This window comes from Papaver somniferum, chromosome 9 (genome assembly GCF_003573695.1).
Source record: "Papaver somniferum cultivar HN1 chromosome 9, ASM357369v1, whole genome shotgun sequence".
Taxonomy (NCBI): Eukaryota; Viridiplantae; Streptophyta; class Magnoliopsida; order Ranunculales; family Papaveraceae; genus Papaver; species Papaver somniferum.
Genome location: NC_039366.1, coordinates 4,993,364 through 5,064,607, shown reverse-complemented (window position 1 = coordinate 5,064,607; position 71,244 = coordinate 4,993,364). Strand labels below are relative to the sequence as shown.

At 35.4% G+C, this 71,244-nt stretch overlaps 8 protein-coding genes across 11 annotated transcripts; 6 read left to right on the top strand and 2 right to left on the bottom strand.

Annotated features, from left to right (window-relative positions):
* Positions 1-12,125: 12,125 nt before the first annotated feature.
* Positions 12,126-14,640, top strand: LOC113309668 (E3 ubiquitin-protein ligase SDIR1-like). 4 transcript variants are annotated; one of them, XM_026558142.1, is made up of 9 exons: positions 12,126-12,238; positions 12,568-12,653; positions 12,774-12,828; positions 12,924-12,976; positions 13,090-13,324; positions 13,495-13,609; positions 13,699-13,744; positions 13,935-14,063; positions 14,237-14,640. In XM_026558142.1, the coding sequence occupies exons 2-9, from the start codon at positions 12,573-12,575 to the stop codon at positions 14,321-14,323; spliced, it is 801 nt and encodes a 266-aa protein (XP_026413927.1). In that variant the 5' UTR covers positions 12,126-12,238; positions 12,568-12,572; the 3' UTR covers positions 14,324-14,640. The 4 variants fall into 4 exon arrangements, with proteins under 4 accessions (XP_026413927.1, XP_026413929.1, XP_026413926.1 ...); XM_026558144.1 differs by having other exon boundaries at positions 12,129-12,238; positions 12,496-12,653; positions 13,938-14,063; XM_026558141.1 differs by having other exon boundaries at positions 12,129-12,238; positions 12,496-12,653.
* Positions 14,641-15,080: 440 nt separating this feature from the next.
* LOC113309667 (zinc transporter 1-like) lies at positions 15,081-16,819 on the top strand. The gene is made up of 2 exons (XM_026558139.1): positions 15,081-15,937; positions 16,225-16,819. Exons 1-2 carry the CDS (start codon positions 15,280-15,282, stop codon positions 16,614-16,616), a joined length of 1,050 nt encoding a protein of 349 aa, XP_026413924.1. The 5' UTR covers positions 15,081-15,279; the 3' UTR covers positions 16,617-16,819.
* Positions 16,820-19,871: 3,052 nt separating this feature from the next.
* On the top strand, positions 19,872-21,720 carry LOC113308366 (zinc transporter 1-like). The gene is made up of 2 exons (XM_026556830.1): positions 19,872-20,724; positions 21,093-21,720. Exons 1-2 carry the CDS (start codon positions 20,058-20,060, stop codon positions 21,482-21,484), a joined length of 1,059 nt encoding a protein of 352 aa, XP_026412615.1. The 5' UTR covers positions 19,872-20,057; the 3' UTR covers positions 21,485-21,720.
* Positions 21,721-23,887: 2,167 nt separating this feature from the next.
* Positions 23,888-25,115, top strand: LOC113311204. Its single transcript, XM_026560050.1, has 2 exons — positions 23,888-23,978; positions 24,142-25,115. The coding sequence occupies exons 1-2, from the start codon at positions 23,888-23,890 to the stop codon at positions 25,113-25,115; spliced, it is 1,065 nt and encodes a 354-aa protein (XP_026415835.1).
* Positions 25,116-36,863: 11,748 nt separating this feature from the next.
* Positions 36,864-39,379, top strand: LOC113310705 (laccase-17-like). The gene is made up of 5 exons (XM_026559455.1): positions 36,864-37,088; positions 37,214-37,613; positions 37,723-37,851; positions 37,935-38,900; positions 38,994-39,379. The coding sequence occupies exons 1-5, from the start codon at positions 36,969-36,971 to the stop codon at positions 39,122-39,124; spliced, it is 1,746 nt and encodes a 581-aa protein (XP_026415240.1). The 5' UTR covers positions 36,864-36,968; the 3' UTR covers positions 39,125-39,379.
* Positions 39,380-41,031: 1,652 nt separating this feature from the next.
* LOC113310792 (laccase-17-like) lies at positions 41,032-43,433 on the top strand. The gene is made up of 5 exons (XM_026559577.1): positions 41,032-41,233; positions 41,334-41,485; positions 41,561-41,808; positions 41,906-42,034; positions 42,121-43,433. Exons 1-5 carry the CDS (start codon positions 41,108-41,110, stop codon positions 43,227-43,229), a joined length of 1,764 nt encoding a protein of 587 aa, XP_026415362.1. The 5' UTR covers positions 41,032-41,107; the 3' UTR covers positions 43,230-43,433.
* A 3,464-nt stretch (positions 43,434-46,897) lies between these two features.
* On the bottom strand, positions 46,898-47,734 carry LOC113311203. The gene is made up of 2 exons (XM_026560049.1): positions 47,490-47,734; positions 46,898-47,369 (listed from the first exon to the last, which is right to left on the bottom strand). The coding sequence occupies exons 1-2, from the start codon at positions 47,732-47,734 to the stop codon at positions 46,898-46,900; spliced, it is 717 nt and encodes a 238-aa protein (XP_026415834.1).
* An 11,414-nt stretch (positions 47,735-59,148) lies between these two features.
* Positions 59,149-59,800, bottom strand: LOC113311202. The gene is made up of 2 exons (XM_026560048.1): positions 59,498-59,800; positions 59,149-59,226 (listed from the first exon to the last, which is right to left on the bottom strand). The coding sequence occupies exons 1-2, from the start codon at positions 59,798-59,800 to the stop codon at positions 59,149-59,151; spliced, it is 381 nt and encodes a 126-aa protein (XP_026415833.1).
* Positions 59,801-71,244: the final 11,444 nt, after the last annotated feature.

The following is a 71,244-nucleotide window of genomic DNA, read 5'->3' as shown; positions in this document are numbered from 1 at the left end:
TTGGCTGTTTTGGTGTAGTGAACTGTACCTTGGATCAATGGAGACTGATTGGGGTTCAACTATAGTCCAGTCCAAAGTTAGCTTGGAGTAGGCTAGTGTCTATAGCGGCTTAATACAGTGTGTATTCAATGTGGACTAGGTCCCGGGGTTTTCTGCATTTGCGGTTTCCTCGTTAACAAAATTCTGGTGTCCGTGTTATTTCTATTTCCGCATTATATTTGTTATATAATTCAAATAATACAGGTTGTGCGTTTGAATCAATCAATTGGAAATCCGACCTTTGGTTGTTGATTGATATTGATTGATCCTTCGACATTGGTCTTTGGTGTCGTCCAAGTTATTCCTTGTATTTGATTAGAACTCGCAGGATGTGCTTGAGTAAATCAAATCAAGAGAGAGATATAAACTCGTTTATATAGTTTTAATTGATCGAGTCTTGTTGATTCTCTTGAAAGTATAATCCAGTTTGTCCATATAGATTGCTAAGAGAAATATTGGGTGGTGTTGTTAGACCCCCGCTTTTTCACATAACCTTTCACTACAAAGTCCTCAGGTTGGTCTATGTAAATTTCTTTATCTAATTCACGGTTTTAGAAAAGCTATCTTAACATCCATCTGATGTATCTCCAAGTTGTTTATGGAAACAATATCAATTAGCATCTCAACTGAAGTAATTCTCGTCACAAGTGAATAAGAATCAAGGAAATCTACACCTTGTTTTAGTTTATATCCTATAACTACCAACTTATCTTAATATTTTTCCATAGTTCCATCTACCTATTATTTCCTCTTAAAGACTCATTTACATCCCATGGTCTTACTCCCTGGAGGTAAACTAGCAAGCTCCCAAGTCTGGTTCCGACGGACTGAGTCCATTTCACTAAATGAAGCTTCTTACTAGAATGGGGTTTCAGTAGATATCAAGGCTTCTTTATAAGTCTGGGGCTCATACTAAGCTAGGCATGTTATGAAGTCGGTTTCATAAGAAGTCCCAAGTCTAATTGTTTTACTTATCTTAGGCTCAACATCAACTTCATCTTTCTTTAAAATAAGTTCTGACTATTCGAAAATAAATATAGGAGATCAACATCACATCTCTAATGAGGTAAAAGTTTAAGAATAAACATGTTCAAAGAACTCAGCATCCCTAGATTCCATAATAGTATTCACACCAAAGTCAGAAAAAGCAGAACTCATAACCAAAAACTATATGCAGTAGGGTACTTAGGATATCTTATCTAAACACCCCCACATTTTGACGTATGCATAAGAAGGTTGTTTATCTTTCCATAAACATATGGAGTTTTATCTAATCCTTTGAAGGTTACTCTATTCAGTATATAACAAAATTAGAGGACGCCTCCACCCACAAGTTGGCGGTTAATCCTTTAATCAACATGGCATAAATCATCTCCTTAATGGTTTTGTTCTTACGTTCAACTATACCATTAGGCTACGGTGAATAAGGAGGTGTGATCTTATCTATAATGCCATTTAACAAGTAAAGTTCTCCTATATGAATTTCATACTTGTCATCACGTTCATACCTAACCCTTTTAGTGGTAACATATACTTTGCTTTCAATTTCAAGTTTATACTCTTAAGGCTTCTAAGGCATCATCCTTACCCCTAAGTAAGTATACAAGATAGTACCTCGTACAATCATCTACAAAAGTTATAAACCATCTTTTACCGCAGTGGTTTTGGGTTAAACTCATGTCAACTAGGCCTAACTGAATTAATTATAAGGGCATAGAATTACTCTGAATATTTGTGCTAAAAGGTTTTATAGCATATTTTGATTCTTCACAGATTTCACTTTTGTTTTTCAAAATCCAAACTAAATTTGGGTACACAGCCTATAGCCAGTTACGCATTCACTTATCACGGTTCCAATTCTACCACGTAAAACAATCAATCACACAAATAAAGCAAAAGAATTAACTATGTTCACATCATCAGTTTTTCCATTAAGCTTATATAGACCCGAAGTCCTATAATTCTTGCCTAAAAAATCACTGCCTAGTTACAAAAAGTTTTCCAGATTCAATTAAAATTTTAAATCTTTTACCATATATAACAGAACAAGATATAAGATTCTTTCATATGGTCGGAACATGAAAACTTCATTCAATGTGAGAATATTATAGATATGAGCTTCCAATCGACCTTTTCCTTTTATGCAACCTCTGTTGCATATGAGTTACTCAAAAAGAGTTTCTCGACATCCGCTATCCTCTAATAGGAGGTGAACAGGTCTCTGTTTCAATGAACATTCTCGGTGGCTCCAAAGTCCACCTACTGGTCTCTCACATTGGTTATTAAAATAACTTCCGACATCATGCCACTAAACTTGTTCTAGTTTGTTTCAACTAAATTAGAATTAACTTTCTTCTTATTAAGGTTTTTATGTTGTCTACAATTTACTTCTGCGTGGGCAGGAATTTTACAAACATAACAATCGCCCTTAATTAAAGTAATGTCGGATTCAGTTTTACGAAACATACCTTTCTCCTGAAGACTACGTTTAGAATTGTTTGATGTTCTCTCCTTTTTCAGATTTGGAAGACTTGTGCTCATCCACAGGCTCCTGGTATCCATGTCCCTTTCCAATTTCATGTCATAATCTTCGTTTATACTTTGACCACGGACACGGTAATTTTCCACTCACCTAATACATCACATCTCACAAACCTAGTTCTGAATCGGAAAATAAAATATGAATTTTGAAGATAATATCTAGAACTACAAACTTCGTTTGAATCACCATATCAAAAAACTCATGGTTACCCCATAAAAACTACTTTAGCTAACAACAAATTTCTGCTCGTCAGAATTTTTCAGAAACGTTTCTTTGTTTTGTAAAATATCAAAAAACTACTTTTACAACTCCAAAAATTCCGAAATTTTATGTGGGTAACTATCAAGATGTCTACTACATTAGGTCAAAAGGGTTCATCGAAATTCCATTTAGGTTAAGAGATAAATTCGAAACTCTACAGCTGACCAAAAATCGTTTTTTGTTTTTCACTTCACAATTAACATCTGATTATTACAAATTCTAATGTATTAAGATGTTTGGGGTGCAATAATCAAAAACAAGGAAAAAATCAAATAAACAAAAGTTATTGATACTTAGCTTCTTTATAGTGGAAGTGATCGATTTGATGAAACAGACGAGCTCCCCAAATCTCCGCAACAACAACAAAGCAAAACTTTAGAAAAACAGAGTGAGTCACGTGTTCAACAAATTTCCATTAATACATTAGCGCCCGTCTACACTCAAGAGTGATGCTATATCCCTCACAGGATGGATATCTCCAGGATAAAACACCCTATTACACCTACTACTAGCATATGTAGTAGATGCTCAACTTGAGCTTGGCAACTCCGAAAAAACTGTTAAGGAAAATCGCGAACGTTTAAGAAACACTATAAAATATTTTCCCTTAGGGGTCCCTCTAAAGTATAGAGCAACCCCTTTCCCATAGATTTTACAAAAGTAGTGAATCTTTTTATATAATGGAATAATACAACTTAAAAAGATGAATTCCCCGATGTGGGACTAAAAGCTTATATAGTATCTAAAAACAACTAAAAAGTGGAAACTCCACGGTGTGGGACTAACAAGTTTTTCATTTACAAAAGAAAACAATAAATTATAATTTTTATTTAAACTTTTAAAAATCGTATTTTATTAATCGTTTTCCAACATGTAGTAGTGCACACACGATACATTGCTTAACTTGTTATGCCGGCACATGATGCAAATTTCCCAAAAAATTGAGTTTTTTTCACTTGGCTATCGAGATTGATAGATTTCTATCAAACATGCCGCAAACTAATTCCAATAAACTATATGGCATGTTGTTATACTGTTGTTTATACTAAAACTGTGCTGGTACGTAAAAGGGCGTTGTATTTATCATGCCGGTAATGACTGAAACTGGAAATATTATGTTACAATTTTTTATTCTAACGTAAAAGAGTTCTTTTAAAACAACAATTATCGATGATTAGGCTTATTTCGAGGAGGCATGTTTGTATAATCGATTAAAAGCAGCGATGAAACCGTGTTGAAACTGACGATATCGAAAAAAATTTGTTTAGGAGGCGACAGAGAAGGAGAAGAAAATTTGAAAGGGAATGGGAGTATGAGAAGAATAAATTTAGGTTTGATTTAGTTTTTATTTTTTTAAAGGGTGGATTACTACGTTCGCCCCAAAAAACACCCCTTAGGATGATTCTATTAATTCATATCTCCAATTATTATGCATATCCCCTCATTGCGTTTTCTTTATTATAACGTGTTTGGATACCAGAAGCAGAAATTATCACAAATCAGAAGCAAAATACATTTTGCTTCACAAAATTTTGTTTTGAAATAAATTCGCCAAAACCGATTATGGGATTTCAACTTCTACAAGTCGAAAGAATCCTACTATTGGGGATCCAACCCAATTGGGATTTGGGGGCTTCAATGGGTGATGAATTAGTAATCTGTATAACCCTTATCATGATATTTTCAATAATACCTAATCTATCCTCAATTTAAATAGTGCTAATTAAGGTAATAAGTTCACTAAGCACTATTAGTGAATTGATTAGACTAATCAACTTGTTTATTTTTTTAAAATCAAAACTTGATTTTCCTGGATTTTGAAGAAGGAAAAAGGGTGATTTTGGTGATATTTTTTTGAAAAATTTTGCAGGAAAATGAGGAAACTCTTCGTCAAAATACTCAGGAAAATCTTATAATCAACTCCCAATAACAGTTTTATCGGTTCAAATTCCTAAATTTTCTGTGCAAAATCTGGGTTTTTTGAACTTACGGCTTGGATAATTTATTGTCCCAGCTGTTATGGAGAGTGACAGTTGGGAACTGATGTGTTCCAAGACGTAAAACAATGAACACGGATGGGAGTTCATACACACCTAGCCGTAAGTCAAAATCACGGTTAGGTGTGTATAAACTCTAAGCCGTATCAACATTCCAGATGTGTCTGGTTCGCAGATGGGTTACCATCCATAAGAGCTCAAACGTCTTGGAAACCTAAGTGTAAATCTTTCCGTTCTCTCAACCAATGCATTACTGCATTGTTTATTGAATTTGACAAGGTGGTTGAGACACTCAACGGCTATTTGTTTGAAAAACTAGTGGTTGGGGCCTTAAGATTTATAAATAAATCTTCATGTAATCTCTTTTTCACCCTGAACACACATATTTGAACTTTCAATTTCGATCTCACATATTTCTCATACAAAAAATCACCATGGCTACTCCCTACAATTATGAAGAAGATTTTATTATTATTAGATCATTATTCACGGTTCGACAACATGATGAATATATCAACATTTACATCGATCAAACCTCCATGTCTTTCTGGAACTGTATATTCAAACCTCCATGTCTTTTGGAATAACTTCTTCGAAGAAAATGCGAATCTTTCAAAAAAGAAGTTAAAGTCGTAAATCAAGCCCAAACCCGCTATGGAATTTTCTATAAGAGTAGTTATTCAATATTACAATTCATTATAAGTGGTTTTCAATAATACTATCTTACTTTTAATTGATTTTTTTTTGTTTTCTTGAGGTATATGGCATGAACCGGATACGAGACAATTCATTGGAAATAGTTTGAGTTTGATGATTGCTACTGTATCCAGTACTTATGATTTAACCCTATACAAGACAATCATATCAATGTTATGAAAGATGTGTCATTTTCCTATTCAATGAAAAACTATTTTAGTCTATTGGTTGAGTTTTATGCTCGTTTCAATTTCTTTAAACGAAAAAAAATGTTATCAATATTTTTGGCTAGGTTTTTAACAATTATGACCTAGACGTTTTGACTTAAAAGCTTCCAATAATTGAAATTTTGAGATTTACGGCTTGGATAACGGACCATGACCAAACCGTAAAACAGAAATTGTCATGGTCCTTAGAATATGTTGGTCGTAATATGTTTTCCAGATCCATAAACAGTTTGGAATTTGTTTTTTGCAGTTGAGAAATAACAGGTTACGGCAGGTTATTCTGGCCGTTGAATCTGGTTTCCAGAATCATGGCTTGTTTACCTAGTCGTAAATCTGGTTGGTTTTCTAAACTTTGTTGCCATAATTAATCAAATTTTACACCTTCATTCATCAGTTGATAATGTCGCCATTACATTACATTACATTATTAATTAGTGTTACATACCTTATACCTTAATGGAGAAAAGACAATTTAGATTATTTCACCTAAAAAGTCAAGCTTTGTTGAAATTCTCAATAAACTATTTCGTGATCCAATAGTATTGCTCATGCTCAAATTATGTGGAACGAATAGCTAGGTATCAGGAAAGAGTCAACGCTTCCTAAAAAAACAAATCAAGGTTAAGTTAATATATTATTGAAAAATTACTTAATGAAATACTTTTGCACATATTCACTCTTCCGAAAAACGCCTTTTCGTGACACTTTGTCTTTACTCGTTCCAATTGCACCCTTAAAACTTTCATTGCTAGGTAGATCTCCTCGAACCGTTCCTTTATTTGGTTCATTTATTTTATTTGCATTGCCATCTATGGCCACAAAGACCATAAATACATGGTTTAATAGAGAATCATTACTTCCTCCCACGTAAATACATTGATCTTCTTCATGCTTTCTGACCGTGAGCGACGCTCTAACGATTGCAACTTCTTCTTTGGTGATTTAGCGAGTCACCATGTTTTTATATTTTGTCAAAATAAATTAGAAGGAAAATTGAGGGTCTGTGAAAGAGTTCTTGCATAATTTTTTTATGGAAGAGGGTCCTTTTATAGTAAAAAAAAACTATCCGAAGGCTATTTTTTTTTTTTTAAAAACTAGTCGTTCCTCGAGAAAATCAATGCAATAACTGAATTTAATTACTAATAAGTCAATGCAATTACCAATTTACGGCCAGGATTCGCGAAAAGATCGAGTTGTTTATTAAAAATCGGATGGGTTGTATTAACCCTTACAAAACGGTAAACCGGAACATTCCTAGATGATTTGTACATATCCCAACCGCAAATTCAGATTTACGGCTTGGTAAGGGTTGAAACCCAGCTGATTGTTTATAGACGGCTCGGTCTTTCCATGAAACCTGGCAGTGGTAATTGGATTGAGTTATCACATTGAGTTTTTCGAGGAACGGTTAGTTTTCGAAAAATAAATAGCGGTTGGGTATAAATGACCCTCCTCCAACAACAAAAAAATTTATGTAAAACCTCTCCCTCGCTCATAAACTCTCAATTTTCCTTCTAAGTTGTTCTAATAAAAAAAATGGTGTCTCACAACACTACCGAAAAAGATGTTGCAATTGTTGGTAGTAAAGCATAACAAAGATATAAACATTTACATAGATGAAGAATCAGATTCTTTTTGTAACTGTGTGCGCATTATTTTTGTTGCGTTAGACGGAAATCGTAATGGAAGATCGATGAAACTCATTAAAAAAATATTCGAGAATCTTTTTCCACATTTAGAAACTTTCAAAGAGTAAATGAGTGTCGTAAAGGAACACAATCCGAATATGCCATGTGCTCAAAGAGTAATTTTTCAATAATTCGTCTATCAAGTATCGTTTTTCATAGCATAAAGTTTTAGGTTATTTATTTTTAAGTGGGAGATAGTCGAAGCCGATTATGAGGATGTGGATGGCATGAAGGTTGACATTCATGGTTGATATCATGTTTGGAAGAAAGTACTTATGCTGATTTCGGTCACTATTATTTAGACCCATAACTATGTATCTTCTTCAATTTCAATGAAATGCTACGAAATATGTATGCCTTTTCCCTTTCCCCGGTTCCTAAAAACGGAATGTAGGAATAAAATAATAATTAACTTTAACCCAGAACATTACGGTTAGGAAACAATACAACCACAAGAAACTTAACCTATTGTAACACCTAATGCTTATGGCATAAACCCCTACTAGTGTCGCGATAACTTGTGTCACAAGAAGTCTATTGCTGCACCCACTCTCTATTACTGCAGCAAGAGATTATATTTTTTTTTCCACACTCTTTTCATATTATCGCTGCATTTTTATGGCAACAGTTTCATTTTGCAGCAGTAAATTATAACTTACACTCAGAACTATTGTGACTAAAAATTTTCTTTAGCTATATATATATATATATATATATATATATATATATTTTTTGAAGATGTGACAATAGTGTAGCAATTGGTAGATTTTATCGTAGTGTGCAAAATCCAGCCGTGTGTTCAGTTAACGGATGAAACATGCTTTCTAACCCAACCGTCAAAAGAGTACACGTAGAAAAGCTGGAAAACCTAGACGTTAACTCAACAGACGATCAGGAAATAAATGTCCCGACTGGGATCCTAAAGTTACGGTACGAATGTCCTAGCCGACTCGTAATCAAAAGTTCTAGTTTTCTGCAGATACAAAACAATTTACGGCTAGGAAAGTGTAAGCTGTAATATGTACGTCACAACTGGGTGTTCCTTAAATCTCAACTTTAATAGGCACATCACGGCTGGGGGTTATTTGAATCCCAACCGCCACTACCTATTCACGGCTGGGTCAACAAAAACTCCTAAATGTAATCAACCCAGTGGCAGTTTTTCTAAACCCTAAATTCATCAGTCTTACCTTTTAAACTAATCTAAAGGTAAAATAAATGATGGGTTTTTCGATTCTCAACATTATGGAGGATTTACTGGTTTTTGGAAAGATTCATGCGGACAGGTCGTTAACTGAATCTTAATTTTGTGATTTAATACCTTCATAAATATTAAAATCATAACAAGTAGATGGTGGATTCAATCCAAATCATCCTGATCTTGCCATCTTGAGAATCAACCTTAATGAAAATATTTGAAAATTGATGAAGATTTGCTAAAAAAAAATTGAAATGTTTTTAGGGAAAATAATGGTTTGGTCCTATTTTATGTGGTCCCAAGTTAATTTGGTCCACCCACAAAAAGAGAGTTCTATTTGGTCCTTATTTATTCAAAAATACTATAGTATCTAAAATATCCTTTTCTTTTTTATTCACGTGATTCTTTTTTTTCTCTCTTTTTATTTTCTCTCTCTTCTTAACATTAATAAACAAAAAAACTTAAAGGTGAAATATCTCTCAAAATATAGGTCGAAAATTAATAAATTTTATGTATTCGGAAAGGTCTTGTCGAGATCAACACAATGAATATCCATTATACTATGTTTCGAAATTTTAATTTTTTTCGGTATAATAGTAGTTTGTATCCAAGAATGAACACTATTTTAGAAAATGGTAGTTCATTCTACTTCTAGCAGTTCATTTCGTAGAATGAAATCGTATATGCTAGCAATTTGTTTTTGTATAATGAACTCATAAAAGTACTTCATTATTAAGAATGAAGTCACAATAGTAGCTCATTATTATAGTTCACATTGTAAAATGAACTCGTGATAGATGTTCTTATTGTCGAAACCCCACTTAGACTCGCCATTCCAAACCCCACTTCTACGAGTTAGATGGGGATCATCTTCATCGGTGAAAGAGATTTTCAGAAAAGAACAATCCGAGACTTGATAAGAAGTGGGGCTAGAAAATTTCTCGCTCTTTCCAAAATCCTCTCCATAACTGTTTTTTCTAAATAGTTATCTAAACCTATTTTTTTTCAAAATCTTTTTCTTCGAACCTAGATTTTCTGGGACTAAATCTGATTTATCAAATTCTTCGTGTAAATTTGGGTTTGTAATTTTATAGTTATTTCTTGCTTTCCATAAAAAATTACATTGATATTTATGTTTTATTTTTATTTAATGTTACTGATCTTACATATATAACGCCTATTTCGTGCCTTCAAATAATCTCAATTCTTATCGCCATTATTGCGTTTTGTTGTAGATTTTGGGCTCTTGTATTAATATCCGATGAGAGATTAAAGCATATCTTTAAAGATGGTCTATTCTGACCTGACGATGATAAATATTTATATAAAGAAGATCAGTGGCTATTGGAATGGATCGTGATTATGAAGATTAACGCAAATTACTTCTTCTGCAAATGATTTTACTTTAACAAAGAAGAAGTCTCTAAATGGTTGAAGAATAATCAAAATATTATAAATCAGATTAGTCTTTTACATTTTATTTTATTGGGTTTCATGCAAATTAGAAAATTCACACTACAAATTGGTTAGATCAGTATGCAATGTATCATGATAAAACACGAGGGTATGTACATCTACCACTTCAGTTATATAACGATCCAAACCTCAATTTGAATGAGGTAATCAAATTCAGTAAATAAATTTAGGGGGTTATCAAAACCCATAGAGTGCCCATTTTGTCTTGGGGAAATTATTTCTAGCCCATTTCATTTTTTTTTGTGTATGAAAAACCCACTATTAAGATGGTGGATATATAGGGCCCATAATTAGTTTTAGTATTAGTAGTATTACATAAATAACCTTTATCTAAATTAGAAGAAAAGTATTGGATTTAAATAAGTAATAATTACATTTTGAAAAGTCAAAATATCTTGAAATTAAAAGCAATCCCTAAATTAACGTTTCTTTCTTAAATTAGATTAACAAACTAATTATTAAAAACGTGTTTATCGTGTTTAATTAATATGAAAATCCCGAAAATTTACAAATTTAAAATAAAATTTTTCCTTTTTATAAAAACTACCTTACAAAAACTCAAATTATCACCCTATATATATTAAAAAAAAAAACAAACTCCAATTATCACCTATAAAATAACTCCAATTATCACACCTAAAATAATTTCAATTATCTCTAATTATCACACCCGAAATAATTCCAATTATCACAATATGGAACACACCTAAAATAATTAAAATTTTCACAATACGGAACTGGTGAGAATTACAGTAACTCCAAATATCACCAAGATTGGTGAAAATTTTAGTGATGAAAACTCTAATTTTCACCTATGAGATAGAAATCGGTAACAAATCCGATGGAAAAGCTCCACTTATCAGTCTACGTGATTCATGATTTTCATAATTATCACCAATTCAAAGTAACCCTAAAAAAAATCATGCAGCAAATTAAAGACCTAAAATCTTATTGCATAGCTAACTGGTTGGTCTAACAAATTAAATAGATTTTTGAAAACCTTGAATTTTGGTGTTTATGGTAATATACCATGGGATGAAACTCCACGTGAATAGAAGTGGAGGAGACTTAACTTACACTGGGATAACAAACTAATGGTGTGATGTTGTTCTTAACAACTAAAATCACCATCACAACTATGTCTTAAATAATGGAAACTAATTAATTGACCGCGAAGAATGGAATGTTTTTCTTTTGAAAAATGCCGCCCATAAATAACGCATTAACCTAACAATAATAATAATTTGTAATAAATTTGTTAGTATTAGAGTAAGTCCTGTGGTGGAATCCAACTTATTCCAAGTGTGGAAAAACCATGCAATGTCAAGTCTATTGACTTTCAAGTTGGGGATTTCCACAAAAAATCCAAGGAAGGTTCCATGGTTTGGTGGAAGAGTTCGTGAAATCCATCTAAACGCTAATAAGAACAACGCTAAATGCAAATAAGATTGGCGCTAAAAAAACGTCATTAAGAATTGCGTTTTTTTTTATCCGTAGATTTAAAATGAGTTGTTGAAATCTAACGTCTGGAAAAAAAGCTTCATTCTTAATTGCGTTTTTTTAGCTCCATTAAGAATAGCATTTCTACTATTCCACCATTAAACTTGCGCTTCCATCCACAGTTCCAAGTGCTGAGGTGGCGTGGAAGATAGAAGATGGATAAATTCCACCGTAAGACTTGTTCTTATGGATAAAGGTTAATATAGTCTTGTTATAAATTAAAAAATTTAAATCGAATTTGAAACTAACAATATTAACCGTAGATCTAACATTTTGGTCTAGAGATATATACCATCTTGTTGATCGGTTTATGAAAGAAAGAGATTCAAACTCGGATTCCTTGAAATTTTCACATTTTGTCTTCATGATATCAGACACCTGTGTGCCCCTCCCTACCTGACCACTAGAATATGCCACGTTACAGCAACACTTTTAATCCTACGGTTAAATATTTTTCATCAAAATTCACCAGATGACAATCTCTCTCTTCCACGCGTTCGGCACCCACACAGTAATAAAGGGAACTTTTATTTCATCAGAATACTAAACAAAGAAGATTTGGGGTTTATGAAGATCTCAATTGGGGTTGAGTCCTAGATCAACTTCTTGATTATGTAAGTATTCACTTCTTTTTGAGCTTTCTGCTTCATTTTTTAGTTCTTTGTTGTAAAATAATAATAGTTTTCAATTTTCACTTGAATGCATGTGGGTTTTAGGGGTTGATTTCTTGATCAAATTGAGACAACTTAGTAGGTTGTAATGTTGTGCAATCTTTAGATTTGACATTCCTAAAAAGAAAGAAAATTAAAACTTACACAATTTCTGGTAGTAGTACCTGACCTAAGTCAAATTGTTACAATTTCATGTTCAGGTTATTATTGTAGGTTGTTTTGAAACATATCTACTGCATTTGATTACTGTATATATGGACATTCTGCTGCAGCAACAATGAGTTATGCATTTCGAGGAGCTAGACCTGATATTGAAAATGGGTTTGCTGGAAGTATTCCTCATCAACGTCCTTCATTGGTATTATTCAACATTTCCTTGGATAGTAGTAATTTGAAATGTGAAACAATTTTGCCGGCTTTGTGATACAGCGGATTGTTTGTTTATCATGTTTTATGTCGAATCTTTTTTTATTATCAGAGAATACGGGCAGCACGGCCGAATATTACCAACTCTTTTGCTTTTCTATTCACTGGTAATTATGTCTATCTGTAGAACGTACTATTGTTTCAATTGACATTTGTTGTCATTACCTGTGTTTACATGAGTTTTAATTGTTTGATTCTGCAGTTTTCTTGCTGTTCATGATACTAAACTCGAATCAGATATCACCAAGATTTCTGGTATGATTCAGTTTAAGTGTGAAAGTTGAAAATTAGGATGTTCCTTAAACCGTGTATGCTGTGTGCAACACAGATATTTAACGGAGTCATTTTTGTAATTCAATCTTTTGTAGGTTTGGTTAGTTTTTGGTGTTTTTCTGGTGGCTGCAATCTTTCGAATGTATGAAATATGCAGACAAATTCAAGCTCAGTCACAGGTGCATGCTGGGGGTCCCAGTGATGCACTGCAAGGTCAAACAGAGTTGCGGTTGCAGATGCCGTCGTCGTCGTTGGCAATTGCAGCAAGAGGTGGATTACAAGGTTTAAGACTCCAGCTTGCACTTCTTGGTCACAATTTTGATGAACTAGGTATATGAAACTTGGACCGCATATTTTTTAATGTACTAGGTTCTGTTTCAGGTAGATTTGAGATGTATGACAATGCCTGAAGTTACTATCTACATGTGATTAAAGGCCTAAAGGATTGATTGAAAGGCCAAATTTCTGATGGTATCAAATGGTTTTAATTTCTCGTGCAGAATTTGAAACTCTGGGTGCAGTTGATTCGCATAATGTTTCCCCTGCTCCCTCAATGAGTGAGGAAGAGATTAATGCCCTTCCTGTTCTTAAGTACAGGGTTACGGGTGAAGAAAGGAAAGTAGTGCGTTTGTTTTCTCGACTTGTAGATAGTGTTTTCTCTATCTTACCTTATCTAACTTTTATCTTTCAATTTTCTTGTACAGTGAGGATGCGTTACAGCAGCAGAGCTCCTCTTCACCCGCAGCTGAGGTGTCTGTTTTGGTCCTCTTTATTCATATAATCCACTACACCACATACCAGTTTTCTAGTTGTATATGACTAACTGTTTGATCTATAATTTCGTACATATTATACGATTTTACTAGAACATTTCCCCCACTACAAAGAATGTCTACATTTCTTGTGTTTTTGTTCATGTATTGATTTTTTTCTCACACAGCAGAGTAATCAAGTTTCTGGTGAAGCAGAGGCTAGTCCAAAGGATCCTGGGGATGGACTAACTTGTAGTGTCTGCTTGGAGCAAGTGAATCAAGGAGAAATCATCCGGACCCTTCCATGTTTGCATCAGGTGTGGGCCACTCGATTTTATCACCATTCAAGCATTTACCTTTTTCTTGTTATTTATGTTGTAGATGCTATATGCTCTGTGCTAGTTGTGCAAAAAAATGTCAAAATTCATTGTTTCCATCCAGCTATACGTTGTAACCGTCTTTCTGATCCTTGTCTTCTTGACGAGCGCAGTTCCATTCCACCTGCATTGACCCATGGCTGCGGCAGCAAGGAATATGCCCTGTCTGCAAGTTTAGAGCAAATGAATTGCTGGAATGACGCGGGTACTGGAATATATGATGGTTCCCCTGTGGTGTGACGGTATACTCTCAGCCTTAGAGTCTCAGGTTCATATACATCCACCTTGTAATAAAAATAAATGTGTCGGTTATGTATATCTAGGTATTAGAAAACTCAAGTTATAAGGAAAATTAGACCAGACTTAGGGTAGTTCTGTATTTAAGGACTGCAGCCACCGTGTTTTGAGTTTATTCCTGTTGTACTTGGTCATACATGTAAGTAATCAAAAAAAAAAGAGCTTGCGTATGTAAATTTAACTGTAATTAGTTGCTGAAATCTGGTCTATGAGTTATCAATATTCAGTTTATCTGAAACTGTGCTATCCAACGTTCCGCCTTGAAATGAAACTCATTGTTTTATAATTAACTGTTTCATCTACTTCAGTTCCTTATCCTGTAGCAGTGACACGACACTTTTTAGGTGCAAATGAATCCAATTTTGTATTTGTTTTATGTTCCCTAGTAACTAACGATCTTGGTCATATAATGACATCTAAACTGCCCCTTAAACTTGTCTTTCTTTTGAGATGTTTATTAATTGATGAGTACAAGAATTTTGTCTGCTGCCATATTTATCTTTATCTTCAGCATTTCATTTTGGTATGCATGTTACTAGGGTAGGGTCCATTATGTTAGCTAGATTTTATTTATATTAAATTTCTCAAACAATTTTCACCATGAAATTATTATTCTTTAAGATAGATTCAAAGACACTGGGTAAGTGATCTTATTTTGCAAGTCAAGCAATATCTCCTTTTTTCTTTGTTTTTGATATAGACATGTTATGTAGTACAAGTTCACAAACCTTGACAAGTCAAAAACAGTACTACTTCTTATCTCTAACCTTTTGGTAGTGGTACTACACCTGAATAATCCTCAACTTATATTGAGAATCAGAAATTAGATCCAGGGGGATGAACTTTAGAGACAGCATCCATGGCACGTTGTAATACCATGAAATTAGCTCTCAAATCCAACATAGTAACAATTCTAATCCTTTTCATTTGTGTTTTTCCATTGTTTTTGTCTCAAGTTGTTAATGGTCATGGAGGTTCTCATGATGAAGATGAAGAACATGTTGATGAAGCCGGGGCGCACTCGGACGTGCGTTCCAAGGGGTTAATTCTTGTGAAAATTTATTGTCTTATAATATTGTTGGTGTCCACTTTTGTATGTGGAGTGTCTCCATATTTCTTGCGGTGGAATGAAACTTTTCTATTGTTAGGAACTCAATTTGCCGGTGGGATTTTTCTGGCGACTTCTCTACTGCATTTCTTAAGTGATTCGAATGAAACTTTTGAGGATCTCACCGAAAATCACTATCCTTTTGCTTACATGCTTGCTTCATTTGGTTATATCTTTACTATGTTGGGTGATTGTATAATTTTATATGTCACACGACGCTCTTGTAGTAGCGGAGATGTGAAAATTGAAGTTGATGTAGAAGAACAGGTAAAAAACAGGATTGCGCCGTCAGCACATCTTCAACCAGCTGAAGTTTTGTTGAGGAGTTCTTCATTTAGTGATACTGTGCTTCTGATTGCTGCACTATGTTTCCATTCTGTTTTCGAGGGCATAGCTATTGGAGTTGCAGGTGTTCTTCTACTCCATTAACTGTTAATTGATATTGGTCCCATGTTAGGTAGAGACTTTTGTCATAAATTAGCTGTCTTTGCTTTATCTTGAGAGGTTGTCATATCTTCATCATGACTATTAGTTGTTTGATTTAATGTCTACAAGTTGTTGCATGTGACAAATTTCTTTAGTCAAGCACTCCTGTGGCAAACACATTTTTGTACGTGTTTATTGGTGCTATTACCTTTCACTGATGCTTGTTTAGACATAAGAACTGACTACGTTTATAACCACAAACTTTGTCAGATAATAAAGCTGATGCGTGGAGAAGTTTGTGGACCATATCACTTCACAAGGTATTTGCTGCTGTTGCTATGGGAATTGCACTGCTCAGGTTGTTACCAGACAGGCCGTTCCTCGCAACAATTGCTTACTCATTTGCATTCGCTATTTCAAGTCCAGTTGGAGTAGGCATCGGGATCGGTATTGATGCCACTACCCAAGGAAAAGTAGCTGATTGGATCTATGGCATTTCAATGGGTTTTGCAACTGGAATTTTCATCTATGTGGCCATTCACCATCTTATTTCTAAAGGCTACAAACCAGAAAAACCTTCTTTCTTCGACACCCCGTTTTTTAAGCTTGCTTCGGTGCTTTTAGGTGTGGGAGTGATGGCAGTGGTCATGATCTGGGATTAACTGGAGAACAATTTATTTTAGAGAAATATCCTACATGAAGCTTATGAACTTTCTCACACCAACGGGCTGAGGAAATGTGCCGGCCCGGGCAAACCTTTTGCTGGTGTTTCGCATTAAGCAATGTAACAACCTTAACTAATACACCTCTTCTGTGAAATGTAATCCCTGGTCCTCTTATAGATTTTACTCATTTTTCGAGTCAACTAACACTTGTTTGTTTAAATCTGACTCGGGAGAGGCAACTAACACTTGTTTGTTTAAGTCTGACTCGGGAGAATCTGACTTGGCTGAGTTAGATGTCATATTGTGAGGCACATACTTGATTTGACTCAAAAAATTTATGTAATTCTGTTACTCGTACAAAAGTGACAGTATTCTTTTGGAGAAACAGAGGTAGTAATAATTTTTCAATCAGCCAGGCGAATCAGTCGGGTCTGAAAAAAAAAAAAAGCGTTAAAAGCCTACTTTTGAGATGAATATCTCTCTTAGGTTGTACAGACTTATCTGTTAAATAATTTGGGAACAAAGACTTCTAAAAACTTGTGGAACCCAAGTGGACATGGGCTAGGTCGGATCTTTGGCTAGTAGGCTTTCGGCTATTTCATAGAAGAACCATTTTTTGGGACCATGATTTTTTTGTGGGGACCATGATTCTATTTCAGACAAGACATTATAAGTAATCATAAGTTATCCCTTATCTAAATGTTTTTCTTAATACCAAATTTACCCTCCTTAACTAGATGTGTTAGTTTAATGATTAATTAGTTATTAGTTAATGATTAGTATGATTAGTAATGATTAGTGATTAATATGATTAGTATGATTAGTAATGACTAGTTACCATTAAGTAGTTCTAATACAAAAAATTGAAAATTTTCTTTCCGAGAAGTTTTAAATTTTTGTGCGATTAAGTTCGGCTAACCAAATTTATGACCAAAAACGAACTTAATGATTAGTGATTAGTATGATTAGTAATGATAAGTAATGATTAGTTACTAGTAAGAAGTTCGGTTACAAAAAAATTGAAATTTTTCCTTGCGATCAAACCGAACTCTATATTTGGTGTGACCATTAAATAGTTCGGTTATAAAAAAATTTAAAACTTTTTACGATCGAACCGAACTTAAAGTTCGGTTAAGAAACATTTTTTGCGACGTAACCGAACTAAATTTCGGTTGGGAAATGTTTTTTGCAACTAACCTAACTATTAGGGTTCGGTTGGGAAATGTTTTTTGTTACTAACCGAACTAAGGTTCGGTTGGGAAATGTTTTTGCAACTAACCGGACGATTAGGGTTCGGTTGGGAAATATTTTTGCTACTAATAGTTCGGTTGGGAAATGTTTTTTGCGACATAACCGAACTAAGGTTCGGTTGGGATATTTTTTTTGCGAAATAGCCAAACTGTTCTTCATGTTCATCATTTCCATTAGGTTCGGTTAGTTCGACAAAGTTTTTCACATAATTCCTAGCCGAACTTCTCTCTGCAACTTCCATTTTCAACTCATTTTGATGGTTAATACTTATTTTTCAATCGAACGAGGAACGTCAAACAAAGAGAGAAGAAGAGGATAATTTTTTTTTTCAAAACTAAAAAATCTCGATTCCTCCCTATTTTTGTTTTTGATTTTGATTTTGGTTAATAGATTCATTCAGATTAAATATATATGATTAGATTTATATAGTTATTAAGTTAGTTTTAATATTTCTAACTTTTATCCTTCAATTTTTGCTGTTCAGTGAAGATTCATTACAGCAGCAGAACTCCTCTTTACCCGCAGCTGAGGTTTCTGTTTTGATTCTACAAGACATGCCAGTTTGCTAGCTGTTTATCAATACTGGTTGCACTATGGTTTCTTTCATATTTTAGGATTTTATTAGAGCATTTCCCCCATGAAAAATTATTTATCCGTTTTTGTTTTTGTTTTGTTCATGTAAGGTTAATTACTTCTCATGATTTGCTTTTTCCTAGCTTAGCAGAGTAATCAGGTTTCTGGGAAAGCAGAGGCTAGCACGGAGGCTCCTGGGAATGAACTAACTGGTAGACTTGTAATGTCTTCTTGGAACATGTCAATGACGGAGATATCATCCAGACCCTTCCATATTTGCATCAGTTGTGCACCCCTCATTTATCACCATTCATGCTTTTACCAATTCGTGTTGCTTATGCTGTAGATGCCATATTTCTGTGTACTCGTTGTGGGGTCTTAACTTCTTGTTTGTGAAACATGTCAGAATTCATTATTTGCATCCATCTTTCTGATCCATGTTTTCTCGACTAGTGTAGTCCCATTCCAACTGCAGCGACCCTTGTCTGCAGTAACAAGGAACATGCCCGGTTTGCAAGCTTAAAGCTAATGAATGGCAGGAAATTGATGCAAATACCCAAATGTATAATGGTTCGCGTATGGTGTGACAGTATACTCTCAGCTGAGAGTCTCAGGTTCATATACATTCACCTTGTATTAAAAATAAATGTTTTGGTTTGGTATATGTAAGTATTAGAAATATCATGTTGAGAAAATAGTTGGACAAGACATAAGGTAGTTATTTTACTTGTACTCCAACATTTACGTAGTCTGTAATTACGTACTGCAGCAGCTATAGCGTTTTGAGTTTTATTCTTATCGTACTTGGTCATACATGTAAGTAATCAGAACATGTTAGGTATGTCAATTCGACAGTAATTGGTCTATGAAACTTGATGTGCATGAGTTATCGATGTTCAGTACATTTAGAATTATGCTGCCCCATGTTCTGCCTTGAGGTCATACTCATTGTTGTACATTAAGTGCTCCATCTATTTCTGCTGTTCATCCTCTAGCAATAACGCGAATATTTTTCACTGAAGTGACTGAATCCAATTTTGTCTTTGTTTTATGTGCCTTAGTAGCTAACGATTTTGGTCATACAACGACATTTAAACTGCTCATTAAATTTTTATCAATTTTTTTTTATTGATGAGCGCAAGAATTTTGTCTGCAGCATTTTTTTACCTTTATCTTCAGCATTTTAATATGCATGTTTATCAGGATCCATTATGTTGTCCTTAGACATAGCAAAAAGGATATAAACCTTTTAGCCAGATCTGTATGGAATTATATATTCACTAAGATTCAATGACATTGTGTAAGTGGCAGGCAGAAGTAGGGTAAGGGATCTTATTTTGCAAGTCAAGCATTAAACATTATAAATTTCTCGCATTTTTTTCTTCTAATTTTTTTTTTATATAGAGAATGTGTAGTACAAGTTCACAAACCTTGACATGTCAAAAACAGTACTACATCTTCATGTCTCTAACCCTTTGATAGTCAACTCTGTACTACACCTTGATCAATCTAGTTCCTCATTTCTCTAGTTATTGCCTGAATAAGCCTGAACTCATATGGAGTAATGGAGAATCAAAAATTAGATCGAGGGGGAGAACTTTAGAGACAACAGCCATGGCACGTTGTAATACCATGAAATTAGCTCTCAAACCCAACACAGTAACAATTCTAGTTCTTCTCATCTGTCTTATTCCATTGTTTTTCTCTCAAGTTGCTAATGGTCATGGAAGTTCTCATTCTGATGATGAAGAACATGTTGACGATGTTGGGACGCAATCGGACGTGCAAAAGGGTTTAGTTCTTGTGAAAGTATATTGTCTTATAATATTTTTGGTGTCCACTTTTGTAGGTGGAGTATCTCCATATTACTTGAGGTGGAATGAAACTTTTCTACTGTTAGGAACTCAATTTGCTGGTGGGATTTTTCTTGGGACTTCTCTAATGCATTTCTTAAGTGATTCGAATGAGACTTTTAAGGATCTCACTAAAAATCGCTATCCTTTTGCTTTCATGCTTGCATCATTTGGTTATGCCTCTACTATGTTAGGTGATTGTATAATTTCATATGTCACACAACGCTCTCGTAGTAACAGAGATTCTAAAATCGAAGTTGAAGAAGGAAGGTCAATGGAAGAACTAGAGAGAAACACGATTGCACCGTCAACGCATCTTCAACCAGCTGAAGTTTTGTTGAAGAATTCTTCATTTAGTGATACTATGCTTCTGATTGCTGCACTTTGTTTTCATTCAATTTTCGAAGGCATAGCCGTTGGAGTTGCAGGTATTCTACTACTCCATTAACTGTTAATTGATATTGATCCCATGTTAGGTTGAGACATTTGTGTATTGTAAAACTTAGCTGTCTTTGCCGTAGCTTAAGAATTCGTCATATTTTCATCACGAGTGTTAGTTGGTTTATTTTGTCTCAGTAATATAAGAGAAGTGTTGTGAACTCCATTTATAAACAGATATATCAATATTACTGAAACAAACTAATTAGATTAACACATTACTCTCTGACTGTCAAATGCTTTTATGGGTCCTATCTTAAACACGTTTTTTTGCATGTATTAGTGGTACCACTAAAATGTTAGATAAATTTTGATCGGTGGATGTTCCTGATTATGTAAAAACCACAAATGTTTACAGATAATAAAGCTGATGCATGGAGAAGTTTATGGACCATATCACTGCACAAGATATTTGCAGCCATTGCCATGGGAATTGCACTGCTTAGGTTGTTACCAGACAGGGCGTTCCTTACCACCATTGCTTACTCATTTGCATTCGCGGTTTCAAGTCCAATTGGAGTAGGCATAGGTATTGGTATTGATGCCACTGCCGATAGAAAAGTAGCTGATTGGATTTATGCCATAACAACGGGTTTCGCTACTGGAATTTTCATCTATGTTGCCATTCACCATCTTATTTCTAAAGGCTTTAAACCACAAAAACCTTCTTACTTCAATACCCCGTTTTTTAAGTTTGCTTCGGTGCTTTTAGGCGTGGGAGTGATGGCAGTGGCCATGATCTGGGATTAGTACTGAATTTGGTCGTGCAAAAATTCGATTAATTTATTTCTGTATGTTTTGTGAAATGTTATTGTGTGTAAGATATTAAAAAGAAAGATAAACCATGGTCGAATGGCTGTTGATCGGCCGTCGATCGAATCTTTTCCCGTCTAAATGCGTTGATTTGCTGCATTTGCTTTTTCTGTGTTAATCACAGAGTTGATGTAATATATTTTTCATAATTCATTTGTTATCTGTCTCTTTCAGACCTGCCAATTATGAACAGAAAGTTTTCGGGCCTGCGCCTAACTCTCGGGCTTGTATAAAATAGGCCTGTTAAAATCGACCCTTGAGCACGAAGTTTTCCCGGGTCCAAGGTCCATAACATTTTAATCCAGTATTGACTTGGTCAAGTTCATGGTGGGTCGCGTTTACAATCCTCTTCCATATCCACTGAGCTGTGGGCAACTCCTGTGGGACCCACACCAAAAAAGAATGGGAACAACAAACAATTGTGAACCTCAACCTTGTGTCGGTGTCACCATTTTCTGTCAATCTTAATTATTTGTTTTCTTTGTTAAAAAATCTTAATTATTTGTTCAAAAGAATTTTTATTTGTCTAGAAAAAGTCGGGTATCATGTCCTAATTTTCTCTCATTTTATTTTTTCATATGTTCTTTTTTTTTAAAGAAAACTTAGGCGGAGCCTAAGGATTTGGATTGTTAATAATGCAAGTGTAGTTATTGTTTAGACAAACATTAGACCCACTGCTGAGGTTCTTACAAGTTATAGCCAAATTCAAAGCTGGGAGATTTTGGGTTCTATGTAACAGTTTAAGACCCAATAAAACAAAAGTTACAGGTTTGATATGTAATAGGGATTCTTCATTCGATGTCTGTTTTTCCTTGTGGTAGTTTCTACTGAATCTTCCTTTGATTGCTTGGATGTAGAGAGTGTTGAAGTGCTCCAGGATTTCACTTGTTTCAGCATGTATTTCTATGTTCATGTGCTGCTTTTCCTCTGCCCATTGAAAGGCTAAGTCTGCTCCTCCTGTGGCTCCTTCTGCTCCCCACTGTCCTGTGTGTCCTCTGCTATCAACATAGTTGCCTGCAAAATTAGTAATAGTTAGTGCAGAGAAAATCTGATAAGTGTTGGGATCCTAAATAGTACAAATTTTGATTAAGAAACCAAAGCTCTGCTTGTGTTGTTGGACCCTAATAAAAGTTCCAGGAGTAGCTATATGGGATTCATTCTCAATGATATGCCCCTGAGTATTCAAGGCATGACAATGTAACTTGTGAATTCTGTTATGATCACAGAGATGTTGTTGAATGCTGAGAGTAGTATTCTTAGCATTAGGAGAGATGTTTTGGAAAACTAGATCACATCTAGCCTTCCAAATGAACCAACAAGTGGTAGCATAGATGCAGACATTATGACTGATGTTCGCATTGTGAAACCAGTCATTAAACCAGTCCATGAAAACAGTATGGTGATCAAAGAAGCCATGATTTACACCTAACATTTGCTGCCAGACTTCGGTGGCGGCAGGGCAGTTGAGGAACATGTGTGTCATAGATTCCTCCCCGCTGTTGCATAATTTGCATATGGGATCAATATAGTGGAGAATGCTTGCAGTTTTGGCATTAGTTGGCAGAATTTCATGAGCACATTTCCAAAGAAAATTTTTGACAGCTGGTGCCACTTCCAAGTTCCATATAGCTCTCCAGTCTCTTGTTGTTTGATCATTTCTATAGAGATTCTCTATTTTGGCTTTATATAAAGCTTTAACAGAGAATTTTCCTGTTGGTGGAAACTAACAAGTTACAGCCAATGGTGACAAGAAATGGTATTGCTCCTACACACTTACTTTTTGCTGATGACATTTTCCTGTTTAGCAATGGTTCAAAAAAAAGCATTTTAAATCTCTTGCATCTTCTTGATGATTACCAAAGTTGTTTTGGTCAAAATATTAATAAAGATAAAAGTAAGTGTTTTATTGATGACTGCTCTAATGTCAGAGAAGCTCAGATTGCAAATATATTACAGATGGATTTCACTTCATTCGCAGATAAATATTTAGGAGTCACTATTCATCCAGGGAGAGTCAAAACTGCTACTTTATGGCCAATGGTTGAAAAGATGCAAGAATATCTTGCAGTCTGGAAAGGGGAACTTCTGTCTTTTCATGACAGATTGATCTTGATCAAACATGTTCTTAGCAGTATTCCTATATACAATATGGCTGTATACAAATGGCCATCTTCAATTATTAAGGAATGTGAAAAATTTATGAGGAACTTTCTATGGTCAGGAGATGCAAAGGTTAAAAAATCTAAAACTATTTCTTGGAGAAGGGTCTGTACTCCTTTAGCTGAAGGAGGCTTGGGACTTAGAAGACTTTCAGATATTAACAAATAATTATTAATGAAAATGATGTGGAATCTCACTAGTTCTAAGGAAGACTGGTCTTTATTTCTTGCAGACAAGTTTAAAGACAAAAATGGACAATGGACTGATCAATGTAAGCTTTCTTCTGTGTGGCCTGGTTTAAAATGGGCTTGGCATTCTCTTTAAGAGTGATGCTAGATGGATTATAGGCAATGGTGAATACACTTCAGTTTGGTTTGATCTCTGGAATGGTGAAGTTCCTATAATTGATAAAATTGGTTTTACTGAATATGTAGATTCCAATATGCAGATGAAGGTTAAAGACTTAATGCTGGGTAATGAGTGGATTATTCCCAGTGAACTACAAAATTTTATTCACTATCCATTGCCACCTATAACTGGTACTCAAGATGAAATGGTTTGGAGTGGTGATATGAAGGGAATTTTTTCTACTTCAGCAGCAGTTGACAAGATAAGACATAGGGAATCAACTCTCCACTGGCCTTCTTATATATGGAAACCTTTCATTCACCCTGGTATTTCAAGTAACATCTGGAAGATACAGCAAGGAGTCTTTGTGGATGATCAACTCAAAATTCAACAGGGTTATTCAATGGTGTCAATGTGTTGTATTTGTAAACAAGATCTAGACAGTATGTTTCATCTCTTGTGGTCCTGCAGTTTCAGTATAAAGATCTGGCAATGGCTAGGTAACATCTTTCACTTCTCCATTCCTTCCTCTTTAGAAGATGTAATTCATTGTGCAAAAAACCATAGTCCCATAGTTAAACAAATATGGTTGACATCATCTTTTGCTACTATGAGAGAACTATGGTTCCTTAAGAATAGAATCTTTTTTGATAATGCTAAGCCAAATGAGAATACAGTAAAGAGTAAAATTTTAAGCTTAGTTCATTATGGAGGTTATAGAATGAAAGCTACAAGATGGACTCATGACTATGATTCTCACATTCTTGAATTCTTTAAGTTAGGGAACAAAGGAAGTAAATTCACTACAATTAGAGAATGTGTTTGGTTGTTACCTCCAAGAGGAGTTATTTTGTTTTGTTGTAATGGAATTGCATTAGTGGACCCAGGTTTGGCAGGGTTTGGTATTATTTATATAGATCATGATGGTGCAGTTGTTGGTACCATTTCAGGAGGTCTAGGAATTGCTTCTAGTTATATAGCTAAATCTTTCTCAGTGATATGGGCTTTTGAATGGGAAAATAAACTGAAATGTGATAAGTTATCATCAGAGCAGATTTAAATTCAGTGGTAACAGACTTTCAAAAAGGCACAGTACCATGGTGCTTCAAGACTAGGTGGATCAAGGCTAAAAGCAGCTTAAGTCAACTGTGCTATGAACTTTGTTACAAGGAAACTAACTTTTCATCTGAAATTTTAGCCAAAAAGGGAGATCAAATGCATATGGGTGAAGTTGAACATCATATTGGAAAACTAGCTCATTTGATTACTATAAAGATGCCAAATAGAAAATATTACAAAATGTGTTAGCTGTATTTATTTTTGTCTTTCTTGTTGTATTTTTGTTTTTCTTCTTTTGTTGTAAAACTTTTATCTTCTTGGTTTAATAAAAATTTGGAGATTCAGCAAAAAAAAAATCTCCTATTCTACATGCCTAATCTTCAACATTACTCGAAATCTTCGTCACTTCGAAGTACTCCAATGATCCCAAAAGTTGTAAGTTCAGCATCATCGTTGTTGAATATCCGTAGCTATAACAACGAGAAAACAATAGTTCTCAATCATTCTTATACAGTGTCATAGTATCATTACACATCGTCAAAGTTCAATTGTATCACAACTTCAACAACAATACTATGGTGATATGTATCACTCCACCTTAGTCAATACTCCATCTCACATGGAAACCACTCCCCCTTACATAATGATCCGAAAACCATATGTATTTGTAGTGTGAACTACATATTAATTCTCCCCCTTTTTATCAATAAAATTGGCAAAGGTACAAGAACGCGATCCTAATGAAATTTCCGAAAGAGACATTTATTGACCAAAAGAAAGCAAAAATATATCATATAATTTAGATGCAATCATAAATCCGAAGCTAAATGCATTCACCAAGGAGTTTATAAAAGATACAAGATAACACCTATAATATTCCACAGCCGCACTTCCCACAAAGATTTGGCAATTAAGCACAAGTTCAATTAAGAACTCTCCCCCATAAAATGTCATTCCCGAAAGAACAACAAGAGCGACCTTAATTTCGAAAGAAAAGAAGGATTTCTTTGGACATAACAAATCACATACAAGTATGAATTTGAATCCAAAATACTCAACTAAATTAACCACAAGAGAACCCATGATTAATTTAATCGAAAATGCTCAACATAAGTGAACTTATGGAGACTCAAAAATATACAATTAGATTAATCACAAGAGAACCCGGAATTAATCTAATTGAAATACACAACCAAACTAATCACAAAAGTAATCAATTTAATTGGTCATGCTCATCATAAGAAAACTTACGGAGCAACAACTAAATAACCAAACAAGATGATTAATTTAGTTGAATATGCTCGACATAAAGTACCTCACGGAACAACAACAAAGCTAATCATATAAATAATCAACTTGGTTGTTTAGTGCTCAACATAAGACACTTTATGGAGCCTCACAGTAATACATAAAAGATGGATCAGGGAAGATCAACATTGCGGAATACACAAGAATTCATTCTATTTTCCATCACTATTCGCATAACGATATTCAATAGACATAATCCTTGCAAACAAAAGATTTTAACCTATCTTCCATCAATAATTTACATAATAGGCTTAACTTTTGTATTTTTCAAAAGTCTATTCATTCTTTTATCATGCATATCGACATACGAAAGACTTTACTTTTGACAAGATATGGGACAATCATAGTTCACGGACGTAAACACACATATCCCATAAAAATATTGCAATATATAAAACCATAAAGATCAATACTGCAAAAATCATCTTCCAAACAAATTTAGAATTTAAACCAATAAATCTAAACACAAGAAGATGAAAACGTTGGACATACCTATGTGTAATCACAATAATGGCTATTCCAAACTCTAGTTATTCTTCTAACAAAAACAAGAAAATAGAAGATTTACTAGGCAATAAAGGAGAGAATCAAAGTTCGTTGAGAACCTCATATCTTTCAATGAATCCATCAAAGAAGGTATCACTGATTTCCTTTATTCTCTTGACTGTAGACACACCATGTTCATGAGTTAGAACACTAACTTTGCGATCAACAACCCGAGCATGTTGTCTAGCCTTGGCGTAGTCCATGATGAGCTTCTTTTCATTCCATATCAGAATATTCTGATTAGCAAGGATTTTGGCCTGACCATCCAAGAGTTGGTTTATTTGCAGTTGAAGATTTGCAAACTCGACCTTTTAATCGTTCTGAACACGAATTAAATCCTTGACAGAATCATCAATCCAGGAGTTGTGATCCTTGCTTTCAAGCATCTTCTTTAGAACCGGCTCTTAAATTGACTCACATCCTTGAGCGTCTTCCTCCATATCAAAATGCACAATCTCTTGAGATTTAGCAGAGTTCTCCATATAATTTTTGTTAGGGATGGAAAGACACAATATAGAGTAATATATATACATATATATGCGTATCTAAACAGGAGAAGGAAACTCTTGTTTTTGGAAACCCTAAGAACTATCAAGAGGAGGACGCAGACGTTTGTGGACCATTAGCACACAAAAAACAAAACAACTCAAACTGAAATAATATACAACATATTTGAGTGTTTCTCAATAAATTTCCTTGCACCTCTCAAGTTAGAAACAAGGAAAAAACACCTGGAGTCAGGTGGTAGAGTGGAAATTAATCCCACTGTGATCATTGAGAAAGGAGTTGTATATATCATCTGACAGTTTGATCTTCGTGTTCTTCGTCTTTCTTCGGTTATCTTTCATCCCAGAAGAGTAAGACACGGTGTGTTTATCATATCCGTCAGAAGGCTTTCCCTGAGGACTAAATCTAAGACCTCTTGCAACTGGTTCAAGAGGATCAGGATAAAGAGGGATCCATCTTCTAGACTTAGATTTACCAGAAACAGTACTATAAACATAGGGAATTCTTTTATCAGTAGCACAAGAATTTATCCCACTCGAATGGATTTGAACCCTGTGATGATTTCTAGGAAAGAGATCATATTTATAAGGATCCTGGTTTTCTGTGGGCATGCGATTCACTGCAGTAGTCGACCGACTATTTGTTCCATTGACAGTGGAGAGAAGCAAATTATGAAGTTTAGAAATTTGTTTCCTTTTGGCAAAACAATGGATATCATAGTGATTCTTTTTCCCACAGAATGTACAGGTTCGTGGAGGAGAAGTAATAAACGACACCTGTTTTAACTTCATAGCCATATGAGAAGATTGCAAGTTATGTAAACCTTTCTTGACACAACCTTCTTCTGGAAGTTCCTTCATGTACTGCAATCCATGAGAATTAGTTCCTACAGAAGAGTTTCTCCTTAAGACAAAGTTTTCCTTTTCCACGGATCTGCACTGTTCATTGGCTAAAGTAAGGGATGCTTCTAGTTTTTCTTTTTCTACACGAAGCCTGTTAAGCTTTGATGAATGCGTCTCGATCAAACGTTTCTCTCTAGCTGAGTCTTACTTAACAATATCCTCAAGAACACTAATTTTTTCACGTTATAGAGTAGTTTCTCGGAGAAGTTTTTCAATATTCTTAGAGAATGACTCAATGATGCCATAGAGTTCATGTTCTCGATCAAGAGAATTTTCAAATTCATTAATAAGCTGATCATGATCCTGAAAATTAATGATCTCAGTAGAATTTTTTGAAATTCTGGTGAGCTTCATTTCAGCTTTTGCCATAGTGCGAAATGTCTCATCGGAGAGAGAATTGTTGACACAAGATGGAACAATCTTCTTACCTCGGGATTCAGAAGAATCATCTAAGGAGTATTCCTTTGAGGTATTCCCAAGACATTTGGTATAGTTAAAAGCTTTAGAAGACATCTTAGTATGCGTATATGTTAGAGATTCTATCCTCAGACTCAGATTGCCACAAACACAGACTTGTAAGGTCTTTTAAACATGTTTTCCTGCTCTGATACCAATTGAAAAAACGGGGGTACAAAAACCACACCCAATATTTCTCTTAGCAATCTGTATGAACAAAATCCAATATACTTTCTAGAGAATCAACAAGACAGTCAGACTCAATCTCTCGATTTGATATATACTCAAGCAAACAGAAATCTGCGAGTCTTTATCAAATACTAGAGAAATAACTTGGATGGTACCAAAGACCAATATCCAAGTGTCAATCAATTTAAATGAACAACCAAAAGGTCGGATTTTCTAATTGATTGAATACCGCACAACCTGTGATATTTCAATTATATAACAAAATATAATGCGGAAAAGAAATAACACAGACACCAGAATTTTGTTAACGAGGAAACCACAAATGCAGAAAAACCCCGGGACCTAGTCCAGATTGAACACCACTGTATTAAGCCGCTACAGACACTAGCCTACTCCAAATTAACTCATGTATGGACTGTAGTTGAACCCCAACCAATCTCACATTGATCCAAGGTACAGTTATGCGCCTACGTCTCTGATCCCAGCAGGATACTGCATGAAAAGGCGGGGGTCTAACACAACCACCCAATATTTCGCTTAGCAATCTGTATGGACAAACTCGAATATACTTTCAAGAGAATCAACAAGACTCAATGAATTAAAAGTATATCAATGAGTGAATATCTCTCTCTTGTTTTGATTTACTTAAGCTAATAGAAATCAGCGAGTCCTAATCAAACACAAGGAATAACTTGGACGGTACCAAATACCAATGTCCAAGGATCAATCAATATCAATCAACAACCAAAAGGTCGGATTTCCAATTGATTGATTCAAACGCACAACCTGTATTATTTCAATTATACAAACAAATATAATGCGGAAATAAAAATTACACAGACACCAGATTTTTGTTAACGAGGAAATCACAAATGCAGAAAAATCCCGGGACCTAGTCCAGATTGAATACACACTGTATTAAGCCGCTACAGACACTAGCCTACTTCAAGCTAACTTCGGACTGGACTATAGTTGAACCCCAATCAGTCTCCCACTGATCCAAGGTACAGTTGTACTCCCTACGCCTCTGATCCCAGCAGGATATTGCGCACTTGATTTCCTTAGCTGATCTCACCCAAAATCGCAGGCCAATAAACAAATCTGTCTCACACAGACAAGTCTATCAAAGGATCAATTTGTCTCCCACAGAAAAACCCTAAAAGTTTTTGTTCCGTCTATTGATAATAATCAAGGTGAACAGGAACCAATTGATAATCCAGTTTTATATTCCCGAAGAACATCCTAGATTAATCAATCACCTCACAACAATCTTAATCGTATGGTAGCGAAACAAGATGTCGTGGAATCACAAACGATGAGACGAAGGTGTTTGTGATTACTTTTTATATCTTGCCTATCGGAGAACTCTCACGATCTCAAGCCAATGAATATGATTGTACCGTTACGATAGAAGATGCAAGATCAGATCACACAACTACGATAAAAGTAATATCGGTCTGGCTTCACAATCCCAATGAAGTCTTTAAGTCGTTAACCTGGTTTTAGAAGAAGAAAAACCCAAGGTTAAAGGAGAATCGACTCTAGCACGTAAAGTAGTATCACACATAAGGTCTGGGGATTAGTTTTGCACAATACTAGATGTCTCTTTATATAGCTGTTAGATGAAAATATTATTTAGATTCAAGCTAATATTTCTCAACCGTTAGATCGACAACTTATCCTGTCATACACGGATGACTGTACGCTTCTAGGTTTGTTAACCTCACCCAAACGTGTACATTGTTGGTTCAACAATAGTCTACCCAAAGTGGTTAACCATATGAGCGTTTCATACCAACCATGTTCTTCTTCACCATAACTAGTTCAATTGACTCAAATGAACTAGTTAAGAGAGTTGTTCAATTGAAAGGAAATCTTATGTAACTACACAAGACACAATTGAAGCAAAGATGATTTGATTCACCCGAATCGGTTCATGAACTCTAATAGACACGGTTTGCAAATGCATTCCTAATTCTTTTAAGATTAAGTTTCAGAAATCATCTTTATATATATAACCTTCTCAAGTTCGTATAATAGGTTCGCGGACTTATGACACCGGATAGAGTTTACAAAATCCAGCAGAAATTTCTGGGTTCGAGAACTACGCCGGTTCGCGGACTGGGTTCGCGTACTTGGCTCACGCAAGTAGTTTGTCAACTACAGCAGAAATTCTCGGGTTTGAGAACTTCGGCAGTTCGCGGACTGAGTTCGCATACTTGGCACTTGCCATACTTCCGGTTCTCTTGATCAACGAAGTTCGAAAACTTCAGTTCAAGGAATCCATTGGTTATGTAATCTAAACTCTCATTTCAATCATTGAAACATTCTTAGAGGACGTTATATAGTTGTTACACTATTTCTCGTCAAAGCAATTTTCAAAGTGATTGAAACATTCATGACTTTCGTCACTAGGTAAAGATAAACTTGGTCGAAGCGAAAAGCTTACCAACACATATTTCGAGATATAGATAGGCGAGGTATACTCGGCTCGAAATACCAAATGTGTATGATCTAGTCTATATATATAGCATACGACTTTTTTCTCAAATAGTAGGAGATAAAATAAATAGATTTTTGAGTGACAGATAAGTTCAAGTCTCCACATACCTTTTTGTCGAGAAGTTCCACCGGTTCCTTGAGTAGATCTTCTACTTGTATGATGAATCGCCATGAAGTCCTTGAGCTCAAGTACACTTATTATCCTAGTCCGAGACTTAGCTATAAGATACTAGAAATCAAGACTTATAGTTTTGATCACTAACATTGACAAACATGCTTGAGATAGCAACGCATGCGAGTTTGATCGATCAGTGCTCTAACACTACGCACTTGATTTCCTTAGCTGATCTCACCCACAACTAAGAGTTGCTACGACCCAAAGTCGAAGACTTTAATAAACAAATCTGTATCACACAGAAAAGTCTACGGTAATCCATCTCCCACGAATATACCTACGAGTTTTGTTCCGTCTTTTGATAAATCAAGGTGAACAAGAACCAATTGATAAACCGGATTTATATTCCCGAAGAACAGCCTAGTATTATCAATCACCTCACAATAATCTTAATCGACGCAGCGAAAAAAGATATTGTGGAATCACAAACGATGAGACGAACTGTTTGTGATTACTTTTATATCTTGCCTATCGGAGATATCAATCTCAAGCCAATTATTACAATTGTACTCGTACGACAGAAACAACAAGATCAGATCACACAACTACGAGAAAGTAGTATCGGTCTGGCTTCACAATCCCAATGAAGTCTTTAAGTCGTTAACCTGGTTTAGAAGAAGAAACCAAAGGTTAAAAGAGAACCGACTCTTGCTTAGCACAACTAGTATCACACAGAAGGTGTGGGGATTAGGTTTCCCAGTTGCTAGAGTTCTTTCTTATATAGTCTTTCAAATCAGGGTTTCAATCAATGTTAGCTTGGTAACAAAGCATTTAATATTCACCGTTAGATGAAAACCTGATTAGATTCAAGCTAATATATTTCAACCGTTAGATTGAAAACTAGCTTGTTACACACAAATGAAATGCACGTTTCTAGGCTTGTGTAACCGTACCCAAACTTGTACATTTGTTGGTTCAACAATAGTCAACCAAATGGTTAGCCATATAATCACTTTCACATCAACCATATTCTTCTTCACCATAACTAGTTCACGTGACTCAAATGAACTAGTTAGAGAGTTGTTCAATTGCAAGGAAATCTTATGTAACTACACAAGACACAATCGAAGCAAAAACGATTTGATTCACTCGAATCGGTTCATGAACTATATAGCCACGGTTTGCAATTTGCAATCCTTAGTTTATATAAGAATAAGTTAACAAACATCGTTTTTAGATATAACCTACTCAAGTTCGCGGACTGGGTTTGCGGACTTAAGTTCCCGGACGGAGTTCACAAACTCCAACAGAAATTCTCGGGACGAGAACTTCCGCCAGTCCGCGGACTTGGCTCACGCCACCATGCTGGTTTCTCTTGATCAACGAAGTTCACAAACTTCGGCTCAAGGAATAAGCACTTATACATATATGTGTTTCCACAACAATGCTTATATCCTCCAATGGTTATATAATCTAAACTCTCATTTCAATCATTGAAACATTCTTAGAGGACGTTGATACTCTATAGTTGTTATTCACAAACTATTTTTCGTCAAAGTAAGCAATTTTCAAAGTGATTGAAACTTGTGATGACTTTCGTCACTAGGTAAAGTTGAACTTGGCTAAAGCGAAAGCTTACCAACACATATTTCGAGAAATAAACAGGCGAGATAAACTCGGCTCGAAATATCAAATGTGTATAATCTAAGTCTATATAGCAAAACGACTCTTGTCTCAAGATAGGAGATAAATGGACTTTTGAGTGATAGATAAGTTCATGTCTCCACATACCTTTTAGTCGATGAAGATCCACCGGTTCCTTGAGTAGTCCTTCGTCTTGTATGATGATTTCCATGAAGTTCTTGAGCTCAACTACACTTTCTATCCTAGTCCGAGACCTTAGCTATAGTAGACTAGAAATCAAGACTTATAGTTTTGATCACTAGCATTGACAAACATGCTTGAGATAACAACACATGCGAGTTCGAGCGAGCAATGCTCTAACAGATGATGAAAGAGTTTTAGGGTTTTGAATTCCAAGTAAAAATCTCGAGGTGTATTAGTAACGGTATCCATGACCTACCCTACTCACGTAAGGCAAAGGAAAAGAAAAAAAACCCGAAAAGATCTCAAAATCCTCAATAATTTCTATTGGTCAGGGCCCAGGAGATCTAGAATTCAAGTTTTTGGCCTTACTTTCAATGTGAGGCCAGCAATTTCTACTTAAATTATATATAAAATTTTGTTATCTCATCGATGTGAGAAAATATGTGCGAGCCATTTGTATTAGGACTGATCACCATAATGCACATAAGACAGCACATTAAATGTGCTTAGTTAACAAAACGCGGTCCATACAAACCTTATGCATGTCGAAAGTGGAGTTAACAACAGTGCATGAAAAAATAAGTAGAAAATGCGTATTCACAGTATGTACGAATTTTGTATACCGCTAGAATTGCTAACCAATGCAAGTACGAAAAGGACAGTAAATATGTAATTCAAAGTATCCTTCAAAGAAGGTAATGTTCTCATATGCAAAATGGGTTTGCACCTAGTGTTGTGAAAATTGCTGCAAAGATAAATAAACTAAGATCAGAATTGAGATACTAAATATATTTGTTGGGAAGGGAAGTCATGTCTCCAAAATCCTTATGCAGTATCTCCTTTTTCTGTTGACTGTATCCATTATTTAAGCAGCTTACGCATTTATAGAATTTGAACACGATCCAAGTTTTGGTTAACAATATCAATAATATTCCAAGCGAAGTGAAAACCCAAATTTCAGTTTCATATATGTTTCTGTTGATGCTTCAGTTTATAAGAAGCAGATCGAAAGCCCGTGATTATTATCGATATCAAACAAAAGACACGAAAGATTTTCCAGAGAGTAAGATAAGAAGAGTAAAACCTCTATGATGCTCTTTAGATTCTCCATTATGTATTATCAACTACGACATTAAAAAGACACCGAAAATTGAGAAGAAAGGGAAAGACACAGAGAATCAAGAAGAAAAGGGAGCGATTGAGCGAGAGGAAGGGATGCGGTAATTAGAATTAGTGTTACGGTTTCGTTAGAAACTCTTGATATAGATGGTACCATTCGCACCACGTCTCCTGTCACCGTTACGGGAAGCCATTGGTGATTAGGGTTTAGTTTATAGCAAGAGAGATTCGTGATTAGTTGTAGTTGTAGTGTGTACCAGTAGAAGTTAAATAAACTCGGATGATTGAGACGCAAGTCTCAGTTTTTTCTAGGTCCGATATTCGGTGGTGCTCTGGGATGAAATATCGGTGCTGTGAAAAAGCAGAAGTTTCTTATTGGTCTAAATATTTTGTGGTGCTCTGGGATGAAATATCGGTGCTGTGAAAAAGCAGAAGTTTTTTATTGGTCTAAATATTTTTTGGTGGGGCCAGAAACTCTAATAAAAGAGAGCTTGATCACCTTTTAACCACACCAGAGGAAATTCACTTGAAATCATATTATTAAACCCTATTTTCTATTGGTCAATATTTTTTGGTGGGGCCAGAAATTCTAAGAGCTTCTCCAACGGTGAATGTGAATATTTCATATGTGGCATCACTTTTAAGACATCCTTTGAGTATAAAATCCTAAATGTTAGGAAAAATAAATTTTTATCTCCAATCCATAAAGTGTTCTATTATTTGTTTACTTATTTGTAGGCATATAATTGGTTAGAATCCTTTCTAGTTTTATTTTTTATTGACTTTTATTAATAAAAGTGTGACTAGGATGGGAAGACATCCTCTAAGTGAATGGCTAAAACTAGAGGTTTACCTAGAGGATGTCTAACTTTTTTTTTGCCACATCATCTTCACATCAATGGGTTGGAGATGATTTTTGATTATGACTTTTTCCTTCACACACATTCCATTGGAGAGGCTCTAAAAAGAGAGCTTGATTCACCTTTTAACCACAACGGAGAAAATTCACCTGAAATCATATTATTAATTAATAAGTGCATGTCGGTAACTCGCGGTAACAAATAGTAGTGGTGATATTTGGTGTACGTAGCAGGTACATGAAAAATGGCCAGTATCATTCGTTATGATCTGAAAAATTCAGATTCAAAAACAAGTTGGAAATCATGGGTTACCTTTAACTGGTTATGTAACATCACACGTTACACAGCTCTTTTTCATTGAAAAAGATTCAGATAGAAAATGGCAAAGATTATATTATTCATTTTTATCTATTAGTTGAACAATAAGACTAACAACAAGGACAGGGGTGATCTTTAAGCAGGGAACTCCAGAATCAGCGGTGAACGGATGAACAGCAAACAATTGTGAACCTCAATCTTCTTTGTGTGTTGAGAATCTGAAAACGAACCACCATTTTCAATCAGTCTTAATTATTTCTTTTCTTCATTCAAAAGCATTTGGGTTTTTTATCTAGAAAAAGTTGGGTATCATGTCTTTATTTTCTGTTTTTTATTTGGTTAGGTCCATAAATGTATATGGACTTATTACCACTGCTGCTTCTCTAATCTTAATCAACGAATAAGATGGTTACTAAACTAATTATTAATTAGCATGTTTCTAGAAACTAGATCAATTATTTTCTTTGAAATTGTCTGGGCAATGATTCATACCATTGACCTACAATATGAATGTATTGATTAATTACTCTTGGTTCCAGCACTCTACGTTACCCGTAAATGTAATTATGGGCGGAACCATGTATCTATGTAAGTACAAATGCGTGCAATTATTCCACTTGTCAATAATTGGCTAGCTAGCTAGGTTGCCTTTATGCAAGATGCCCATGTCATCTGGCTAATGACCAAAACCTTCATGCATGGTTAATTAAATATAAGCTAAGAATTAGTTGTTATTGACGACTTATGATTCGATGGATTTTACATATTTCCTTTGACGTTAAGTGAAAAACAATTTGGTTTCAAACATCTATCTCACTATGTCATGACAGGCTGCTGCAAGGAAAATTCTCTCCACAAAACTTGATAGATGAGGTTAACAGATAGACAAATGACAAAGGATCATACATATTCTCTAATTAAAAAATATATACGTTCATCACTTTAGCAGCACTCCAAAGTTCAGCCACACCAACATTCTTACTTCTATGACATTCCGAGGTTAACACCTAATTACAATCACATCAATCAACCACAAAGAATTTCTGTTTTTCAAAACTTAATTAATTCATTCATTTCCTATATAAATGAACCAACTCTTCACAAACATGATATAGCCATTACCAATCTATATAGCTAACTCGATCTCTTACATTTGGAATCGTATAACTGATTAAGAGAGAAGAGATCTATAGCTAGGTACAGAAATGGGTTCAGCATTAGTTTTCATGGGAGTTTTCATATTTTTGGCGAATGTTTTCTTTCTTTGTCCGACGATTGTACTTGCTCAAGAACAAGGAGGCATAACCAGGCATTACAAATTCGATGTACGTAACTTATTTGCATCAACTAATTTAGAAATGAAACCAAATAATTATTTAAACTTGGTTTCTTGAGTAGTATTTGTTTGTAAGATTTGCGTAGTATATGTTTTACTATGGTGTTTTTGCAGATCAAGATGCAGAACGTAACACGTTTGTGCCACACAAAGAGCATTGTGACGGTAAATGGACAATTTCCAGGGCCAAGAATCGTAGCAAGAGAAGGCGACCGTTTGGTTATAAAGGTTGTGAATCATGTTCAGAACAATATCACACTTCATTGGCATGGTATTCGACAATTAAGGACTGGATGGGCAGATGGTCCTGCTTATGTTACCCAGTGCCCCATTCAGACAGGCCAGACATATGTTTACAATTTCACCATTACTGGACAGAGAGGAACTTTATGGTACCATGCCCATATTTCATGGCTGAGATCTACCTTATATGGTCCTATCATCATCCTCCCCAAGCGCAACGTTCCATACCCCTTCGTCAAACCCTACAAGGAGCTTCCCCCTGTCATTTTCGGTATGTGTACCCAAACTAATTAGTCACATGGAGTCCTAGCATATATATTCTAATTCTACATTAATTGAAAGTTGACTATATATTCATGAATGGAGGCTTCGAATTTCAGGTGAGTGGTTCAATGCCGACACTGAAGCAATTGTTAACCAAGCTATCATGACCGGAGGAGGTCCTAATGTCTCTGATGCCTACACCATGAATGGGTTTCCCGGTCCTCATTATAATTGCTCGGAGAAAGGTATATATCAGAGAAACACGTAGGACTGTAGTTTTGTTCGAGTTTGGTTATATATTCTTAAATAAGGTTTTGTGATTTGACAGATACATTGAGGTTGAAGGTTGAACCAGGAAAGACATATCTTCTACGTTTGATCAATGCTGCACTCAACGATGATCTGTTTTTCAGCATCGCCAACCACACATTCACTATTGTTGATGCCGACGCTGTGTACATTAAACCATTCAAAACCGATACAATTCTCATCACACCAGGTCAAACAACTAATGTTCTCCTTACCACCAAGTCTCAATACCCCAAAGCCACCTATCTCATGGAGGCTAGACCATATGTCACTGGCCTTGGAACCTTCGACAATACCACCACTGCTGGATTTCTTGAATATCATTCACCACTACTCTCTTCATCAAATTCAATCAAGAAACTGCAACTCTTCAGGCCTAGTCTCCCTGCTCTCAATGATACCATAGCTGCCACCAACTTCGCTAAGAAATTCCGTAGCCTTGCGAATAAGCAATTCCCCTGTAACGTCCCGAAAACTGTACAGAAAAGATTCTTTTTCACAGTTGGTTTAGGTACCCAACCATGCGCCAAAAACCAAACTTGTCAAGGACCCAACGGAACGAGGTTCACAGCCGCTGTGAATAATATCTCTTTCGTACTTCCATCCACGGCTCTTCTACAAGCTCACTACTTTGGACAATCTAATGGCGTATACACTACTGATTTTCCTATAAAACCACCAAAACAATTCAACTACACTGGCAACCCACCTAATAATACCATGGTTAGTACTGGTAGCAAAGTTGTGGTGCTCCCATTTAACACAACTGTGGAGGTGATAATGCAAGATACAAGTATTTTGGGTGCTGAAAGCCATCCACTGCATCTTCATGGATACAATTTCTATGTAGTAGGCCAAGGGTTTGGAAACTACAATGCTAATACTGACCCTCAAAACTTTAATCTCGTCGATCCTGTTGAACGGAACACAGTTTCTGTTCCATCGGGTGGTTGGGTCGCCATACGATTCCTTGTTGACAATCCAGGTATATTCAATTTTATGAATTATATTTACCGGTAATCTCCTTTCAGTTCTGGTTCCAATACTAATATTTCTGTTCATTTTGGTGTCAACACAGGTGTATGGTTTATGCATTGCCATTTAGAAGTCCACACAACATGGGGTTTGAGAATGGCTTGGGTTGTACAAGATGGGAAACTCCCTAATCAGAAGCTATTACCTCCACCTTCTGATCTTCCCAAATGTTAAGCTTTTCATCATTTGACTAACAAAATCGGCTGAAGAAAAGAATATACGATTCTTTCTAACTTCAATTTAACAATTTTAACTTAAATGTGCCCATTGTCCGTTGGTGAAAGAGTGAAAGAGTGAGTTTGTGTTTTGTAATATTGTTGCTTTTATGTATTCAATTGTGATTGCTCTTCAAGAAATAAAAATGAATCTATTGTTTTATCAAAAATTCTTGTTTGTTTATACTGTATAACAATTGATTGGGGGTTCATATATGTAAGGAATTAGCACTCAAGAGCACGATGTGCCGGCCCGGAACATCCTAAACTCACGTCGTTGTTATTATTATTTAGCGATTTTACCATTCTACCAAAGAGACATCTGTTATTACGTAATCTGTTACCGATTAGTACCTAAGTTTCTTGGGCCATTGGGTATACCACATGGACTTCACCCTCACATGGACCAGTGCTAGAGCTTAGGGACAAATTTCATATGCTGTTGCATTTTTATAGTGATTGAATCATTGAAAAGTGTAAAAGGTGCTGAAAAGAGTATAATTATGTTGATCTTTGTTGGTACATACAAAACTTTACCGCTTATTTGTTTGGCCTACAAAATAAGACAATCAGGGCAGTATTGCACCTGATTGAGAACAGAACAGGTTCTAAAATAAAGTTTCCCTAGTAATAAAATACAGTAGGAGTGTTGGTCACGTGTACGTGATAAGACTAAACAAAAAAACAAACTCTTTTTGTTGGTATGGTGATGGCACTGATGGGGAAAGGTCAACTTATAGGAGTGCGGGATGAGTTTCATCCATACCTTAACTACCCTATATTGATGTGGAGCTAGCATCTATCCATGGATAATAGAGGTGCATGCATACCTATCACTCGTATGGACAAGAAGACATGTCAAGTTAGATTTAGATGATAATGAAATGTACCAACAACAACAACAACTTTTTCCAACCTTTGTCCCAACAAAAAATCACTATTTTTTTCACCTAGTGCCAACAAAATACAAACATTTAAGGGTCCCCTCATGAATGCCGTTTGTGGCACCCAATTCTAAAGGTGAGCGCTGAATTATTAAATATTCACCCTAACGGGTTGTCCATCCAACATGCATCTAACTTAGGATGAATGCACGAGGTGCAAGCTAGAATTGGGTGTCAAAGACTAGGGAAGCGAACACATTTAGGAGATGTGGACTTTGCTACATGAATGAATGTTGTGTGGCTGAGAATATTGTATCGTCGCCATCTCTTATAGTTACAATCAAAGACAGTAGAATCTAAAGCTAACTTTGAATTGAAAATAATATCACAACAACAACAATAACAACAAATAATTAAAATTACTAGTTAATTAGTAGGCAAGCTAAACCTGAACAACAAATAACAATTGACAAACCATCGTTATCATTATGAAACAAAGATAACTAAACTTAACATCAGCAACAACCAATATAATATCTTGTTTAAAATGATAAAAAAAAATTAGAAAACTAACTAGAAAATTGGTGTATGATCAAATCATCACAAGAGAAAGTTACCAGAAATAAGATAACATTTTCCCCGAGCAAAAAGAAAAATATCGAAAAGGTGTTTTAAGGAAAAATATAGCTTTTAAAATGAGCAAAAGAAAGACAGAATTGTAAAGCTAAAATGATTAAATGTGATATTAACTTTGCAACACTCTAAAGTTAGATATTGTCTAGAGGACGGACCCTTGAAAGTGGCATCTTAACTAAAATGTTCATTTGAAGAAACCAGTTAGCTACTTGGCACCGATTTGATCTCTAGTCTCTTCTCCCTTTTGAATCCATAACAACATTCACCTAATCAACCAAACAATTTCAGTTCAACCCATTATATATAGGGTCTCTACTTTTCGTGGTTCTCCATATCAAACACTTCATCAAGTACCTTTTCAAATATACACTGTAGTTCATTGAGCTACCCAAAAGCACTTATTTTGCTCAATACTACTACCGATGGAAACTACTAAAGCTGCAACTTTGCTCTTTGTTTTGGTAACTTTTCTGTGGTTTTCGCCTGAGCTTGTATTAGCGAAGAACCACGCAGCTTCATCAAGTGTCACCAGACACTACCAATTTGATGTATGTGGCCGTTTGCATTAGTTCAGCATATAAAGCTTTAAGTTTCATTTGTCCTTAATGAAGATATAGTTATAGTTTGTACTTGTCTTTATTTGTGCAGATTAAGTTGCAGAAGGTGACAAGGTTATGTCACACTAAGACTATTGTGACAGTAAATGGACAGTTCCCAGGACCAAGAATTATCGCCAGGGAAGGTGATCGTGTCGTTGTTAAAGTTGTTAACCATATCAAAGACAATATCACCATTCATTGGTATGTACCTTTGGCTATAACGTTATGCTGAGCGAAACCAATATTGGATGCTAATATCTTGTGATGTTGTTACAGGCATGGAATTCGACAGCTTCGAAGCGGATGGGCAGATGGACCTGCATATGTGACTCAATGTCCTATTCAGACAGGACAGAGTTATGTTTACAATTTCACAATTGTTGGGCAAAGAGGAACCCTTTGGTGGCATGCTCATGTCTCATGGTTAAGGTCAACTTTATATGGACCCATTGTTATACTACCCAAACGAAACGTTCCTTACCCGTTTCCCAAACCCGACTTGGAAGCCGTACCCATCATTTTCGGTAAATTATCAAGCCAATTAACTCAATTTTGACACGGATTCATATCCATCAAACTATCATAGATTTAAGGTTTTGATTTTGTTTGTATAATTTTCAGGAGAGTGGTTTAACACAGACACTGAAGCAATTGTAAACCAGGCTATGAGGACTGGAGGAGGTCCTAATGTTTCTGATGCCTACACCTTTAATGGACTTCCTGGACCCTTGTACAACTGCTCTGCTCAAGGTATGCCAACTTAATTCGCTGCGGCTAGCTAAACTTGAAATTCTTACGTAAATATAAGATTGAAGTTATTGTGAATCTTGTTGCAGATACATTCAGATTGAAGGTGAAACCGGGAAAGACATATCTTTTGCGTCTTATCAATGCTGCGCTCAATGATGAACTCTTCTTCAGCATTGCTAATCATACTCTCACTATCGTTGACGTTGATGCGTCTTATATAAAGCCGTTCACCACGGAAACACTCCTCATTACTCCAGGGCAAACAACTAATGTACTTCTCAAGACAAAACCTCATTTCCCTAATGCCACTTTCCTCATGGAAGCTAGACCTTATGCAACAGGCCTAGGTACCTTCGACAATACCACCACCGCTGCTATTCTTGAATACGAACATCCCACTTCAAAGAAAAACAAGACTACCTCTAATACAAAGTCATTTCCCGTATTTAGACCAACTCTTCCTAAACTCAATGACACATCTTTCGCAACCAAATTTTCCAACACACTTCGTAGTCTAGCCTCTACTCGCTTCCCAGCTAATGTCCCTAAGAAAATCAACAGACGATTTTTCTTCACGGTTGGTTTGGGTACCAACCCATGTCCAAAGAACCAAGTTTGCCAAGGACCAACTAATACAACCAAATTTGCAGCTTCAGTGAACAATGTATCTTTCACAATGCCCACCACTGCATTACTACAAGCCCATTTCTTTAACCAATCAAAGGGTGTATACACAACTGATTTCCCTAGTAAACCAGTTTTTCCTTTCAACTACACCGGCACCGCACCTAATAATACTTTACTGAGCCATGGTACAAAAGTAGTGGTACTTCCTCATAACACCGAAGTGGAGCTAGTGATGCAAGATACCAGCATTCTAGGTGCAGAAAACCATCCTTTACATCTCCATGGTTTCAACTTCTATATTGTTGGCAGTGGATTTGGTAATTTTGATTCCAACAAGGACCCTGCCAAATTCAATCTTGTGGATCCTGTAGAACGGAACACCGTCGGTGTGCCAGCTGGCGGTTGGGTTGCAATTCGATTCTTAGCTGACAATCCAGGTGTATGGTTTATGCATTGTCATTTGGAGGTTCACACATCATGGGGTTTGAAGATGGCATGGATTGTCTTGGATGGAAAACTCCCCAATCAGAAACTTCCACCTCCCCCATCCGATCTCCCCAAATGCTGACCACTGGGTCAATAATGTTCTCAAGTAATTTTGATTTTAAACACGTGGAGTAATAACGCAACCTTCGCGTGTTTATTGTAGTTCTTATTGGTCGTCTGCTTCTTCTTTTTTTCAATTGTTCATTTGATTATTTTGGTTGTTGAACATTTTGTATCATCAGATATTTATGAGAATTTTCGTAAGTATGATTTGGCAAACAGTCTAGCAATGTGTGTGAATTGAGTTCATAATATTATTTCCATTGGTCCACTCAACTTCGGCAATTATATATGCCATGTGAAGCTCACACTAATGCTGTCCATATTGTTAGTCCCACATTTATGATATGACTAATCGGAAATTCATGTTTGTCCGTCATATATAAAGCTTCAGTCGACATGTAGTTATATTTCTTGTAAGAATACAGTCTCTTAATTGTAGAAGATCAGTTAGCAATCTATCAACTTTTGAAGCTAGATAAATTGAAAATTGAAGCTAGATAAATTTGGCAACAATGTGCCATCTAAAGTCTAAAAATAGTGAATAAGCAACTAGAGAAAGCTGATGGAATGTTGGAACAAATAATCAAGATATTCATCCAACTCATTAGCATTGATCTTCAGAAGGATTGCTTGTTTGGGATTTGAATAATGTCTGAATCACTTTCTATAGGACATAAGTAAGTCCACTGCATTTGTTGTACTTTTGTAAACTGTTAGATTTTGTGTTTATTTGCGTTGTATCTTTATAGTAATTCCGAATTCGAGTCCCTGACCCGATACAAGTAATTGCAGGTCCGTTTGAGAACTTTCTTGTTTAGTCCAGTAAACCCGATCCGGATTAATGGCTAGTCCAGCGGGAAAACATATTTACTCGCTAGTCCAAAAAAGTTTTGAAAAGAGTAAAATTACTCTACTAACCCTAACATATAATATTATGTATATTAATACATATGTTACTACATATGTAGTATGTAGTATACTAGTAATAACTAGTATACTAGTAGTAATATGTAGTAACTAGTAGCAACTAGTATACTATTAGTAATATGTAGTATATTAGTAGTAATATGTAGTAACTAGTATACTAGTAGCAACTAGTATACTAGTAGTAATATGTAGTATACTAGTACTAGTAGTAATATGTTATGTTTAATACTGTTATGTTATGTACTAATACTACATATTGATATGTACTATGTTATATATTGATACTACGTATCAATATGTAGTATGTTATATATTGATATGTAGTATGTTTGATATGTAGTATGTTATTTATTGATACTACATATTGATATGTAGTATGTTATATATTGATATGTAGTATGTTATGTACTGATACTACATATCAAAAAATTGTTATGTATTGATACTACATGTTACTACTAGTACTAGTTACTAGTATAATATATATGCCTGTTTGAAACTAGTCCAAGTAAAAGCTAGCTAGGAAAAGAAAGAAACAAAAGTCCACCCTCACCCGAGGGTTTCCAACTTAGGCCACTGGTATTATCAATTGATGACTTTAAATGACATCGGCAAAAATAAACAACATTCTAATACCCCTAAAAATTAAGAAAAGGAAAGTAGATTATTTTTTCGCTAAGCAAGAAAAGGAAAGAAGATAATCCTAAAAATACGCGTATTATTTTACCAAATATATAGTTCTAGACCATTGGCTAGTTTATTTTTTACCAAAACCTAAAATTAAAAGGTTTTAGGGTTATGTGAAACTTAATTCCATAGCGGAGAACACACGGTAAATTTCTAGTTTTTAATTTTTTTCTGATTAGTACTTTGATTATGATTTCCTCAGGTAACTCGTTGATTTTAAATCTGGTCTTCTTAATTTGTGGCTAGGAAAAAGAGTATTACAACAATCAATGGAAGAATGGATGAAAGAATTGTTACAGAGTGAATTTTTCGGCACATGTCTTGATCATCAAAATATGAGAAAAAACGAAGTAAATTTATTTTGTATTGATTGTCGTAAACCTATTTGCCAGCATTGTGTTTCTTCTTCTTCGCCACATTTTATTCATCGAAGTCTTAAAGTTAAAAGATATGTTTATGATGGCCTGGTTCGAATCAAAGACATGCAAAATTACTTCGACTGCTCCCAAATTCAAGTATGTTCTTCATCTCAGTACTCTTATCTTCTAATTGATTTATTTTTATTTTTTGCTGGAAAACATCATTAATTCGTGTATTTTGATCATATGTAGCCTTATGTGTTAAACGGTGAAAGAGTCAGATTTTTGAATACTCGATCGAGAGCAAGAGTTAAACGATCTAACCTAATCAACGACAATGGTGCTTATTGTAAAGTGTGTGACAATAGTTTAGCTGATCTTCTGAATAAATATTGCTGCATAGAATGCAAGGTAATTCATCAATCAACCTGAACCCTTACTGTGATTTCTAGTACTATTAGCATATATAGTTAAAAAAAGATTATTCATTGCAAATTACAATTGCAGATTTCAGATTGCGAGGATATCTCTAAAGATTTTGAACAGCAATGCCGAGTCTAATGACGAGGTTTACAAACAGGTCTAATAAAAGTATGATCAGTTCAATTCAGGCACTTGCTACATTATGGACTCTATTTTTTCTATTTATTGTTTGACTACTTCTATAACCTATATAGTCTATAAGATTTTTTGAGAATGCTCAACCTTGGTTATTCACAAAATCATCTGCATTTAACTTATATTACGAGTCTACCAATTAAATTGTTGACTGCACACAAGAATTATCCTGTGTGGGATATGAATGTTTAGTATCCTGTTGTTCGCAGTTTTAAAGTGTTTTTTTTTTCTTTCTTTCTTATCAAAGAAAATTAAAAATATGTTGCTTCTTGAGAAATTAATCTCTCAGGTCTCACCGGCCCCTTCTCCTCCACCGATCACCACCTTCATTCATATTCTACATTTCTTCTTCTAAGTTTTGATTTGATTTTGTACGTCCACTGTATAGAAAAAGAAAAAAAAGAAAATATATATCCGTGTACGGCTCTTTCCTCCACATTTTGAGGTATTGAATGGAAAAGTGTGTTATAGCTTTGGATGGGGAAGTGTGAAGCAAGACACGAAGATGGTTTATGCTGTGTTGATAACAAAACCATTAATTTTAATTTCTTTTTCTTTGTATTACTTTCAGATTGTTGGTTCCCATTTAAAACAAAATTAAGAAGATGGCAGTGGCCACTGACTAATTTCACCTTTTTCTTCCCAAGGATTAATCAACTATACTAATCCTTTGTTATATCGTTTCAACATAATGGTGTATAAATTAAGCAGATTTCTAATTTAGGGTTAAGATATTTTTAATGAGGTTTTAATAAAAATGGAGATTAATGGAGAAGAAATCAAATTGGTTATAGTCAAATTTAATTTGACTTTTATAGGGGGTGAATAGGAAAAAGTAGAATTGGACTTTCAGGGTGGCAACTAGGAAAATTGTGGGTGGCAAATAGGTGAAGCCATTGAAAAAATATATTTTGACACTTTCAACTGTTTGACAACTTTTATCATTTCATTTATCTCTACAAATCTTTTTTTTTCTTTTTTGCTCGGTAAATAGAAATATATCAAGAAAAATGCAATTTACAAACTCTACAAAGTTGAAGCCACCAAGCAGGGGGAAAAGGAAACACAACAAAGAAAACCAAAACCCAAGGAAAGACTAGGGAGGGTCAAAGAACAGACCTCTCCAGTTAGAAATCACATCATGATGCAAAAGATTTGTATAGGTTAAATTCTTAGCAGCCCAATGAAAAGCGCTGATTTTAGAATCAGCAATGATAGCCTCCACAGTGCGTTTCTTGCCATTAAAAGTGCGGGCATTTCTCTCGTTCCAAACGTTCCAACAAACGCTGGCAGGGATCCTCTTCCATATCTCCTTCCCATCATTTTGAGTGGCCACAGATGACCATTTATTCTTAAACAAATTTAACAGGGATGAGAAAGTAGGAAACTGCATACTTTCTTGAGCGAAAAAGTAAGCCCAAACTTGATGAGTGAACCGACAATTCCAGAAGAGGTGAGTACCAAATTCCAACACATTATTGCACAGAGAACATAAATTTGTTGCTGACGAGCCTCCAAAAACAGACAAAGCGCAATTTCTACGCTGCAGATTGTCAATGGTAGGATGACTATCAAGAACAAGTTTCCAAAGGAAAAATCCAATTTTATGAGGCCAAGCATTGAATCAAATTTTCTTTCTAGGAAAAGAAGGATTGCTGGTAGTTAAGGTATCTAGCTGATAGGCAGACTTAACTGAGAAAGCTCCTGAAGATTCACCAACCCAAACAAGCTCGTCATCTTCATCGGGAGAAAAGACTACATTGTTAAGAATTGGAGTCAAAACAGTAAATTCAGCAATCTCAGCATCGTATAAACGTCTGTAGGAGATACCGAAGTTCCAATGGCATCCAGAATCAACAGGAACATAAAGTTTGAGAAGGGAGCAATGTTTGATATTAGATATCTCATATAACCTTGGAAAAGTTTCAACCATTTATCTTCCCAAAAGCGAATTTTATCACCCCTTCCTATTTTGAATTGAGTAAACTTGAAGAAGTCCTCTGCAACTTTATAAATGTTCCTCCACAAGAAATTAGGGTTTTGATTTCAGATTTTTTTAGGTTTTCTGTAAATTGTATCATTGGCTTTTCTTTCGATTTCGTGTCAAGATTCTATGGGGTGAGTTTCTATTTATTCAAATTCTAATTTAGTTCTCTTTAAAGCATACTGGTTTTGACTTTCTTCTATGTGTTGGTGTTTGTCAAGGGTTTTAGAAGCTATGAAGATGGTGGGTTCGATTTGGTAATAGAGGGTATGGAAGATGTTATTCCAATGGATGATTAAACATGAGTGATGTTGATTCGTGAACTGGTGGTGATGTTCTCGGTGAGAAGAACATGGTTTGAATCGTGCTTGGTGGTATGGAGGTAGCAGGTGTTGGGATTGCAAGCCGTGAATAGAGGGTTTGTGGGGTTTGTGGTACAAGTCCATCAGTGGCAGATTGAAGTTATCCTCACCAAGTTATGCTGAATTGATGGTGTTGTTGAATCTGACAAGGGTTAAGAGATCATTGAGAAGAGAAGATACGAATGGTTACTGGTGGTGCTTCAGTCTCAGATGGTGTTGGTATAAAGTGGGGGAGCAGTTCAAGCATATCAAATGCTAGTTCTAGTGAGCATCCCTTTCTCGATAGGTCTTTTACTTTGAATTTCAATTTTTGGGTGAATCTTTACATTACATTTGATTATGGGCATTAGGTTTTTAGGTTTACATAACTTTGTAGGTTTAAAAGCTTTTTTTGGGGCGTTCCTTGGGTGTTTAGATTCCATTAATTGTCTTAGTTTGAAAGTGAACTAATGACAACACCTTGGAGATCTGAAAGTGGTGTTTTTTGACTTGGTTGCATAGATTTGATATTGTAAATGGTGTGGTCGAAGTCAACGGAGTTACAAAAGAGGTTGAGGCTGACAAAGAAGCAGATAAAGATACAAAGGTATAAGATATACTAAATCTTTGTTCAAGTTTTTCCATTTCGAAACAGTGTTTGGGTTATCTTAACTAGATTGTGTACTTGCAGTAGAGAAGGGTGTCCCTGATTTTTGGCTCAATGCTATGAAGACAAATGAAGTTTGATGAAGGAGGTAAGTGATATGATTATCCACTTTTCTCCTCTTTGGAATAAAATTCCAGAACTGTTTGTTTAATTTACTCTTTCTGGAATGTAGGTCACAGAGCAAGTCGACGAAGGTGCTATGAAGTATATGAAAGACATCAAGTGGTGCAGGAACTGTACCTACATCTCCTTCTTTGTTACCTGAATCTTAAATTTAAGTGATGGTTCTGATCTGTATGACTATAGAAGACACCTGATAGGGTTTCCATAATGTATCTTGTGTTTCATGTTAAGTAGGATTCTTTTCATGTTAATCATGTGGATAGATGATTTAAAGCATTGTGTCTATTTAAAGCACGTTGCACTTTTCAGCACTTCTGTCTATTAAATATATTATGCACATCCAAGCTATTTAAAGAAAATAGGTAAATTTGGTACCAACTTTGTGTCGGAAGATGACTACATGAATTATGATTTTCCAAGATATTTAGTTCATGATGTCTTGATTTCATGTTTTTAAGCTCGGGTAGCATTCCCACCTGCATATGCTTACCTTTTTATTTTCTTTTTCATCTATTAGAATAGTCTAAGACCATTTGTGCACTTATACATGCTTTGGTTTTAAGCAATTGTGATTGTTTGTAGAGGTTATTAACTTGGATTCTATAATCATGCAAGCTGATGTTTGATTTATAGATCATATAAATCCATTTGGTATAACTTGGTGAGGATAACTTCCATCTGCAATTCGGCACTTAGTCTGCATCTGCTGAATTAGCTCTTAACCCTAGTTAAGAAGATGAGTTGTTTCCGTGAGCTGACGGGGATCTGAATTGCAGAAGAAGCTGATGTGGTTAGATTGGATTTTGGTTAAGTGGTTTATATTTACTGTCGGAGAAACTGAGGTGTTGTTGGTGAGATGAATTGGATGGTTTGCTGGGAAATTATTAAAGGCTACAGGAAGATGTTGTGGTATTAAGTATTGCAGCAGGAGTTTTGAAATTGAAGTCATGTTAATGAAGATATTGAGGCCATGAAATCAGTTGTGGTGGTTGCTTTTGAGTGTGAGATTGAATGGTTTGAGCTGAGAATTACATTGCAGCTGCAGACTAAGTGCCCTGTTGACGAGCTATATGGCTTGAGGCAGAGCTGAAGGAGATGGTTGTGCAAGAAGGGTTGAGCAAACTGTGAGTCTGATGAGCTGAATGGGTAGATATGAGATGCAACAAATGGAGCTACTGCCACATTTGTAGAGGGAGGCCAATGTCTGCGTTTTACGATTTATATGATATTTCTTTGGTCATGTTCAAAGAATCTATCATTTTCTTTTCTTTCGTTGCGCAACATATTTTCGTACAAGATGATTTGAAGTTAGCTAGGTAATGCATTTGGAATGGCAGGTTAACTTGAATGAATGTAAATGTCTTGCAGCTTAATGTGAATGTAAAATACTTTCGGCAATTTGGTTTCAGCTATAATTTTTTTTCTCAAAATAGTTTTATGCACACAACTTCTAATAAGAGTTGTGTTCCATATTTGAACTACACAAACCAAAGGTTGTGAAAGCATGTCTTTACGACATAACTAGGTATTGTCCATCATAGTTCTACAACTCTAACAAGTGTCGTGCAAATCTTATTCATAATAGTAATAAGATTTGCTACATATTTCTACAATACACATCCTAGGTTTCCTAAGATAGTCCTTCAACTTATACAAGTGTTGTGTTACATATTTCTACGATATGCATCCTTTGTTGTGTAAAATAGTCCTACAACACAAGCAAGAGTTGTGTTAGGCTTTCAAGAAAAAATCGAAAGAGAATCACAACTTTGGCAAAATATTGTCGAACCATGAATCACATCACCCTTTACAATTCTTAGTCAAGCATTGTAGAAAATCTTGGACTTTCTACAATACCCCCCTTCCACAATGCATAAAATGGAGTTGTCGTAGGGGTACTACAACTCTAATTTGTAATCGTCAATGATGATTTTTCCCGTAGTGCTTGTTTCAGGTGTGCTCCCTTTGTTTTGGAGTTTTTCTTTGTGTTGTTAGCTTTTTGGAGTTTTTCTTTGTGTTGGTAGCTTTTCTGGCTTCCTTTTTTTCTTTTTGGTCGTGAGTGTCAGGGATCATATTTCATATACTCTGATTTTTCATCTATAAAATGTTTAATTTATCGATCAAAATAAATAAATAAAAAGCAATCCTCCATGGTGCCTGCATGCCATAGCTTCATAACAGACTTTTGTTGAGAAATTGTCTCCAAAGAGTTTAACTTCATCCTCACCTTCTGCCAGCAAAGGAACTGTTCCCAAGTCTCTTCGTAAAAAATCCCACTCCAACTGTTTATTGGCATTTAAAGTATGTTTGAACACACCAACCTAGCTGCTTTCGTGAATCATATCAGCCACAGTCAGGTTTATTATGACAAGCTTTGAATATAACTGGAAAGAAATCTTTAAATTATGCAAAGCTTGTTTATTATGACAAACTTTGCATAAGAAGATATTATTTCTCAAACTTTCTGAATATTCCGGTTACAAATGAAGTTCTTTCTCTGCTTTATATTTTAATTTGCATTACGGAGGAAACTAATCTGTATATTTATCCCAAGCTATAAGAGTTTTTCCAAATGCATCCGAATTAGTAGATTTGGACTCATTTCTTGGATTCTTGCGGCATGTATTTTTGAACTGACTTCATATATCACCCCTTATCACAACATGGTTTCCTAATATCAATCTTAAACTTGGCTCCTAGTCATTTTTGGTCCCCATGGCATGCACTGTAGCAACCACATAAGAGCAACTGTAGTGGTGCGATCAAAACCAAAGATCAAAGATAAAAAAAAAGACCAAAATTTGGGTTTAGTCCGTGTTGTGACGCAACGGTACATGATTAAAATTTCGTCAGGCGGACTTTAAAAGTCCGCCCCATTTTTTTTTTTTGTAAAATTTCATCAGGCGGACTTTAAAAGTCCGCCCCATTTTTTGTAAATTTCATCAGGCAGACTTTAAAAGTCCGCCCCATTAAAATTTCATCAGGCGGACTTTAAAAGTCCGCCCCATTCTTTGTAAATTTTAACAGGCGGACTTTAAAAGTCCGCCTCATTCTTTTTTTTTTTATTTAATTAAAATTTCATCGGGCGTAATTTAAATCTCCGCCCGTTAACAAGCGTACTTTAAATTTACGCCCAGCAACAAGCGTACTTTAAATTTACGCCCGACTATATTAGAATTTGGGATTTGGTCGCGATCATATTTGGTCTGGAATTTGATCTTTGGTTGGGATTTGATCTTTACTCCGTCCCACTGTGTTACGATCTCATCCCAAATTTTTGATTATACTCGCCCACTGTGGATGCTCTTAGGAGATCAATAAATAGAGATTTTACAGAATAGGAAACAGACTAAAAGAAAGGAAAGATAAGAAATTTCGTGTAACAAAATATTTTGACAAAACAATTTAACAAAATTTCTAAACCATAAGATGTAATCAATCCATCGGTTGACAATATCAGGTGAAGTGGCACCTAACTACTCTTATTCCTTGTTTGGTTGTATGCTTACCAGGACTTACGAAACACTATTCTTTTGTTTTTTTTGGAAACTATGTGATTTTAATGATCTCATCTTGGTGACCATCAAGCTCATCACCGTGATCAATTTTTTCTCTAAAGTATAAAATCCATTTCTTTGAATTTCTACATAAAAATCCATTTATCGTCACAGTTTTATTATTGTCCTATTCTACTGGATTTGAATGTCTTCTCCATTGTTACCACCACCAACAGTTTCTCCCACTTGATCATCAGTACTAACACATAACCGACATCAACCTTTTTTTAGAAATGTTAATTAATTAAAAAAAGCAAGATGATGGAGATGGTATGAATTGTATTAAGGGGATCATAAGAACAAGGTAACTACTGCAATCATAATCATAAGAACAGTGTGTACACATAGATCTCACTATCGGACACGTGTATACAGAAAGGTACGTGGAAAGCATGCAAGCCAAGACATCAAAACACGATGCGTCGCGAAGCACCAAATAAACCCCTAGGAGTTGCTTTATCTCATCCCAGAAGAGGAGCTAAGATCAACGGTGGAGAGAAAGTCAGTTGACACGGACTGACAGGGGCAGAAGACACTTGTCTGACACGAGCAGACCCCTCAACCACCCGCATTAAACACTCTGCTCAGTGCACGTGTCGACCGACCTATGGAACGAGCGAAGATGCCTCCGCGGGATCGAGGGGGAAACGCAGACCTCTGCGTGATGGACACAAGACACTAGAAGATAAGGTTCCAACGGTCTTCAGAGATGGGTCCCACGCTCCTACCTTATAAATACCCAATCTCCACAAAGGGGGAAGGGGATCGAAAAAACATCAGGAGAGAGAGAGAGAGAGAATAACAAAGGTAAGGAATCCCATAGGGGAGAGAAATATGTAAACCCCAAGTCATTCAACTATTCGTGTAACCGTGAATAATATAGTAGAACAACAAACCCCGTGGATGTAGGCCTTAGTGCTGAACCACGTAAACCTTGGTCTTATTTACATTTCAGCACTTTACATTCATCTAGTTCCGCATGCATTTGCTTATATATGTTGCTTTCCTTTTATATTTGTACCCCATGCATAATCGCTACGCACGGGGAAGTTGGAGGAGGCCATGATAAACCCGTGGGTTTTGAGCCAATGAACCCACATCAGGGTATCACCATCGTAATCTCTTTAGACTTTAACAATTGATTGCGGGCACGCAGACCCCGCGTAGTTCGTGTGTCCACAAACAGGGTTTCTCGGTGTGGTAATAATAGCAATGTTTCTTCTACTGATAATAAAATCAAGAACAGTCATTTTGTTCCCCAAATATGATCATGCCTGATTTTGAGTGGGTTTAAGCGGGTATTTTTCAAATCTGAAAATGGTGAATCATCGTCATGCCTGATTTTGAGTGGGTATATTGATCAGCTTGTGATGGAAAGAAATCTCTTCAGTTCTGCAACATTTTGATGATCAATATATTTTTCAAAGAAAATAATCTTACAACGAAGAAAAGAATAAAAGGAATCATCGGCACATGAAAAGTTCAGATCTCTATCGATCTAAAAGAAAATAGTTGGAGCTTCAATCCATTCATCTGTGAAAGAAGATTTTAACAACCAAAAAAACCTCAGCGCAATCTACTACGTCAATCAAAATAAAAAAGCAGAATCATTATGGTTATGCCAAAGAAGCCAAACACAACATGGAGCCTGCTAAACTGCCAGGTAAGCAACGATATAAGCCATCAGATATAAGTAATCCAACGACTGGTAGGATTTGTAAAAAGCTTTTGTTAAAATGTTTTGTTAAGGGATCCTGACCCATTAGATAAAAAGAATTAAATGAAAGGGAGATTTCGTAATTTCCGTCTCTCTGGTCCCTCTCTAAATTGGAAGTAGCAATTGAAAAGTATATATATATATATATATTTGGTTTCTAATGCAGTTCTGTTGTTGGTGCAAGTGTCTTTTGCAGTGAGCAAGCTAAGGGTGATGTGTACGTATCTTTCTTTTACAGGGATATGTAAGTTAATGCAGATTGTACGTAATCTGCAGCCGCCAATAACAGGGGAAAATGACAACCCAAAATTTCTAATTCGCCACATCCGTTTGATATCATACGTTCTCTAGCGTAGAACCGAAATCTTAAACGGGTTTATAAGGTTGCATATAAAAGCCATCTCCTTTATGGCTCGGCAGTTGCAGGTGTGGGTTAAGTGTGGATCCCACCCCCTCCTTCACAGTCACAAAATCGGGATGGCCCGTGAGATTCAACCCGCGGGACATCAATCATTTCCATATAAAATGCTCACATTTGACTCGAGAAACCGATTTTAATAAATTGTCCCTTTCTGTTTTTGTCGAACTTTAATTAAGTACCCTTAGTAATTCCGTAAGGGCCAGTGTTTTCGTTGACCAAGTCAATATGTTTAATCTAGCAAAAAGAATTCTCCCCCTCCCCCCAAAATCTTTTGCAATGTTTTTCGGATTCATTGAGCCTGGTTCAAGATGGTTACATCGTATTCCATATTAGATGACTCACTGTTCACAAATGTCTTGGTGTTTTGGGTTGGTGAAAAACAACTTTCTATAACACTTTTCAGATTCCTGGATCTCAATTCCAAGTAGCTACTTTATTATTCAGGTTCGTGAGTCTAGTTCAGCATCATTACGCCGCTTTAAGAACGCCTCCCACCATGAAGATTGGGTAATTGAGTTCAAATCAACCAAGTTAGAGGTTCTTTAGGATTTTTTCTATGTGACATAACTGCCACCTAGCACTTAATTGGCCGTTAGCCGGATTAAAATGTTCACGATGGGCCCTTTATTAAAGTTGAAAACAAAGGGAGCACTTTGTCAATTACAAGTTATGAATTGGGGTACTTCATCTAATTCACCTAGATATATTACATTTGCTAGCAATCATGGATGAAATAATTGAGAGAAACCAGCAAAAAGCTAATGATACCAATTGATGCATGAAAATATGTGCTGTACATGGAACAGTAAGGGAGCTGCAGAATGGCAGCATATAAACTGGCTTTTTATTTTGGAATTAGCTACGATCTTTTATATGATGAAATTCCCCGTAAATGTCGTCCAATTATAACATCTGGAAGTCAGGTTTAGAGTTCAGAGTGGCATGGTTCCGGGAGCCGATGAATTCCACAAGATTATTGAACAATCGAGCCAAAATTATGAACTTGTTACGGTGGGTTAACAATATAATCGATTAAATGGTTAGTATTGTCTTGTTTTGTATGGATTTGTCTTCCCCCTGGACTTGGGATATGTACCCCTGTAGCAGTCATGGAATTCGCCTTCCAATAGGCTAATTAAGGTTTCACGGTGGCGGATGCGATTCGCTAACTCGCCTAATTTTCTTGCTATGATGAATGTTGTCCTTGTCTAAACAGAAAACATACATGTCGCAGTTATCCACCGGTGCACCATGTTGAGTACACACTTCACACAAATTTTGGTGTAGACATTCAATATAAGAGTGGTAAAAAACTTGAATTCACATGTAATTGTAATATCAATTTTGTACAAGATTATCATGTCTACCTATCTTATTAATGTATATATATATATTATGATTAGTTAACAATCCATATGTGAATTTTAGTGAAAAATTGATGAGTGAATTTGGCTGTCAATGAAAAATTTTGGAACGTTGGAGGAAACTAAATCATAGCATTAATTGTTCGTTATCGTTAGATTTTGATGGCAATTCACAATTTAGAAATATCCACTTATTCCAACGAATCTGTTTTTATTGAAGGGTATCCGATCTTGATTCAGAAAATGAAGAATAGCATTGTGGACTTGGGGAAGATACGATGTTTTATTCCAATATAAATTAAGAGGACAAACAAAATAATCGCCGAATTTGGACTCTGGTTAAAGTTGAAATTCTCTCTATGCTTTCTGTTTAGTTTGCATTATGGAGGTAAGTAATCAGAATATCCCAAGCAATTAGAGTTCTTACAATTCTTTCTTTCTTTTTTTGTGATCGACAAAATATATATATATTTATGAAATAAAAAGAAAATACACAAAAAGGAACAATCAATCACTGTGACCTGTAAGCAAGTCCCAGTGCAATCCAACACAAATTATAAAGTTCTTCATTCTCTAACCAGTTCCTCCCACCTGAATACAAGGTCTTCAAATCCCACTCCATTCAGCACTTTCCAAGGCTGAGCCCAATATAAGATGTCAGCTTTTATATCTAATATGACGTTGTGTATGAGTTCTTACAAAATGCATCCAAATTACTAGAATTTTGACTCATTTCCTTGGCTTATTCCGGCGTATATTTAGCGTTTGATTTATGTTCGGATAGCCTTTGTAAAGTCGCTGTACCTGTAATTTTCTAACGGACTTCTTCTATCACCCTTCATCACAACATGGGTTCCTAATATCAATCTTGAACTTGTCCCTAGCCTTTTTAGTCATTTTTGGTCCCCCATGGCGTGCACTGTAGCAACCATCTAGTTTAATAGATCAGTAGATAGAGATTTTACTAAATAGGAAATAGACTAAAAGTAAGGAAAGACAAGCAAATTTGATAAAAAGAATGAAATGAAAACGAGATTTCAATATTCCAGTATCTCTAGTCTCTCTCTAAATTGGAAGAAGAAATTGAAAACGATATATATATATGTATATATTTGGTTTCTAATGCGGAATTCTGTCGTTGCTGTAAGTGTCTTTTGCAGTGAGTAAGCCAAGGCTGATGGGTACGTGTCTTTCTTTTACAGATATCTCTGAAACACGGTAAGTTAATTTATGCAGATTGTACGCAATCTGCAGCCGCCAATAACAGGGGAAAATGATAACCCAGTATTTCTTAATTCCCAAAATCCGTTTGCTATCATATGTTCTCTTGTGTGGAACTGAAATTTTAACCCGCCGGATTGGGGCATCCCTAGATTAATTAGGGTATACAAATTTTATGTGGACTTTTTGTAGGGTTAAGGGGTATCCAAACATGATAAATTTAGCTTAATACCCTCCTCAAACCAATCCACCAGCCTTCCCAACCTAACATCCATTACTTCTTATCTTCAATCGTTCTTTTCTTCTTCTCCATCATTTTGTCTCAAGAAAAAATCGTCGATTAAAAAGTATGCCCTTGCTTTTATCAAGTTCAAAGGAATCTATTTTTCTTCCCGACCTAACACCGTTGCTTTATTTTGTTGTTCGATTGTCAAAATACGATATGAAAAATTGAAATTGTTGATTTGCATTATATAATCGTCAGGATATTTCTTCATCTACCTTGACGACTTTTGAAGTAACGACTTTTCATTTCTGAAAATATATTCACGGTGTTTGTCACGGTATTTATCATTATGATCGTCATGTTTTAAGAACTTGACCGTTTCCCACCCACAACTACCATAAAACAATTTTTCTATGCACATTTTTTTTTCTATTAGTTGGAATGGTTGGGGAAGCTATATACCTTAACGACCAATATCGATCAATGACAGCTAAAATCAACCTTAGCACTGGGGAAACCATATAACTTAGTGTTGGGGAAACTATATAACTTAGTGTTGGTCGTCGCTTTGTGCAACTTATGGTTGGGGAGACTATATATGGTCGGGAAACTATATACCTTAGTGTTGGTCGTCACTTTGTGCAACTTATGGTTGGGGAGACTATATATGATCGGGGAAACTATATACCTTAGTGTTGGTCGTTACTTTGTGCAATATCGAATATAACGACCAATGACTGTTATAACCAACCTTTCTTTGTATAAGGTTTTTAGTCGTCAGTGTTTGCATTCTTGACCTTGACGACTAAAGATTAGTCAGTAGGTTATAGAATTAATACCTTGCTGGCTAGAAAAGGTCGTGATCTTTTAGTTTGGTCGAGCATCCCGACTTTTCATACCGTGATTTCTGAAAGTGTTGATTTATGTAGTTTGGAGAATGAGGTCAATAAGAAGTTTTACAATCCTCTTTTTAGAAGTGTTTGGCTAGTGTGATTTTATTTCCGTTACAAATAAAAATCTCAAAACAATTTATTTTTTCTCGAAAATCACCCACGTAATCTATGGGTTCAATCTACATAAAACATAATTTTAGAATTTTAATCAACCTAAACAAATTTATTAGTGTTAATTAAGCAAGGGAAAATTAGTCATTTTTGAAAATATGTGACTAAGGGACATCGGGTTTTACTTCATAATGATCTTATTTTGTCTTATTAAGTATGCCTAGTTAATCTAAGTATATCCCAATTTCGCGAGTAAATTTTAAATGGGTTTATAAGGTTGCATATACATGTCTAGTTTTTATGTATGCACGGACTAGACAGGACCCAGAGAAATAGATATAGGGAAATATAATAAAACGCACCCATTTGAGAAACCGATTTAATAAATTCCTCCCGTTTTTTTTAACTTTAATGAAGTGCACGTACGGTTGGTAATTCTCCCTAGGCCAGTGTTGATCATTTTTTCGTTGACCAAGTCAATATTATTACGCGGGTATACCTTACAGCATCTCCAACAAAAGGTTATAATTTTGATAGGCAAATTTTCAGATCCTGCCACTAAAGTTTCAAATATATCAGATGTGTAACTCCCAATACATATTAATTATTAACAAAAACATTAAATTTTAAAGAGTCTAGTTTCTCGTTGATAACAAAATTCATAATTATAACGGGTTGTTCCATCTTAAATGGCTACATATCTTTAGATTTTAGATGGACAATCAACCTAGAGGTACCATTCCTGAGAGGGTCAGCAGAAAATCGATTGTTCCGTACTCCATAGGAGGTAGTAATGGTACCTGCACATACGCAAACTCGAGTTAAATATGAATTTCTCAACCAAATCACGACAATGGTACATAATGTAACTTAAAGTCAATGTGGAGTTCAAAACTATACCACTTAAAACAGAAAGCATAAATATAGCAACCCATAGTTTAAACTTCATACATGCACGCGCACAAACATAAAACATAAATTAAGGTTTATGTTGGTAATCATCATCATCCCATTATGTACACCCCGCGAAATGGTCATACGAGAAGGGATCTTGAATCTGGATTCAAGTACCCTACAAAGTTCATTGAACCCTTCTCCTTCAACCACTCTAAATGGCTTCTCATCTAAAATCACAAATAAAATCACTTCCTTTGTACATGCATCTTGACTAAAAGTTACCGCAACCAATTTTCCTTCCTCTCCTAGCCTGGCCGGTTGAAAATCAAGAGTTTGCTGTCCTTTTTCCTCCTTAGGCTTCTTCTTACGTATCTTCAAATGATTATTCATAACACATGTCCCATGCTTGACACCCTGAGATGCAATCTCTGCCTTACAATGGCAACATTTTGCATATTTCGAAGGCGGGCGTTCCATATCAAAGTGGTTCCACACATCAAATGTACGTTTCTTTCCCTGTGGTTCTGTCACTTTTGTGTCATCTTCAGTTGCATCTTCAGGGGTTTTACGCTTATTGCTATGTGTTCCTGTCACTTATATGCCGGCTTCAGTTGCATCTCCATCTGCACTAGCATCTCCAGATCCACTAGGCTCTCCAGCTGCACTAGCATCTTTAGCAGCACTTGCACCTCCAGCTGAACTTGCATTAGGTGGAGGTCGAGGTCGAGGTGGCCGCTTATTAGAAGAAACAGAGGAAGTAGGTGTTGAACTAGATCCTCGCATTGTCAAACAGCAAGTCTGTAATATGATAAACCATAAATTTATGTTAAACAAGCCACAAGAACTGAACCAAGTAATTGCTTTACGAAATGTACAACACAGAGATCAGCACTCTCACATGTTCATGGTACTAGATAAATGGGCAGATGCGCAACAAACAACCTGCCTAGAAATTCCATTGTTCTCATCCATTAAATTCATTCCCAACACTGACATATATAAAATTTCGAAATCATACTCAAATACACGAACATATATACAAGGATATTTCAAACCCTTGACCCAATTGAATTTGAATGGATTATGCTTAGTAGTAACAATAGAAATTCAAGATCATTCATAGTATGGCTCATGTAACACAAAAATCCATTCTGGGCATGGGATTTAGCCATTCTGCATCAACAATTTATCATTTTTATAATCATCTATATCAAGAATTAAAAATTATACCAATCAAAAACTAAATTAAGAGCAAATAACGGATAAAACAAGAATCAAACCAAGAAAATAACCAAAACCTAACCCTAATTTAATCTCTCAGTTCATATAAACTAAATTAAAAACTAAACAGAACCCAAAACTAAGCATCGAGCAATAAATACTAAATTAAGAACAAATTGACTTCATAATTTAATCAAGAATTAACAAATTGATCAATACAGTTACAAAATACAAAATTATACTCAAATAAAACAAGAATAAATGACGAAATCATACCCTAACTGAGTAATTACGAAATATCCCAAAACAAATTTGATATCACAAAACCCTAATTTTCATATTTGTAACATCAAATGTAACTCATAATATCAAAACCTATTCAAATCCAACGCTCATAATATCAAAATCAAAGAAGAAGAGGTAATAAAACGGTACATGCAATACCTTTATAATATCTGAAATAACTTCTGGCTGATAGAGAAGATGATGATAAGAAGAAGGTGGGTGGCGAACTGGTGATAGAGCGGCGGCATTGAGAGTCCTGGCTGAGTGGTGATGAAGCTCTGCAGTTTCAGTCTTCACTGTGTAGAAAAGGAGGGGGGAGTGAAAGACGAGATTGAATGAGATGTTCGACAAAAAGATAACCACTTGACCTAAGAACTACGGCTATGTTCAGCTTACTATAAAATCTATGGCTACAATTACTCCCAGGATCGGTTTCTCGGTTTCTTCGGTTCAGTTTTGGGTGCCAACCGAAACTGAAACCAATGGTGTCGGTTTTTCAGAACTGACAACCATGGCTACACCGGGCTAATATGGTTTCGGTTCGGTTCAGTTTAATTTCTCCGATTTCGGTTCGGCTCCATGGTTCTGGTGCGGTTTTGTGCAGCTCTACACATAGGATTTTATACCCCATTTAAACTAAGACCATCTCCAACAGTAGGTCCTTCAAATTCAGACTGGTGTCATACTAAATAAGAAGGTCTTGAAGATAGTGTTAACTACACCTTAGGATGCACCTCCAAGTCATGTTCTTTCTTCTAATAATTAATAAAATCTTCAACTGTTGGAGATAGTTTTTTAGGCATAAAGTCCTAAATTTGCTCTCTGGGTAGACCCAATAAATAAAATGACTAAATAATAAATCCACGTAGGATTTTTTACACCTTCTGTTGGAGATGCTTTTGGTGCATGCGCTTTATCTGGCTTCTAGAAGAAAAAAATCTCCCACCTAAAATTTTTTGCGAACACTTTTCAGGTTCGCCGAGTCCGATTTAAGGTGGTTACATTATTATGAGGTTTGTTACATCAATTTCCAAAAATAACTCATTGTTTCTAAGTGTTTTAGAGTTTTTTGTTGGTGCAAAATCGAATTTATACAACGCTTTTAAGTTTCCTGAATCTCGACTCAAAATCGTACACCGGTTTTAGGTTCGTTGAGTCTCGTTCAGGACTGTTACGCCGCATCAGGATTGCCTCCCACCAATAAGATGTAGACAACTCGGTCCAACTTAACCGAGATAGGGGCTTTTTAGAATTTTCTGTGCGACATAACTGCCACCTAAAACTTATTGGCAGCCGGGATGAAAATGGTCAAGTTGGGGTACTTTATTAAAGTTGAAAAAACTGGGAACGCTTTGTAAATTACAAGTTAAAAACCGGGGTACTTCATCAAATTCCCCTAGCTAGATATACTACATTCCCTAGCAAAGTAGCAATCATGGATGAAATAATTGTGAAAAAAACCAGCAAAAAGCTAATGATACCAATTTATCAATGGAAATATGTGTTGTACCTGAAATGGAACAGTAAGGGAGCTGCAGAATGGCAGCATATAAACTGGCTTTTCTTTTGGAATTAGCTACGGTCTTTTAGCTAGCTTTCTCACTTTTTTCTGTTATTATTTTTTTTTTTTTTTTTGGTTCTTGTGGAATTGATCATGCACAGACGCCATTCTGTCTATTATGTCCTGTATCTTTCGGAGATTCATCAGTTTTGGGCCTACTATTCCTCGATGATCCCGTGTCCCAATTCGATTCACAGTACTGGTTGGTTTCAGCACACTAGTACTGTAAGTGTAAAAGACAGCTGCATCATCACTGTGTTACCTCATTTACCAATCAATATTGGCTTTCAGTACGGCTAGCGTGGTCCAGGTTTTCCAGATGACAATATAAGATCACGGTCACTGTGGATTTTCCAATTCCATCGGTAGTAACTCTCATATCAGTAATGATTCGAAAATCTATAGTAACTCTTGTCTCATTAATAATACGACCCGGGTCCATTTCTGAGAAAAGAATGAGACGAACAACAGTGATAGTTTTGAACTTATATAGATTCAAAATATCGTTCCACTCTGATATATATATGCGACAAATGGACATTACATTGTCTGCATCTTTCACTAGCTATCTCAAAAAAAAATCTTTCTTCAGTTTTGGTTTTACATGAATTTCACATTCATTCTTTCTACTCATCTCACCCTCGATCCGCTTAAGGTCTGAAGCATGAACTTCCTCTAGAACCCAAAGAAAAACAGTGAATAATGAGATATAGTAATATTAGATACTTCGCTGTTGTGATTTGTCTCGTTTTAATTGTTTGCGAGATTGATGTTTCCGCAAGAAGTACTCCACTTGAATCATCTTCTATGTCAACTGTGAATACATGGAGAAGATATAAGAGTATGGACTACATAAAAGGATTGATAAGCAATTTTCAAAAGAAGACTACTTCTACTACTGCGGCTACTTCTTTTGTTGCTCATGCTCATGATGTTGGTACTACTACTATTTATAGTCAAGAACAGAAGAGAAAAACACCATACGGGGCAAACCCACTTCACAATCGATAATCAGGTTCTTCAATTTCCTGCAACTGTTGTTAATGGTGAATGGGTTGTTGTTTCATGCCTATTGAGTTTCAATTCTCTCTACTCATTGAATCTTTCATGTGACCGAATGTAGTTCTTGTTGGATCCGGTAGATATTTACAATTAAGCAATGTATCTGTAAATGACTGAAGACACAATTAACTTAATTTTTTTTCTTCTTGGAATCTCTTATTTCACATAGGTTTTTACAAGTGTTTGTTCATCATTTCTTTCTTCTCACTTCCCCAAATGGTGTAATGCTGCAAAGTCCATGGATTTGTGTCCTTGTTTCTTCACGGGGATGATGGGTCGATTGATTGATTGATTGATTAATTGATGTATAATGACAAATGGGTACGTTTCCAATTTGTCTGGGGTGGATGGAGATTATTGGTCTTGACACACATATACTGATACTCATATCAACAGTGAAAAAAATAGCTAGATTCCAACTTGAGACGATGTCTATCACCCGTTTTTTTGTGGTAGATAACCGATCTGACACCTCTTTCTTTCATTTTTTGTAATTTTAGGGCCATTTTGATTTACCCCGTTAGTTTTTAATACGGATATAGTCTAATAAAAAGAAATAAAAATGATTAAGAAAAACATTACTCCATGATTATAAAAGAAAAAACAGAATATATATGTCATGCGAAAAATATATTTTCCACTTAATCATAGGTGCCTGTAAGTTCAAAAATAATCACTTGTCGAACTGTGTGACTCTCTCGCTACGAACGCTGAAGAATTGTTAACGCTACGGTTTAGTTTCCTCCTATGTCTAAGAAAATTCCACGGCCAATAAAACTTTCGCTCATCCACTTTTCACTAAAATTCACATGCGGATTAATGTCTCTTCATCGCATAAATAAGATAGCTAGACACGGTCCACACGGATACCCTGTGATAAATAAAACTTTCATTTACATGTCTAATCCAGTTTTCACCAGTCATATATTAAATGTCTGCAGTATAATTGGTGTGAGGTGTGCAATCATGGTGCATGGGGTAAATCCATGTCGGAAAAGCTAGCTTCTACTAGCAAATATATCAGGAACTCGCATATGACGACTATATTGGGACTGAAAGTTTCACCAAATGAAAACTACAGGACCATAAAATGGTTGGAAAATCTTCTCTCTAATTTTAGTTTATAATAAATAAACTTTTTACTTACATGTCTAATTCCACTTTTCCCCGGTCATATATTAAATGTCTACACTAAAATTGGTGTGAGGTGTGCAATCAGCATGGTGCATCGGGTTAAATCCATGTCAACAACTGCGCAAGATTTTGTTAGAAATGTGTAAGGTTCATCTAGTAAGATATTCATACGAGTTAATAAATAACAAATGTCAGTAAATTACACATTACTTTATGAGCTATCGAAAGGATGATTTTTGGCACTGTTGTTCTATGCGTTTGTGAAGATCAGCCCCAATGCCATTGAGAAGCGGAGCCAAAAATCCGACTATGGGTAAGACTTGGTTTTTTTTTTTTTTTTTTTGTAGGTAAAGTTCGGTTAAATCATAACTCAACACAGTGGAAAAAATAAAATAGTTCGGTTACATTGGATTTTTTTTTTTTGGTAGAGTTCGGTTACTAACTAGTTTTAGAATTTTTTGGGGACCAACTGAACACAATACATTGGTTTTCAATGAGGAGTTCGGTAATTAAAATTATTTTTTGCGAACCAACCGTTCGGTTTCGAAAAATTAAATTCGTGATAACCGAAGTGTTCTTCGTGTTCTTGGTTTCAGAATGTTCGGTTACAAAACTAGTTTTTTAAAAACTATTCCTAACGGAACATGCCACTTTAACTTCCATTTAAACCATATTTTGATGATTTCTACTCAATTTTCCCAATCAAAGAACGAATTAAAAAAATTGATGGGTTTTTCAATCGAACGAGGAACGTAAGGAAAGAGAGAAGAAGAAGAGAATAATTTATTTATTTTCAAAACTAAAAAATTTCGATTCCCCTCCTGTTTCTGTTTTTGTTTTTGATTTGATATTGGTTAATAAATTCATTTAGATTAGATGTATATGATTAGATTTATATAGTTATTAAGTTAGTCTTAATTTAAATTAAAGTAAAGGGTAAATGTGTATTTACCTAACTTTAGGACACCCTTATAAATATAGAGAGGTTGGCCTAATAAGACCATGGTTCCCAAAAAAAACCATGTTCCCTAAAAAGTGGTTCATTCTTATATAATGGGTGCAAGTATGCAGAAATGGGCTTAAAAGCCCATTTTCTTTAGCATCTTAGGCCTTGAAGCCAGCTGGGTGAGCGTCCAAGTACACACGCATTCTTGCAGGTGGCTCCGCAGTCCGCCCCTCATGCTATTCTAGACTTTAAACTTGACTTGCAGGTGTAATGGTAGGATGACATTTAGAGAAGCAGTGAGGGCATTGCAGCCTTGCAGGTGTTATTTGAATGGTTTTTTGAAAGGCAAGCTAAATGTATATTTTTGTTGTTTGAGTGTTTTAAGCACGGAATTTGCTGGGGTATGTTAGTAATATTTTTTCTTTTTTTTGACAAAACGGAAATTTCAATCAACTAAGAAGGAAACATTACATCGCAGTTTATATTACAAACTTTTGAAAGGAAATCTACTTTTCTATTTCTATTCCAGTTCTTAGAATTCCTATAAAAATTGTGAAGATGATGATGTTGAAGAATCTGAAAAATAAAATTATGTTTCTGAAAAAGTAACATTCCTTGAAATATGAAGCTTTCTAAGAACAGGATCATAACATTTGTAACCCTTATGCATATAGCTATAACCAAGAAGAACACACCTAACTGATTTAGGTGATAGTTTATCTTGTCTTGAATGTCCTAAGAAAGGATAGCAAAAAGTACCAAAAACCTTGAGAAAACTATAATCAGGAGGAGTGTTGAACAAAACTTCAAAAAGGGACTTATTTTTAAGAATAAGAGTAGGAGTCCTATTTATGAGTTAAGTAGTTGTTAGAAAAGCATCAAACCAATAAGACTTGGGACAAAAAGAATTGAAAAGTAGGCCTATTCCAATGCACATGCCAAAAAAAAGCTCTTTGGCATACCAGGTGGCATGATAAACCATTTTTGCCACTACGGGAAAACCACGGAGCGCCCGAGTTTCTAGCGAGCGTTATTGACAATGTCGCCAACGTTCGACTTTCTAACGCCTATAAATACCGCACCTTGTTCTCTTCTCTAGATTCTCTACTCTGCTCAATTCTTCTTCTCAAATCTTCTGTTCTTAAACTTAAAAATTATCTTTTGATTTTCTTAAACAAATATGGAGAAAAGAAAAAGAAATAGAAAAGCCAAAGGATGTACTAGTACCCCAACTAGTGGAATAAGTTTTGTTGTGGATACAAATTATGAGTTTGGTAATGTCAGACAAGTAGCCGGTGAAGGTATGTTCTCTAATCACCTATCTGACCATGAGGAGCGAGTTAATTCGGTAAATCTAAGAGGTGGATGGACTGAGTTACATACGATTTTTCAATTACTTCCCCCTGTTGTTCAATAGAGAGTTAGAAGAAATCCTTGGCGACATCTATATCATATACAACCTACAAACCACAGGCCTCAAGGAGTTCAAGTTATATTAGAACGATGGTGAAGACTACAAACATATTCTTTTTCAAGGACTTGAATGCGGTAAGTCAGTTTTTTCTAGTAATTTAATTTTTAGATTATATGTTTTGTTTTATAAAAATCAACAAATTCTAATAATGAATAATTATTGTTAATAAGAGTTACACCGATAGATTTGTACATGTTAACGGGAATTCCGTGTGCTGGAAACTTACTTCCATTTAACAAACTAAAGTGGTTATCAGAAGATAAATGGAAACAAGATTTCCCTTATATTCAAGTGATCATGTAGAAGGAATGCTTCATATAGACAATTAAAAGCGCATGGGTTAAAAGTGGCTGGGTTGAAGCATTTTTTATATGTTATGCTAGGAAAATGAATGAAAACATGATAGTTGGTAATGAATATTTATTCCCCGACCATTATGAGGAGCTCGAACGTCTGTTTGTATTGTGGACACTAGGTCAATGTCTATTTCCAAATGCTAGCTCAGTGGTGTTAATTGGGTTTCTCGAAGCATTAGAAAATTTAGAGCAAGCACCAACATATGATTAGGGGTCTCTGATTTTATCAGAGATTTACATGGCATTCGGTGATTGCTCGACTTGCGTCATACCAAATCTACATTATCTTGATATTACATTATCTTCAACAACCATTTTTTTATTTTTATTTTTAGGATCGGTCATTTTTAGTGTTTCCATAGAAAAGAATGGAAATGATCCTCAAAAATTTTGATTGTGTTCAGTGTCATACCGAATCTACATTTTCCAGCTGTAAGAATCTCGAAAATGTTATCCAAATACTGATGCATTTTCTAGTTTAGTTTCAGAGTTCATAAATGGCACATATGTTTCAATGTGAGAATGATCTCCACAAGCTTATACAATTGGGTTTAAAGTCGGCCTTTGCTAACAAAAATAAACAACATATGCCGCAGTTATCCACAGGGTTTCAGCCATGCATGACCATTTTGATTGTACTTCACACCAATTTTAGTGCAGAGACATTTAATATGTCAACAATGAAACTTCATTGGACATCCAAATCTAGTTTTCACTTGGCATAAGATTTTAATGTCTGGTTATCTTATCTTAAGTATAAAACACAGTTTGGTTAAGTTAGTCTGTGTTAGTGGTGGTCCAGATTTGTCCTCAAAAAGATAGATCTATCGCTGTAGTTCTCCTGACCACACCTTCATCTCGCACGTGTAAGTGGTGGCCAAGATTTCATCTCCCAATTGATAAATCTATGGATGTAATTTCTCCCATAAAACTAACATTTAATGACCCATTAATGGAAATCTAATATAATAAATATAGTAAATGATTAATATAATAAATACCTAATTAATTAGTGTTCCACACTAATTGATGATATTAAATGATTTATTAATTGCTCATAATAATGTTTGTTCACTAATTGCTCATAATAAATAATTTATTAATTTTTTTCGTTATAAAATTTCTCTTAATTAAATTAATAAATTTGTATTTCTATTAATAAATAATTTTGATAAAAACAGAAACAATGTCAATAGATATTAGTTGCGATATTAGGTTGTGGAAGCGGTGGCGGAGGTCGAATGAATTACTAATCTAATAATATCAGTAGATATCAGTTACGACACGGGTTAAGCCCTATAAACACATAAATAACCACTAATCTAAGGAACAAGTACAAGATACCTGGATCTTCCGGTAACTCATATACTGGAATAGTTTATGTTTTGTTTATGCAATCCCATTAAGCAAAATCAATATTATACTTTGTTACTTCACTTTCTTATTATTATCCCATTAAGCACAGTTTGGATAACTTTGCCTATATAAGTGGCGGTTCATATTTGTCCTCACAAGAGATAATCTAGGATGTAATCGTTTGTCATAAGTAATGGTTGTGATTGAGATTAGAAATGCATCTAGTGGACAAAAGTTATCATGTCATTAAGGTTCCATAATTCTTCATAGTAAATAGTCTATTAATTAGCCATGATAATATTTTGTTAAATGTCAAATTAAAAATGATAATATATAAATTATTCTACTAATAATGATAATAAATATATTTTTATTATCTTATACATAGACTTAGTTTGGTATTGCTGCGAGCTTTACAAAAGTGTTTTTTCGATGTACGTTATTGTGCGGAGCTATGCAAAAAAAGCAATTGGTTTCCAATGTACGTTACTGTGCCGAGCTTTGTAAAAAAAAAGCAATTGAATGGTTGCAAATTATAAACTAAATCTAAAACTATTCTAAAAAGAAGACATATCTCTGTAAATATCAGGTTCAACTATAGTTAGTGAGAAAATAACAAAAGCAGACATATCTCTGAAAATTGTTTATTCTATTTTATTGTGCATAAAATAAGTAAATTTTCTACTATTAGAGTACATACACATGTAATCTTAATGTACTAATTTGTATTATTACTAAAAAGTATTATTTTTCTTAACCGGTTTTTAAAAATCAATAATTTCTTAATATTTATGGTTGAAAACAAAAGTATATTTCAGTGACACGATATAAAATAAAATGTAGTTTGAAAATAATTATCTTTAAATGATAGAATATAACGAATACAAATTGGTGATCATATATAGATTCAAGGATAACTGTTGTCAGTTATAAAAAAGATGGGATATAATTGAAAAATAAAATATGAAACTGGGGTTAACTATAGCATTTTCTTTTGAAGCTTTTAAAAGCTCCTTCTCCCCCCACTTTTAAAATTGATAGATTTTGGAAGTGTACACTTTATGAAATCTTTACCAAACACTAAGATGAAAAATATTGCGATAAATATGTTTTCAAAGTACTTCTTTTTTTGAATGAAAAAAAGCAGCACCAAACTTAGTTAAATTGGCTAACAATTATATAAGTGGACCATAGTGACGGTGGCAAGTATTGGCGCCCAACGAGTAATTTCGCGTCGCCTCACTAATTTCTTGATAAATGGTTTAAAGTTCTTTTTATTCAATGATGATGGGTAGCGGAGTTTATTGTTAGTAGAGCTTATTGTTATTAGGTTAATTACTTAATGATTTGACTTACTAACTAATCGTGATTTTATTATTTTATGCAACGAATAACCTCATATTTAGAAGCATAATGTCGTAGAATGTAATGGCCCGACCCTCTACCAATAATGTCCTCACTAAGCCACTGCGTTCATCTGACAGTATTGGGTTTTCAATGGTCACCGCTGCGGTCATCTAGCAGCAGCTTCTTAGGAGGTCACCCATCCCAAGATTACTCAATACCGAGCATGCTTAACTATAGAGATTTTTCGCCAACTACGAAGCCAATTGTGCTGAAAAGGTCTCGGTGTTAGGAAAGGAAAAATCATAACCTATATTCCAACTTAATTTGGAGTCGTCCTCGAGTACGAAATATGTTCAATCCTAGACTCTGGCATTTTTTCTCACTCATGAGACCTTTTCCCGACACAATCCGTCAAGCATACTCTTTACCCCTCGACATGTAACCCGTGGTCGACTCTAATACCATTTGTAACGACCTGATCCTCCGCCAATACTATACCCACTTAGTCATTGTGGTTTTCCGACGATGTGGGATTTTCAACTTAAACTGATGTGGTCATCCATCAGCAGTCTTCTGGGAGGTGAAATCAGACTCAAGGTGAAGAATGCTAGGCCTAAAGTTGAACTGGCGCTCAAGGTGGAGTTACTGTCTCACCCATTAACTCAGGTGGAGCAGGTTTCTAGATCGGCAAGGCAATGCTCAAGGTTGAACTGGCGCTCAAGGTAGAGTTAATGTCTCACACATTAACTCTCAAGTAGTAGGGTTCTATGTGGGCAAGGAAATTCTCAAGCTCGAGTTGGTGGTTGCCTTCTCATTAACTCAAGGTGGAGTAGGATTGTAGGGCGCATAGTCACAATAATCATGATCGATGGATAGCATATACAAATGGTAATTATCGGTGAAGTCTGATTGGACTGGTGAAGTGGTTTAATATCGCCAAGGTGGAGATTGTTGGAGTATGTGGCGTGATAAACCACTTAAGTATAACTAGGGATAGTCCCACATGGAAGAAAGAGGAGTACACGTGGAGCTTAATAAGCTTGGGCATCTTGTTACGTAGCACTGAGGCCTTTTAGATTAAAACCGCACACCACTTTATCCCAAGGTGGCCAAGTAGGGACATCATCAATACTATGTTGTCAGGCCCATAGTAGGTTCCTATTGTCCATGAAGATCCTA

Coding starts and splice junctions, on each gene's coding strand:
- LOC113309667 (XM_026558139.1), top strand. CDS start 15,280: ATGGCACGTTGTAATACCATGAAATTAGCTCTCAAATCCAACATAGTA. Junction 15,938..16,224: donor CATAGCTATTGGAGTTGCAG/GTGTTCTTCTAC, acceptor AAACTTTGTCAG/ATAATAAAGCTGATGCGTGG.
- LOC113311203 (XM_026560049.1), bottom strand. CDS start 47,734: ATGGTTGAAACTTTTCCAAGGTTATATGAGATATCTAATATCAAACAT. Junction 47,370..47,489: donor TCAGGAGCTTTCTCAGTTAA/GTCTGCCTATCA, acceptor TGTTCTTGATAG/TCATCCTACCATTGACAATC.
- LOC113308366 (XM_026556830.1), top strand. CDS start 20,058: ATGGCACGTTGTAATACCATGAAATTAGCTCTCAAACCCAACACAGTA. Junction 20,725..21,092: donor CATAGCCGTTGGAGTTGCAG/GTATTCTACTAC, acceptor AAATGTTTACAG/ATAATAAAGCTGATGCATGG.
- LOC113310705 (XM_026559455.1), top strand. CDS start 36,969: ATGGGTTCAGCATTAGTTTTCATGGGAGTTTTCATATTTTTGGCGAAT. Junction 37,089..37,213: donor CCAGGCATTACAAATTCGAT/GTACGTAACTTA, acceptor GTGTTTTTGCAG/ATCAAGATGCAGAACGTAAC. Junction 37,614..37,722: donor GCTTCCCCCTGTCATTTTCG/GTATGTGTACCC, acceptor TTCGAATTTCAG/GTGAGTGGTTCAATGCCGAC.
- LOC113309668 (XM_026558142.1), top strand. CDS start 12,573: ATGAGTTATGCATTTCGAGGAGCTAGACCTGATATTGAAAATGGGTTT. Junction 12,829..12,923: donor TTTTGCTTTTCTATTCACTG/GTAATTATGTCT, acceptor TTGATTCTGCAG/TTTTCTTGCTGTTCATGATA. Junction 13,745..13,934: donor CCTCTTCACCCGCAGCTGAG/GTGTCTGTTTTG, acceptor TTTCTCACACAG/CAGAGTAATCAAGTTTCTGG.
- LOC113310792 (XM_026559577.1), top strand. CDS start 41,108: ATGGAAACTACTAAAGCTGCAACTTTGCTCTTTGTTTTGGTAACTTTT. Junction 41,809..41,905: donor AGCCGTACCCATCATTTTCG/GTAAATTATCAA, acceptor TATAATTTTCAG/GAGAGTGGTTTAACACAGAC. Junction 42,035..42,120: donor GTACAACTGCTCTGCTCAAG/GTATGCCAACTT, acceptor ATCTTGTTGCAG/ATACATTCAGATTGAAGGTG.
- LOC113311202 (XM_026560048.1), bottom strand. CDS start 59,800: ATGGAACGCCCGCCTTCGAAATATGCAAAATGTTGCCATTGTAAGGCA. Junction 59,227..59,497: donor GGTTCAATGAACTTTGTAGG/GTACTTGAATCC, acceptor GCGTATGTGCAG/GTACCATTACTACCTCCTAT.
- LOC113311204 (XM_026560050.1), top strand. CDS start 23,888: ATGATGTGGAATCTCACTAGTTCTAAGGAAGACTGGTCTTTATTTCTT. Junction 23,979..24,141: donor TGGACAATGGACTGATCAAT/GTAAGCTTTCTT, acceptor CTGAATATGTAG/ATTCCAATATGCAGATGAAG.